This window comes from Ursus americanus, chromosome 33, assembly GCF_024610735.1.
Source record: "Ursus americanus isolate L20-20 chromosome 33, mUrsAme1.1.p, whole genome shotgun sequence".
Classification (NCBI taxonomy): Eukaryota; Metazoa; Chordata; class Mammalia; order Carnivora; family Ursidae; genus Ursus; species Ursus americanus.
The window spans coordinates 4,648,706-4,719,528 of record NC_142159.1 but is presented as its reverse complement, the minus strand read 5'-3'; the positions used below and the strand labels follow the sequence as shown (position 1 = coordinate 4,719,528).

The 70,823-nt window shown below is 50.9% G+C and overlaps 2 protein-coding genes across 2 annotated transcripts; both read right to left on the bottom strand.

Annotated features, from left to right (window-relative positions):
* Nucleotides 1-20,414: 20,414 nt before the first annotated feature.
* Nucleotides 20,415-24,065, bottom strand: SMIM12 (small integral membrane protein 12). Its single transcript, XM_045782526.2, has 2 exons — nt 23,927-24,065; nt 20,415-20,834 (listed from the first exon to the last, which is right to left on the bottom strand). The coding sequence occupies exon 2, from the start codon at nt 20,827-20,829 to the stop codon at nt 20,551-20,553; it is 279 nt and encodes a 92-aa protein (XP_045638482.1). The 5' UTR covers nt 20,830-20,834; nt 23,927-24,065; the 3' UTR covers nt 20,415-20,550.
* A 4,850-nt stretch (nt 24,066-28,915) lies between these two features.
* DLGAP3 (DLG associated protein 3) lies at nt 28,916-69,433 on the bottom strand. Its single transcript, XM_045782531.2, has 11 exons — nt 69,342-69,433; nt 66,907-68,064; nt 62,366-62,571; nt 61,982-62,054; nt 49,884-50,097; nt 49,296-49,609; nt 48,843-48,928; nt 31,921-32,405; nt 30,868-30,959; nt 30,488-30,631; nt 28,916-29,787 (listed from the first exon to the last, which is right to left on the bottom strand). Exons 2-11 carry the CDS (start codon nt 68,011-68,013, stop codon nt 29,569-29,571), a joined length of 2,940 nt encoding a protein of 979 aa, XP_045638487.2. The 5' UTR covers nt 68,014-68,064; nt 69,342-69,433; the 3' UTR covers nt 28,916-29,568.
* Between the last annotated feature and the right edge of the window lie 1,390 nt (nt 69,434-70,823).

Below are 70,823 nucleotides of genomic sequence, written 5' to 3'. Positions count from 1 at the left end.
CAAACAGTGCCACCCCGCATCTACTTGGGGCCAGCAGCTGTGCTAAGGATGACCAGATAAAAGGCACAATCCCTACGCTCGGGGAGTCCATCTAGTGAAGGGGCTCGTATTTCTCACACGGGATCTGATGATGATACTACGATGATGAAACTACCCTAAGTAGTTTCGATCTGTATGTCTCAAAGCCTGGCAATGACTGTACTGAGATTTATCATGAGCCTTTTTACAGCTGAGGGAACTGAGGCTCAGGAAGCGACCTGCCCGAGCCATAGCTCCTCGGTGGCAACATCTGGCTGTTGGTCCCAAGACCCAGGCCCTTCCTGTGGTGCCAAACTGCCTTCCGGGCCGTCATCATGTCCCACTCCTACGCAACACTTCAGTGACTCCCACAACTAACAGAGTAAAAGCCAGTCTCTTCAGCATGGACTCTGGGGCCTTGCCTGTTGCTGTACTCAGACCAGGCCTGCATGCTCCAGACTCGCCGGTCTCCCCTGGCTCGTGCTGTTTCCTTAGTCCGGAACGTTCTCCCTCGCATCCCGACCTAACCATTCCTCAAGACCCAGGCCAGGTGCTCCAGTCCAGGAGGTCTCCTCAGCTAGCAAGACTCTCTGTTTGCCTGCAGACGCTGTCAGGTTCTCTGTGCTGGCACAGGTCAGTCTCCCTCCACAGACTTAGGGGTCCTGGGAGACAGAGATGGCATGTGACCCCATCTGAATTCCCCTGCTGCGTCATCCCACATAGGGTCTGTACTCAGGAGCTGCGGAACTAGACCAAATTGGATTAGATTGCTGGAAATAGGAAAGTGAGCTCAATCGTGGGTCAGAAATGGGTTGTATGGACTCATTTGACCAATATTTATTGAGCACCTACTATGTGCTCAGCCAAGATTCCTGGTTGTCAGTAGTAGTAACAATTCTGGCGAACATATGTAGGAAAAATTATTGGGGGAATGTACAGTAGTAATAGGAAGACTGAAAACTGAGGCTCAGAGAACCACTGAAAACCCAGAAAAGCTCAACAGCAGGAGCTTCCGCTGAGATGACACGGTGGGCAGAAAATCCACACAGAATCCTGCCACAAGTGCCCGTCCCTTCTGCCTGCAGGCTCGGCCTCTCTGAATGAACCCACTGCTGTCCCTTGTCTTTGGGTCATTCTCTCTGGATTCAGTCCTGAGCCTAGATCACGCACCCCCACCCGAGCTGCCAGAAAGGGAGAGGAGGACATATCTTGCAAAGAGAGGCCTCTCTGCTTCCCTCCAAGATTCATATGTGATTCTCTCACAACAAAGAGGGGGCCTGGGGTGCCAGATAGCCAAAACATATGACAAGTATCAACAATACACCTTTGCCTCAAGGAGCTTACATTTGGGGAGTAGAGGTGAGGAGGGACCTTAGAGACCATCTGTGCCAACATTTGTGTGCTCAGTGGGACACTGTGAGGACAGGAGTGTGAGAAAGGCCAAGTGAGAGACCCTGGCTACCTTGGGTTTCTTTGTTTCAGGACTTCTCAGAGCCTTTAATATGTCATTGTGCACTGTGAAAGTCCCGGAGCAGAAGAGCTCACCAGCTTTTCCCTCATTTGACCATGCAACCCTTTTCTTGGAGAATGTTCTGTAGGAGTGGTGTTCAACAGACAGGAAAACCCCAATCTAACTCAACCTTCATTTTCAGACAGGGAAACTGAGGGACTTTCCTGGCCTCACTGGGTCCCTGGCCTCCTGACTGTCGGCCCAGGACTCAGGGAAAGGACCCAGTCCCGGGAAGAGGAGGCAAAGGTGGAGGCAGGGACCTGGGCCAACGGAACTGCTCAGGCCCTTGCCTGCCTGGTGCTGCCTTCCCTGCTCTGTCTGCTGACATGAGCTCACCCTCCAGGTGCAGCTGAACAATGCACACCCTCTAGGGCTGCAGGACCCACTTCCACCTCCAGGAAAACCCTTTGGGGAAGAGGGGGAGAAGAGTCCCGGGCAGCACTAGGCAACCCGGGCCCAGCTCCCAGCTGCGTCAGCACCAGATGGAAGAGGACCCAGCAATCAGCAGCCACTCAGGGCCTGCCTGAGAAGCAGGTGTGCTGGATTCCAGCTGGGGGACCTTGGCCATGGGACCTTGGGAAAGGTTTGCCAATTCTCTGAGCCTCGGTTTCTCCAGCTGGGGAAAAAAAAGAAAGGATCAGTTGAGACATTACAAATGATTCAGTAAAGTGTGAAGCATTCTTTCTCAGATATGAAGAGTTATTCTTATATTGGAGATCAGATATGAAATATACCTTCCCCTTTTTCCTAATGAGAGACCCTGAAAAACTTCTCGGGTAAGTCGTGGCAACCCTGGGCGGGGGGACTTCTGCAAAAGGAGGTGTCTCCTATTCAGTTATGTTGGCAGGGCCACAACCTGCCTAGAAACACAGACAGGACAGCATGAACACTGAAGTACTCCTTCCAGAAATATTTCCCGAGTGCCACTGATGTGTCAGGACCAGTGCTCACAGTTACACACACACACACACACACACACACACACACACACTCCTCGTGCTGGCTTGTACCCTTATCTCCACGTTCTCGCTCTGACAGTCAGTCCAGGCTGCCGGGAATACACTTTCCCGTCTTCACCTGGCGAATTCCTTCCTATTCATCCTTCAAAACTCAGATGCGGAACAGGTGCAATCTCCTCAGGTCTTCCTGCCTCCTCTGCCTCCAGACCACGTGGACGGCCTCTTCTGTGCCCCACCTGTGCAGATCCTCACGACTGACCCTCCTACCCTCGAGTGATCTTACCTGTTTGTACACCTGCCGCCCCCAGGAGATTGTGAACAGCTTGAGGGCTGTGAGGCTGCACACCTCGCCCGGCGCATACAGGCTGAGTGAACGAATACATATTGTGACCCAGCCTTCGGCTCTTTCTGTTGTGGGAACCCTGGGTTCCTCGGGCCAATCCTTGAAGCAAGAGTCTGTGTGCCCAAGGAAAATACACATAGTGTCCAAGTGCTGGAGCTTTTGTAAGAAATACAGAGGACACGCACACCCCACAGATGTTCACCCGAACCCATCGGACATGTTTATCCCCAGGCTCCTTCCCGCCACACCGGTACAGCAAGGTGGTAGGCAGAATGATGTCCGCCCCACCCACGTGTCCACATGCTAATCTCCAGAACCCGTAGATTAAAGGTGCATTAAAGTTACAGATGGAAGTAAGGTCATCAGCGAGCTGACATCAAGATGGGGAGGTTATCCTAGATTATCACGGCGGTTGTAAGAAGTGGAAGAGGAAGGCAGAAGTGGCTGTCAGAGTGATCTGATATGAGGACGGGAAATAGCTATAAAGATGGAAAAAAGAGACAGGGGCCACGTGCCAAGGAATTAGGTGGCCTCTAGAAGCTGGAACAGGCGAGGCAATGGAGTCTCCTCTAGAGACTCCAGAGAGAACTATGTTGGACCAGTGCAGCCTGTTTCACACTTCTGACCTCCAGAGCTGTAAAAATAAATTTGGGTTGGTTTAGGCCACTAAATTTGCAGCCATTTGTTTCAGCAGCAACAGGATGCTAATACGTCCTCGTCTTGCCCGAGCCCCTTACCCGTGGACTCTCCCGTCTCAAGCAATTCTGCTCTGGCTCCAAACTTGCCTCCACAAGCCCTGCTGGTGCCCCAACCCGCCCTCCTCAGAAGGCAGTTCAGCAGCATCTGTTGTTATGCAAGGATATATCCCTTGACGAGAGGGCTCACTCCCCAGCAGCCTGTGCTCACGTGTTTCACAGTCTGGACCAGAGGCAGAGACACACTCATCCATATGGTGCAGTGCTCTGACAGTGTCCTGCTCGGAGCTCAGGGAGCAAAGGGGAGCGGAACCCAGATGGGACAGGAGGGCTCAGGGAAAGCTTTCTGGAAGAGGTGGCACTGAGCTGAGTTTTGAAGGGTATGTTGGCAATCGTCAAGTGAAAGGAAGCACAGGACAGTGGGTCCAAAAGGCTCTAGGGCAGGAAAGAGAAATACAGAGACAAGATAGAGACAGGAGAGACAGAGAAACACCGCGAATTAGAGAGGCAGAGAAAAAGGCACAGAGAAAGAGGCAGAGAACAGCTGACTGTGTCGTGACTGGCTGCTCCCAGCCCAGCCTCCCTCCGGTTCTGGGACAGAAAATAGCCCAGCTGACCCGTGGTGTGCAAAGCATTTCCTGTGCAGCCCTGGGGACCCCTGAGCTGTACTTTCTCAGGGGTGGGGCTGGCTGTGAGGAGGGCAGTGAGGGCAGAGGAGGAGGGGACAAGAAGTCCTGGGCCTGCATCAACTGTCCAGGACAAGAGTGGCTGAAGATGGGAAGAAGTGGCATGCATACGTCAGGGTCCGCATGTGTGCATGAGCATGAGGGCGCCCAGGGTGTGGGTGAGGCGTTTCCATGTGTGCACGTGGCTAATCCTGGGGTTCTAGGTCTCTTCGTGGAAAGTGAAGGCTGGATGAACAGACAGCAGGTCCTGGTGGACACCTCCCTGTCTTATGTCCCAGGGTGAAAGGCAGCTCTGAGAGCCTTCTTGAGGACACAGGCCATCCCCTCTGGGAAGCCATCAGCTTCAATGTTCTAGAAGCAGCTTCCAGTTCACTCTGTCCTGCCTGCTCCCCAAGGGCACCACCTCTGTGTGCTCCCTTCAGGGGTCAATGACCTGGTCTCTGCTTTTGCTGGGGAAGGAGTGATCCATCCAGAAGCTTCTCTGAGGACATTTTCCAGGAATGGGGGAAGAGGTCAGGGGACAGTGAGGCCCAGCTCCCAGAACCCAGAACATCTCACTGTAAAAGATATCTTCCTCTGGGGGAGACCCCAAACATCCCCCAGCAACTTCAGCCTAGACCCTTCTCCCACCCTCCTTACTGGGTGCCTGTCCCCACCCTCCCCCAAGGCTGTTTTTGAGACTCTCTTGAAACCAGCTCTCCATTCTATCTTCATGCAGTTTAGTATTTTACCCTCTACCCCTGCTAGATTTTTATCATTCCAGCACGTGCAGATGTCTTTGACTGGAGAGCGCACTGTTTTCCTGTTTGATGGACCTGCTTTCCGAAACATTCGAGCAGAGCCTCAACAGCCATTGGCCGGGCTGCTACACAGGGGCTCCCACAGAAGGGCTGCCACAGAAGGGATTCCTGCCTGGGAGGGAGGCACAGAGCTTTGGTTTTTCAGCTGGGCAGCTATGAACACTGCAGGAGGTCATCCAGGGGAAACAAGGTAGTTCCTCACTGTCTGGGGTCTGAGTTTTCAGCCAGGATTATCTTCCATAACCTTTTGACTCAAACTCTGACACCCCTAACAACCAGCCAGGACCTTTGATTGCACCACAGGGGGACCCAGGAAGCTCACCCCAAAAACCACAGAAGAGCTGCTAGGTTGGACCTACACTGGCTTCCTCTGGCCAGGCCAGGCTGCTTCCTGGTCCGAGTGGGCCTGCTCCCTGGCAGAGAGCTACCCTCACCCCTGCCCTCCCAAAAGGACACTAACAAACACCTGGCTTAAGGAAAGGGAAGGAACATTTGTTGAGCACCCACCATGTGTCTCCTGTAATTAACACACCAACCCTTCTCAGAGGGGTTTGTCGTGAAGAAGGGATTTCTAGAGGAGGCTAAGTGAGGAGGACTCAGAGTCAGGCTGTGTCGGACACATGGAAAGGACTGCATCCTCTCCTCCCAACATCCCTTCACAAGAGGAAGGTCGGGCATGGGGGGGGGGTGGATATACAGGAGGCAGGCTCCTGGAGAAGGGAAGGCCGGAGCAAGATGTGCTTTCCCTGGCCCAGCTGCCAGGACTGGGTGGGAACCTCAGGGAGAGGAAGCGGGAGCTGCTAGCCGGGGAGCTGCCTTTTCTGGGGGATTACATGAGAGAAGGTTCACAAGCCACTCTGTTTTGGGGCCCGTGACCAAGGATGATTTGGATTTGGTGAGAGGACCCTTCTCCCTACTTCTTCACACAATTCCCGTGGCTGCAGTCCAGCAAGGCCTGAGGGAAACATGTCATCTGGCACCCTGGCTGTAGGCTTCAGGGCACCGGGGTGGCACTGGGTTTGGGAGAAGGGTCGCTGTAAGCCCTCCCGTGGCTCGCAGACCAGGGCCACTCAGGCAATAGCCGACTGTGAACACCCGTGATGTATCCTGGGGACTCTGTGAGTAGGTAGAAGCCTGCGGTCCTCCCGACGGGGAGCTATGAGGCAGGAAAGGTGCGGCCTTAACGTCAATGCAATTCCATTTGTAGCCACAGGTTGGTGAAGCCAGGGAAAGCCACCTCTCGTGAACTTTTAGGGATGTCAATTGAGCTCAAAGAGACCAAGTCACCTGTGGACGTGGTAGAGCGAGGGCCACACCTGGGTCCCTGGCTCTACAGCCATGATCCTTCCAGGACACTAGTCTACCAGGGTGTCCTTGATTTCCAGGGTCCCAGAAATCCTCGTAGTCATCCCACCCCTCTTCCCTTCCTAAGGCTGGTACACCTGTGCTGAGCCAGCACAGCAGCAGAGAGGCCTGGGGCTACCTTGAGAACCCCTACCCTGCCCAAGTCACACCTGCCCCCTCATCGTGCCACCTAAGAAACCACCTGCCTTCTCTGGGAACTCTGGCCCCATTCCCTGGGCCACTGCAGAAGCGGCCACATTCTCCCCTAATACTTGCCCTTTCCTGACCACCCCCGATCAGTCAAGGGATGGGTACCTGGGCCAGCGGGCCTCCTCTCTGGATTTCTGGGCTTGGAAACCAAGGATCACAGTGAACCTGCCATGTATCAGACTTGGGAGCTCCTGGCAGCCATGTTCTTCTGCATGGAAGAAACAGGTGTACAGAAAGAGGTTGGAACCACCGCAGAGAGAGACACAGAGGCGAGAGGTGCAGAGAAAGTACTGGTGACCTTCATGGCTGCCGCTGAAGCTGCTCTACAAACCAGGAAGGTCTTCTTTTTACCTGAAAAGCCTGAAGTGGGACTTGGGTCACTTGCCTTACGGCACTGTCCGGCCCCCACGTGCCCTTTCCCATCCTTCCCAAGAGAGGCCAGACCAAGCAGCAGCAGCAGGGAGAAGGAAAGCGGGAGGGGGCCCCAGCCAGGCCGTCCCTTGGGCTTCTCCCGACAATGGCACAGGCAGCACATTGTTCCTTCTGGCTGAGACACCTCCCCGGTACCCCCACAACCCAGCAGGCAGCTGAGCAAGGCCGAGGCAGGAACGGGTGGTAGAGGCAGTTCGAGTGTCCTCGGAAACCTGACACCTGCGGACCACTGCTCTGACTACAAGTTCATGAGGACGGAGAGGGAAAGGAGAGGTCAGATGGGGGACAGGACATGTTCTATGCTGGGGCGGGAGGGACCCCAGGCCGGGGTGGGGAAAGGGGTCACAGGAGCAAAGACGGCCACCTGGCCCCCACTCAGACCTCCAGTGTGGCCTCGAGTCAGTTCTCTTTCCTCTCGCTCAGGGGCCCCACCGGTGAAATACTCAATGGGAGCCAAATAGACTCTGAGCTAGAGAACCCTGATGTCTCCCAACTTGGCGTCCCACCAGACCCACCCCTGACCTTAGCGCCTGCCAAGCTCCTCTGAATTCTAATTGCTGTGACTGTGTGTGTACCCGCTCAGGGTAGGCAAGCCCACAGCTGCCAGGCCTGCTGGGACTCTGCTGTTGGTGCAGACTGAGGGGAAAGGACAGGAAGCCAGGACCTGAGCAGGGAGACTGATCTACTCCAAGGGAAGATCCAGCCCAACCCTGATGTCTTTAGGCCAGTCTGATGCTCGATGCAGACAGACTCCAGAACTGGAGTTTCAGGAGACGGCTGTGTTCTGAGCAGGATCCCGGTCCACAGCCTACCAGCCCAGCCCCTCCGACCAGCAAGGCAGAAAGGTAAGGAGACACGAACGAGCCCAGGTGGGGTGTCAGGAAGCAAAGCCGGCGTATAAACTGTATAAACTGGAAAAGGAGAGCTGGAGTCAGACAGCCAAGGTCCAGGGGTGCCCAGGATTCACACACACCTGGCTATTGGCCACGAAGCTGATTCCAGAACCCTGTGGCTTGCCGAGGCCAGGCTGCATGGTGGGATCGGTCCCTGCAGCTAAACACAAAGTAAGAAGAGACTGAGTCGCACGCAGGACAACGCCTGGGAGGAGGGGGTGCCCTCGCAGGCCACGTGAATGGCTCTGCTTTCTACATCAGGGTGGCAAGAGAGACCAGAGCAGCAGCTGTGGGATAAAGAGTCACGGCAGTTGTGGCTCCCACGGGCCTAAGAAGCCACAACTCACACCTGTGGGGAAGCTGTGGTGGCCATGGCGCACAGGGCAAACTGTCCGTAAGGGCTGGAGATGACCCAACTCTGGAGCACGGGGCCTACGTGGCAGCTTTCCCAGCCCAGCCTCAGAGGTCCCTGGCATTAGAGCGCCCAAGTAGCAGCGAGCCAATATTTGCCTCCCAGCCTCCCTCCCCCACTAATTTATCTCCTTCTGCTTCTGAGATTCTGTGGTATAGCGGACCCTCCAGCTCAGCACTGTCCAACAGAACATTCCACAATGATGTTCAGTACAGCAGCTACCAGCCACATGTGGCTAGTGAGGAACTGAACGCTTAGTTTTAATTCATTACTTTATACTTGTCATCATTGCACATGGCTAGTGGTCACCATATGGGACAGAGCAGTCTTGGCTCTTGCACATGGCGGGGCAGTAAAACCTTCTGAGATCCAAACATTTCACCATGTGCGTGTGCCAGGAGTGATCGGAAACGGCTGTCTGTTCAGGGTAGGGCTGAAGCGACAAGGACAAGAGGGAAAGAGAAAGAAAAGAAAGGCATACATACACATTACCTTACTTTGTCCTCACGGAAACCCTGCAAAGTAAATACGATTGCCCCCACCTTAGGAATGAAGACACTGAGACTCAGACAGGTCTAATAACCTGCCTCGGGTGACACAGTTAGGGCCAGAGGCAAGGTTTGAACTCTAAGTGTCTGACCTCAAAGTCCCTGGTTTTCCACCTCATTACACAGCTGAGGAACAAAGTGCCCCTTCCTGGCACTGACGGGTCAAAGTGGAGCAGGGCAAGGCCACGGGCTGCCTGCGGTTCTCCAGCCTGCCTCTTCCTGAGCTCCGGCTGCCCCGTTACGACCTCATGCTACGACCTGAAGCAAATCTGTACAACTCAGGCACACCCAGATTCACACGAGGCCAAAGGCACGTGGCCAAAGAAAAATGATCTGCTTCTGTGCCGTCCATTAGTGCAGATAATTAACAGTTGATTTGATATTCTTGGCATAGGGGAAGCCAGAGCTCTGCTTTGTCTGGGCTGATATTAAAACACCTCTTCACCTCCCCCTGTGCACACTGATTCACTCCCTCGCGGCTGGACCCGACGGCGGGGTCAGAAGCGAGCTGGAAGGGAAGGAGATGAGGGTGGAGAAGGAACTAACATTTCTTAGACATCTCATTTCGTGCCAGGTACCAAGCTAAGAACTTCAACAGACCGTCTCAAGTACCGATCATCCGTATGAGGTAGTGATGACTGTTCTCGTTTCATAGGAGCGGGCCTGAGGCTCGGACAGGTGAGGTGACCTGCCCAAAGTCACACAGGTGACTGTGGCAGAGGACAACTTCAAAACCTAGGTCTGCCTCACTCCCAGCCCGTTTTAGATCACGCCAGCTCTTGGCAGAGATCTAGAAAACCCACCACTGCTAATAAAGGGCCTCAACTCCTCTCCAGCTCTGCCTGGCACCACGCCTGAAGCCAGGTTCCTGCCGCAGCCATCCCTTCTCCCAGAAGTTCAGGCTCCCATGAAGAGGGGCAGACCCCAGCCCCCAACCCCATTGTGCAGTCAATGACAATGAGAGGCAGGCGTCCCCTTCTTACCCACCGCTTTCCTCCCCGCCCCATGGGGTGCTGCCAGTTCAGCACAATAGTGCATTCTGTGTCCAAGAGCCTCTGCTGGCGGCCCCCCGGCTTTTGCAGCCCCTCCAGACAATGGCAGGGCCCAAAAGGCCTGATAGCCGGTGACAAATGTATGTGAATGACCAGCTCACAGGAAGTGGCCTTCAATAGTCCGATAGCTTCCTGTATCCTGACATTGTGAAGGCCCACTTCCTGCGCTGTCTCCGAAAATACAGCTCGGCAAGCCTAGGGGCGGGGGCAGGGGCAGGGCAGGATTCAACTCTCCCCCCCTAAGAAAGCCACCCATCTCACCTCATTTCTGATTCAAGGGTGAATTCCCTGCTGGCCTCTGACCAGTTCCTCCACCTCCCAGCCAAACCCCACCCAAGCCCAGGCAGAACAAAATGACCTATTTTTAAAGATTGCGCGGCCTTCCTCAGTAACAGCCCCCCACCCCCCAATTCCAGGATCTCAGGCCTCTGCTGGGAAAGATTTTCCTGTGTCTCCTCACATTCCTCTGGTGCACACTGAACACAGTTCTGCTCTGAACGATAACCTCCGATAGGCTTACAAATGCTCCTTCAGTCACCCCTTCAACCTCCTCTTCCCAGAGTGCATGGTCATGATTCCTTTGGTTTCCTCTGTGTCACAAAAAGCTCACCACAGCAAGACAGCAGGGAGGCCTCCTCTCCCTCCAGGCTCCAGCTAGACTCGAGAAAAGCCTTTCCCGGGCCGTGCCTCCCCATGCACCTTGGCTCCCCACAGAGGTTGATCAGGGAGAGCAAGACAAGGGCAAGTAGGAGCGGATGCAACTGACCATCTTCTATGGAGTTAGGCACCAGGCGAAGAGCTTTCCCCTCCATTACCTGGTGACATAGATAGTAGGGCCTCAAGTTCAAGACAAGGACACAGAGAGGCTAAGGCCATTGGCCCCGGGTCACCCAGCTAATGAGAGGCAGAGCCATACCACCCCCAGCCTTGCTTGGCACTGGGAGACAGACTGAGGTCTAGGGCAATGGGGAGGGTACCATTCACCCCCTCCTCTCATACACCCTCTTAGGTCTTGCGTCCCACATCCCAGACATTGAACGTCCTCCCCCAGCTTCCTGGCACTGGTGAAGCAACCCTAGGGAGGGCAGGGGGCTGCTCCCCTGCCAGCAGCCTGCCTCCGAGTATTGTTTTCCACTGTCGATGAGGGAGGCACTGAATCAGCCTCAGGTCATTGTGGTTGCCTGGGTGGGGGGGCTGGGATGGGAGGCAGGACAGGTCAAGGGGTGAGAACCCATTCATTCCCACCTGGCCACTGGAGACCTGAGCACTGCAGCTCAGCCACTGAGGGGTCCCAGGCCTGCGTGTCCGGAATGAGGAGAACAAAGGGGTCTCTGGGGATGGAAAGGAGGGGAGAAAGCCCTCACCAATTTTCCCACCCTCCACCCTCCACCCTCCACCCTCCCCGGTCCCAGGGGAAGAAAGGCCAAGGGCACAGTGAAATCGGGAGGGACAGCCAGCTTCCCCGGCGTAGAAAAGAACTCGGAAGCCAGCAAACCTGGGCTTAAATGCCACTGCCTTCTCCACCTGTGACTTGGAGGGTGGCTTAGCCTCTGAGTCTAAGATTCCACCTCCTTACTATGGACACAACCCCTAGGGGCAGCTTGGGAGGATTAAGTGAGACAGGGTGAAGCACCCAGCCTAACCACGATGCTTCGCCTGCAGCAGCTCGGCAGGCAAGCTTGCCTCCCTTTTCTTGGCTGGGATTTGTCTGCCTCAGGTGCCTGAGATCAAAGAGGTCCGCAGGAGAAACAGGGTGGCTATCCGCTAGCTATTTTCCGAGAAGCAGGGAACACCACAATCCCGGGACTCATGGAATTAGCTGGGCAGGAGGTGGCTGGCAGCCTGTCCTAAAGCATCCGTCACCCCTGCCTGCACTGCTGGCTCTGACCACATGAGCCCCAGGGCTGCAGAGCCCGGAGAGATACACCGAGGGCTGGGGAGGGGTAGAGCACCATCAGAGGCCCCTAAAATGTTCACTAGTCCACCTAATGGGGCTGCATGAAAAGTGACATGGAGGTGGGCTCCAGGCCAAGGCAAGGTGATGGCTTGTTATCTGTGGCCACTTCTGAATCCCAGCAAACATCTGAGTCCCTTTCCCACCCTGCTCAGCTTTTATCAAAAAAACACATGAGCCCAAAAGAAGAGATCTATATGAGAATATCAGCATGAACCTACCCAATCGGGCAGGTAAATCTTCTGGAAAAATCATAGAAGCGATACTCAGATTCTCGGTGCCCTTCTACCACTCCCTACCTGAAGGGCACTACTGTGAGTTGCAGAGCTCAGCTAAAACAAGGGCAGCTGAGTTATCCCCGCAAAGCCAGGCCCACTGGGAGAGCCTGGGGCCATGGCCAGGCCTGGAGCGGGCTGCCTCGAGGCGGAAGGGCGTCCAGGCTCTGATAAGGCAGGGGAAGGACAGGACCCGTGCCTGGGGCCCGCTGACTGTTCCTTCACCCCAGAGACCACAGGGATAATCAGCTCGCCGTGTCTTCCGGCCTCAGGCGTTTAGTTCCTACCCTAAGGCCTCTTGGGAGGGGAGTGGGCAGGAGGCAGCACCAGCTTCACCCCAAGACCAGGCCAGCACCAGAGACCAGCAAGCCCCTGCCTCAGGGGGCTGGGTACCATCTAAGGCTCTCCCCTGTGGCAAAAGCAGCCTCTTCCACACCGCTGCCCTACCCTCCTGTTACAGGCTCAATTGTGTACCCTCAAATTTCCTATGTTAAAGCCGTGACCCCCAGTACCTCACAATGCGACTGTATTTGGAGATAAGGCCTTTAACGAGGTGATTAAATTAGATGAGGCCATTAGAGTGGGCCCTAATCCAATCTGACTGTTGTCTTTCTAAGAATAGGTGATTTGGACACAAAAGACACCAGGGAGCTGTCACAGGCAGAGGGGGGCCACCATGTGAAGACATAGCAAGTGGGCAAGTCAAGGAGAGAGACCGCAGAGGGAGCCGACCCCGCTGGCACCTGACCTGACTTCCGGCCCCCAGAACCGAGAGAAAGGTAATGTCTGCTGTTTCAGCCACCCGGCCTGCGGTACTGTGTTGCAGCAGCCCTCCCCCGGGCCGGGGGGTCAGGAGAGCTCTGGAGGGACTTCCTCCTCACACACTGCCAGCTGGGCTGCTGCTCTGAGAGCCACAGCAGCCCTGGCAGGACCCCCTCGGCTTGGCCCTACCCCTCGGATGTCCAGACTCTCCAGGCTCCTCCAGAAACCTCCATCTGCCTGCAGGCTGATAGGCGAGCTGGCCGAGGCAGGGCTATGTGGGTGTCAGGGACCCAGCTGGAGCCGGGGGATGCTATAAGATGCCAAGGCAATGCAGAAGGGACTGGGGGGCGGGGGAGGCAGGGAGCAGAAAAGCATCAAATGGCAAAGCCAAAGGGCCTCAGGGCTGAGCATCAGGACGTCCCAGGCTCCTGCCACAACAACACTGCAGCCCTGTCTCCCCTCTACACCCAGGCACTCCCTCTTACAGTCCAGACAGAGAACAGAGTCTTGAGGCAAGAGGACAGGCGTGGAACACAGGAACTACTACCAATCAAAATAACCACCTTTTCCCGAGCATTAACTATCAGTGAGTCTCTGTTCCAAATGCCTTGGGTGTTGTCTCTTAATCTTCACAATAACCCTCTGAGACAAGTCCCCTATTAGCCCCTCTGACACGTGGGATTGAACCCGAGAAGCCAAGCAGCTTGGCGGAGGCCTCAGCTATACAGGGCAGTGCTGGGCTTTGAACCCAAGCAGCCGAACTCCAGAGCTGCATTTCTTGGAGGGGAAGGGGAGGGCTGGGATCGGAGCCCATCGAGGCCCCAGCACATGTCAGGGAGGTGAGAGCCAGCCAAGGACAGGACTTTAGGGACCACAGTAGATAAACAATCCACCTTGTCATCAATTGACCAAATTATAAACACACAGGACTCCATCTGTGGGAAAGACTGTGACCTCCTACCCTCCCACACGTGGGGAAAACAGTCTGGAGAGCATCAAAGAGACAGAGCTACCCCTAAAGGTTTATCTTTGGTCTGCGTATGGGGAAAATGAAAGCGGGAAGGGGCGAAGCAGGCGGCAGCCTCCATCCGACGTAAGTCCTGGGAGCCGCCTGCAGAGGGCCCGAGCTGTGCCCTCTGGCCAGCAGACACTCAAACGGTGCTTCCCTCATCAAGTCACCCGGCCTGCAGGCCAGCTGACCTCGGTCTGCTGTGATGACAATACGAAAACTGGGAGGGGGGGGGGCACGGGGTGGCTGCAAGCCCAGCTCTGCCAAGAATTCCTGGTGTTATCTGGGGTGAGCCATTTCCCGCCTGGAGCCTCCGATCCCCTTTGTCAGCATGAGGAGAACCAGGGCTCTTCTCCCTCTGACTGAACTCCTTGGGGATGAGGGACACATGAAAAGGGCTTCATGTGAGTACAGGAAGGATTATATCAGCTTTGAGGTGAAATGAGGAAACTAAAGCACGCCTCACCTATCAGCCCACCTGCCCTCCCAGGCCTGAGGGAAAAATGCAGACAAAGCGGAGATACTCCAGAAGCAGGGGGCTCCCTCAGACTCCCAGGCATTCCCAGGCCTCCCCAGGATTTCCGCGTCCCCCCCCCCCGCCCTGGCTAGGCCCATGGTCCTACAGAGGCTGAGGGAGAGCCCCACCTGGGAAGGGCATTAAGTGATTCCCCAGGCCCCGGCCCAGGGCCTTGCTGGCTCCTTGGAGCGCTCCTATCCACCCCGCGGAGCCGCTGCAGGGCTTTGATCACTACTACACGAAGGGTTTCCTGAATGCTTTCCTGAGGACATTGTTCCCCACTACAGAGTCATCAGGGTCAAATTCATCATGGGCTCTGCTGGGCCAGGTCCCACCCAGTGGGGAAAGCCTGACCTCTGCCCAAGCCCCTCTTCCCTTGGGAAATTTGAGGTGGCGGTTTCTTTGGGTTTAGCTTATTACCAGCCTTGGGGAAGGCAAAGCCTCAGCAGGACACCGCTGCCGTGAGCTCAAGGCTGTCGGGCGGCCCTGCTCTCTGTCTTCCAAAGGGGCTTGTCTCCATGCCCAGCCCGGTACCTGCTCCATTCCCGAATCACACTAAGGGGCCTCTTAATTCTCCCAATATTTATTGGAAATGACTGTGCCAGGCCCTCTGCAAGGGGCAGAGAGGTGACTAAGATGTGGCCCCTGCCCTCGAGGAACTCACAGTCTAGGAGAGAAACAGACACACACCTGTTACAGTGCCTTGTAATAAATGCCACAGTAGCATGACCCCAGGGCTGGAGAAGCAGGAAGGGAACGGCAGCCTCTGCTTCAGAAAGCGGGTATGGACCTACACATGTTAAATCTTAGAGCGTGACAGGAGTTCACCAAGGAGCCAAGGTGGCACAATGCCTGTGCACACGGAGGCATCAGAGTTTGAACAAGCACGATGCGTTCAGGAAGAGGCAAAGCGTGGCTTCTGTCCCCGGGGATGACGGCAGGGAGGCTGGGGCAAGAGGGTGAAAGGAGCCCTGGAGGTCTGCAAGCAGTGACCTCATCAAAGATGTATTGTAGAAAGAAAATGCTGGCGGGAACAGGAAGAGTTTCTAGGGAGAGACCGAACATTGAGGCAAGATGATGAGGCCCTGAAGCGGGGACGCGAGAGATAGGCTCTACAGAGGAGGGTGGCCGCAGGCTGCTGAGGGAACCCCCGAGGGGGCAGGGGAGTCACAGACGGCCTGAGAAACAGCACAGGTGGGATGGGCTCCATGCCAAACACCGTGCTGGGTGTTTTACAAACATCCCCTCGATCGTCTCAACTCTTTGAAGGAGGCAGAACTAACCCCATCCACAGAGGATGCTTGGAGAAGCAAAGTGACTTTTTCCAGTCACACGACTAGATTACGGAGCTACCTGCAAACCCATCATACGACATGGGAGGGACATCCAGATAGTCTTCTTTATTCTTAAAAGCTGACATCCCAAAGCCTGCTCTTTAGCAAATACTTTGAGAGACTGTGGACAGAAAAGGAATAAAAGAGCAGTTACTTCGATTTCATTGTTCAGACTGGCTGTGCCCCCTCCCCGATGCGCTAATGCTGAGGCTGCACTGGGCTAGAACCCAGCACTCGCGCGTTTCCAAAGCACTCTCGGAGCTGGTTTCTCCCTCCTTTTACGCCATCAGCAGGGAATACACTCGCATCCCCGGTTTGCAGGCAGAGAAGCCAAGGCCAGGAGAAGTGAAAGGTCATGTCCCAGGTCACCCAGTTTCTGTGCCCCCAAATCCACGACTCTTTCCTCTACCTGTGTTCCTGATCCATGACTCCTGGGCATTCTGCAACCCCTCGCTCCCAACGTTCCGTCTCTGACCCTGCACACAGCACCAATGGAACTACTACTTAGTGACACAGGTCTGGCCAGCTGGGTTCTTATGCAACATGGTCCTTTCCGGAAAGTATTCCTAAGAAGCCCTCCACTGCCAGGCCCGTGAGGGTCCCTGTCATCTCTCTCCCAGCCAAGGCTGCTCCTGCCTCCGGATCCCCACTTCACCAAGACCACAAGGATACGTGCAACTATTGCAGGAAGTGGAGGCTTTTCCTACAGTCAAATGAAAGCAGCTGACATCACTGAGCACTTACTGGTTGCTGTAGACTCTGCTAAAAACTTCACACAGGTTACCTTAGCCTTGCTACGACCCAGCAAAAAATGGCTATTCTTATCCCCATTTGACAGATGAGGATAGCGAGGCTCAGAAAGGCCAAGTGACTTGCCCAAGGTCAGCCAGTCCTCGAGGCAGGATTCATAACTCAAGTCTGTCAGAATGCGGAGCGCACTTTACTTTACTCGCCTCACTGCCCGGCTCGCTACTCTACCAGTGCAGAGACACCCACACCAAAGTGGAAAAGGAAAAGGGAGGCAAGACAAGAGCTTCTCGATTTCTGCTGCCCAGCTCCCAGGCAGCTCCAGGGAGGCCAATCCCAGAGCGTTTCACTCGGCCACCAGCCCCACCAGCCTGGAACCCTGGGAGGCTGACAAGAGTCAAAGGGCTCCCTGGCAGGCTTATCCTGGCGGCTGCCCAGCTGACTTGTGCTAACACAGCAGCAGGCACAGGAAAGACTCTAGAGAGAGTGGAAAAGCACCAGACACTGGGCGGCTGAGGGGTAGAGAAGTGATTCCTACCCAGCTCAGACAGGATAACCCCACTCTAAAGCCACCGCCATCACTGGGCTGGGAAAACACCCAAGGCGGGGAGGGCACCAAGCAAAGAGCACCAAGCGCCTCTACTTACTCATGTTGCAGTGAATCGTGACTGTTGGGCCAGCCCAAAAAAGGGACACATGCCTCTACGGTGAATCAGCAAGCATGGAAGGAAACCAATGCCCTGGGGCGTCCCAGCAAGCTCAGCCTGCCTTTGCCCGCATCCACAGAAACCCCGCTACCCAGCGTCTCCCGAGCAAAGGCAAGAAAACACACACCGTGTCTACAAGGCGCCCTCCTGCCCCCGAGGCAGCAGGTCCCAGCCGGCCGTGGGAAAGAAAGACCCAGCTGTGGATATTAATAGACTTGCCAGAGGCAGAGATTCAGGGAGGGCAAGCCCTAGGAAATGAAATTATGTAAAAGGGGGCATAAAGTGAGATGGCTGGAAGGGAGCAACTTGGGTTTCCAAAGATGGGGTTCCCGCGGCCAGGCCCTGGGAGGAGGCACAGCAGCAGTGACAGGCTTACTCTGAAATATCTGCAAATCCGAAAATGTTGCAGGCTGTGGGGAAACTCTGTTGCTGTCGTTTCCGTAGGTTTTCTGTCCCCCAATGTTCTGCTTAGACAGAGATTACACGACACACGTGCACGACGCCCAAAAGTGTTTCAAGAGAAACCACTCCTGGGCCCTAATATTTGCCACAAGTTGTTAGATTGCTGGGGGGAAAAATGTATACCTCTCAGAGTTCACTGGAAGGACAGGGCAGTTTGGGAGATCACAAATTGGCAGCCATTGAGTCAAATTAACCCCACGGGTATGTGAGCATGCTTAGAATTAAAAAAAAAAAAAATGCCAGGGGCGCCTGGGTGGCACAGCGGTTAAGCGTCTGCCTTCGGCTCAGGGCGTGATCCCGGCGTTATGGGATCGAGCCCCACATCAGGCTCCTCTGCTGGGAGCCTGCTTCTTCCTCTCCCACTCCCCCTGCTTGTGTTCCCTCTCTCGCTGGCTGTCTCTATCTCTGTCAAATAAATAAATAAAATCTTTAAAAAAAAAAAAAAAGCCAACATTTAAAAATCAAGTTTCCAAAAAAAAAAAAAAAAATGCACAGAAATCTAAATTTCTAGCATCTTTTAGAAAAAAACCAAAAAATTTGCCATCACTGGGCAAGCAGCACAAACTGGAAAAGGCCACATGGCCACCGCCCTCTTTAGGCAGGCCTGGCCTTCTAGTTCCTGGCCCGGCCTGCTCAATGAAGTCACCGGACTGACCCCTGTGGGCATATGTCTTTGCTACTCCTCATTAAGCCCAGGGAAGCGATGCCAGGGTTGGTCATGCTCAGGACGGCCACAGGGCGGCAGCACTGGGCTGTCACTGAGGCCCGCCCACCTGCCCGTGACTAACCAAGCTGAGCTTGGCACATCGTTTCAGAAACCAGAAATCTCATCCTTACCTCCGCAGCGGATGCTCGTCCCCTCCACTCCCCATCAGATTTATTCCCTAAAAACAACGGTGGCTCATTTCAGCACACCCACTAGCCTCAGGGACAGAGGAGCCACTAGCCACTCTTCTCTGGCCACCACCTTCCACATCTTCCCAGCTCCTCCCACCCCACAGCTAGCATCTCCACCTGTTCAGGCATCCCACCTTCACCCACCTGTTAACACCAGCAGGCCTCAGATCCTGAGATAAAAGAAGCAGGACAGACACCCGCCCCCGCTTTTAAAGACAGTGCCTTCTTCATCATGCGCTCCTTACTTCCTTTTGCTCACTTAGCTTAAATGTCAGTGGGTTTCACGAGCCAATAGGTTCTCACACCTCTTCCTGCCCTCCGCTCCCACTGCCCTTCCAACAGCACCAGTAACATCTTAAGCGGCAGCATTTAGAATAAATTCGTGCAGCCATTTAGGAAAGACATATAGACCCTTGAAACTGCTCATCCCATCTCATCCAAAACGCCATTTACTGGTCCTGCCATTTACTCCCAAATGCAAGAGAGGCCTTATAAAAGACAATCATTGCAATATTTACACTAGTGAACAATCAGAAACAACCCACGTGTCCAGCAACTGGAAAATTATTAAAAACACACTAAGCTTTATTGCCACCTGATGCAGCTATTAAGAACAACTAGGATTATGAAGACGTGATAAGACAGAAAAATGATTATGACATGAAACACTACGTAAAAAAGGAATATAAAATTAAAGGGACAGTAATGATAAGAATCTTAAAAAATGGGGCGCCTGGGTGGCTCAGTCATTAAGTGTCTGCCTTCGGCTCAGGTCATGATCCCAGGGTCCTGGGATCGAGCCCTGAATCAAGTTCCCTGCTCAGTGGGGAGTTTGCTTCTCCCTCTTCCTCTACCCCTTCCCCTGCTTGTGCTCTCTACGCTCTCTCTCTCTCAAATAAATAAAAATCTTAAAAAGAAAAAGAAACTTAAAAACTATGCCAAGAATTTCTGAAGGTAACAAAATGCTACCTTTTTGGTTGCCCTGGAGCCCTGAGAGTGGGGGGCGACCATTTTTCAATCTCTACCAAATGTTCTTTAATGTATATATATTACTTTTATAGGGGAAAATGTATGTCTGTGTATAACTGAAAAATTTGATAGCAATTATTAAGCTTCCCGGTCTACACTGAATTCCCATTTTGAAAGGTCCTATAAGCCTCTTCTCATCATGATAAAAAGGCTCCTGGGAACCCGCAGCTCCAGGACTCAGTGCCTGGGCCCTAAAGCCCTTGGTTAAAGGTCAATGTTATCTGACCCTGAAATGTCTGCACTTGCACAACTCCTAAGGAGACCCCAACACCATCTGGAAGATATGATTAGATCAATATGGTTCTCAGATGCCATTTTAATCAAGTTTTGTACCATACAGTGATGGGGGGGGTGGAAAATGTGATTGTTTTCAAGCAAATTCACCTGTCCCAAGGTAAATAGCCTGGGCTTCCAAGAACAGTAAAAGGCTTTCCTCCCCAGGGAGTCTCATTCCTGAGCTGACAGGACAGGATTTCAGGAAGAACGAGTACAAGAAGAGGGCAAACTAGTGAAGGGAGCCAGGTAGCTTTTTGAATTCTTCCCAGTGTATACTGGAACTAGGCATGCAGGCATCCCTCCTAAGGCAGCACCCCAACCCCAGCCACTCCCACCTGAGGCCAAAGTGCCTCCCCAAAGAAACAGACTGCCATCATTCAGTTCATGACACTCCTCCCCACGGTGCGCCCAGAAGCACAGAAGCCTGAGCAGTTTCGGCCACCATACAACACATGCAGCCTTCAGGCCAGAACCCTCAAGGGCCTTCCTCTACCCTGGCCCCTCGGCTGCTCGCGTGTCCGCCTGGCAACAGAAGAGTGGCCAGTGTGTGGGGGGCTGGGTGGCACGGGAGAGGCCGGAATGAGCCACACAGCAAATCCGATGTGGGTTCTGGAGCAGGGGAGACATGGTGGCAGGGCCAGTCAGGGCCCACACAAGGACCCATAGGGCTCTGTGTCCTTCAGTTCTTCTCCGGGCGGTTTCTGTTCAGGACAGCTTTAGGGGCAAATTCCAGCTTGTCCTTAAGGCTCACCACCTGCGTGTGGTCCTTGCCTAGCAGTTCATCCAGCTTACGGTCCTCCCGGCGCTCAGAGATGCTCTTCTCCTCCTCCACAGGCTGGGGATCCTTTCCCCGGATGAACCATTCCAGGTGGTAACCCACAGCCCCGACCACGAAGGCCACCGGAAATGTGACATAGGGAGCATAGGTACGCACCACGGTCCAAAGCACAGGCCACATGACATCTGCAGAAGAGCACAAGGCAGCATGAGGGAGACACCAGCATCCCCCTTCCCACCGAGTACGGACGACCCACCAGGGCTCTCCGTTTACCAGGCAGCCTGGCACAATTTACTGGGCATCCACCCCACGCAGAGAAGAGGGTACCTTGCTTAGGCAACAGCTAGGGACCCAGAACAATCCAGAAAAATTTGAAAGATGTGATTGTTAGGGAAGAGGGGAAGAACCTCTATTTTATGTACTATACTCTTTGACCATTATGCAACCATGTTTGGCAGTGTTCCCCACAAGGGAACCTCTGAGCTTACCTAACAAAGATTCAAGCCTTTGATTGGCCCCAGGCCCTCCCTCCACAGTTACCAACATTTCAGGAATGGAAAAGAGCCTTTCTCTGCTCTATGCAATTTCTCCATGAACAGAGCCAGCCACACTTTTCCCACCAGGTATAGTCCCACTATGACTCTCCTGGCTCCAAGATAATGAGAAGTAATTCCTCTACCTTACAAAAAGAATAAGGAGCATATTTAAGTGGCCCAAACCCTAATCCATTACTCAACCATTCTGATTTTTAGATAATGACTTTTTTCCTATTCTGAACTTGATCTTTCTAACAATGAGACATACCTATACTGCTGGCCAAACCTCTTCCAAAACACATTCTCTTTAACCAAACCCATACCCTCATACTTGCATAATAAACTCCTAAAAATATCACCAACACGTTATACGTACTCCAAACACGATCAGTTTTTGAATTTTTCTGTTTAAAAAAAAAACAACCACTATATAAGCCCATGGCAGGGGAAAAAATGGAATGGCCCTGGAGCGTCCTAAAATGAAGTAAGACAACACCAAAAATATAGAAACACACAAATTGGTTCACTCTAATGGCCATTTAGTCTCACGACTATTACCATTAACAATTTTCAAATTATTCACAGGGCACCTGGGTGGCTCAGTCAGCTAAGCGTTGACTCTTGATTTCAGTTCAGGTCATGATCTCAAGGTTGTGGGATCAAGCCCCGAGTCGGGCTCCGCTCTCAGCACACAGTCTGCTTGTCCCTTTCCTTCTACTCCTCCCCCCACTTGTTCTCTCTTGCTCTCTCTCTAATAAATAAATAAAGTCTCTAAAAAAAATTACTCACATTATCACCATAATGATAGCCGCCAATTATTGAGCACTTACATGTCAGTCCTTGGGCCAAGCACTGTATATATAGTACCTTCTTTTATCCTCATGTCCACTCCATGAGGTAGATGGTATCATCAGAGGGTTAAGTAACTTGCCCCAAAGTCTCAAACAAAAGATCGCTCATTCCATTTGCACCTCTGTAGGTGTTTCTCCAACTTGGCTATCTCTACTCTGAAGTAGACAACTGAAATCTCACCAGGGATAAAGTGATTCTCTCTCTCTCTCTCTCTCTCTCTCTTTGGTTCCAGTTCTCTTTGGAGGAATCCCAGCATTCTGTGGACCCAAGACTACAATGGACCATTATCAGGGAAAAACTGCAGCAGCGCCACAGTTTCCCTCTGGGTCCTTTGTCTTGGCACCGCCCTATGCTGGACAAGTCACTGGCTGGTCATCACCCGATCTTCACAACACCTCTATGAGGTAGGAATTATTTAGCCCAGATTTGTGTCTAAGGCCACAAAGGCACAGGGACACTGGCACATTATGTGAACTTGTCCAAGATCACCAGAAGTGATAGAACCACTGCTCTCGAATCCAAGCCTCTCCAAACTTCAACATTTGTGCCCTTTCTAGTGGCAAGAACACACTGCAGATAGGTGTGCTGTTTCCGTCCAAATCCTGGACTTGGGGAGCACTGCCTGCGATTTTTTTCCATCAACTTGGCATGTCAAATATCTGGAAGAGCTTCCCTTTTGGCAAACTCTTAAGATCACTCAGAGGTTTGTGAAATTATAGGGCTTAGACATTGTTAAAAGAAACACCCCTGAAGAACCTCCAACCTAATACTTCATTTTCTTTCCAACTTTTATGCAAGCTCTCTATAAGTTAACACTCACCATAAACAGCAATTGTCCTGATCCCCAAGCTGTTGTAAAACATATCAAACATGAGTCCCCAATTCATTTCATCTTCCACATGCAGCAAAGGGCTGTTGTCCTGCCTACATTCTAATCATTCCCAAATAAGTCAATTAATTCACTTATTCAACAGTTAGAACCACTTTCTCCGTGACAGACATTGTGCTGCCGGCCTACCCCACTAGTCTGCATTGCTCAAAACACTTAAGCTCCAAGAGGGCAAAGACCGTGTCTGTGCGGCCCCCACTGTGTCCTATCCATCCCCCACCCTTCCCGCCCTGCCTGCCATAAAGCGCTCCCAAAAAGTTTGTTAAATGAATGAATGACAGTTCAACAACGCACCAGCGTAAAACCACAGCAGTCGCCCACCCCCTCGCCCTCATAAAGCGGCAGGAATACAGCAGGCTAATTTGCTGATTTCAAGAAGCTAAATACTCTCTAACAAGTCATCCCGAGTACCAAAATGAAGGCGGCAATAGCGTCCCGCAAATACTGTAACGTCTTCTTTCCAGCCCGGCGCAGAGGAAGCCTGAGTGTCCGGTAAAGGTCAAGTGGGTTGCCAGGAAACCTGCCCTTGTGCGGGCGCCCCAGAAGCCCAACGACACCCGAACCTCAGTCCGAGATTTGAGGATTGTTAACAAGGGCAGAGAAGACCTGACAGGGTGGAAGGACTGGCCCTGACCGTCACTCGAGCCAGGCCCAGGGACGGGAACGCAACTGAAGTCCGAGTTCCAGGTATCTGGCCTTCTCCCTCCTCTGGACTCCCGGTCCCCTGCCCGTATCCCACCTCGCTCGCGGCCTCGGCAGCGTCCGTTCTCACCCACGTGCCTGAGGTCGAGAAGCCCTGACCGCAGAGGGTCCGCTGGGCGGCCAGACTCGGCCTCCGAGCCCTGGGAAGAGAGCTGTCAGGCCCGGACAGGGCCGGAGCGGACACTCGCAGTCACCCCTCCCTAACTCAGAGGTCACTGCCAGGAGCCGTCACCCTGACAACGGGCAGCCCCCGCGCCGCTCCGGGGAAGGGAACTGCCCGCTGGCACCGCGTGCTCACCTGCGCCGCAGCCCGCACTCCACGGTGCTGCCCCCGCCCTCTCGCTCGGTCGCTAGCCTGGAGCACCGAAGTCGCCTCTCCCAGCGGCCCTCGGGGCCTGGCCCCGGGACCCCGCCCTCCGGCGCCGGCACTTTCGGAGCGCGCCGATTGGCTGAGCTCCAGTCAGAGGACCGGAGGAAGCTGAGCGTCCGCAGCGGGCCCCGCTGCGCCGAGACGGGTACTGCGCCCCCTCGTGGCCTGGAGGGTTTCCCAGTGACGTCCGCACGAGCTTTTCGCTTGGAGAAAGTGGAAGGTCATCCATTCATTTGTTCAACTGAGGTTTATTAGGCGTCTCTAAGACCTACGTCTGGACACACAAAAAATAAAAGACATGTTCCTTGACTTCAAGAAGATCTCCTTAGCAAGATATAGTCTAGAACTCTAAGAACTCTTCAGATCTGGGCTAGTTTTCTAGCCATGTGACCTTGGGAACATTATTAATCCGCCGGAGCCTCCTTTCCCTCTTATGCATAAAGCTAATAACACCTATTTCACAGGATGTTGTGAGGGTTTGATGAGATAATGCATGTTAAGTGCTGTGCCAGGTACATAGCAACAGGAAAATAAATGGTACCATTGTCAATATACAAAAAACTGAAATAAAATGAAATGTAAGTCTTGCCTGACCCTTCAGATACAAGTATTCACTCCCGTGTCCCCACTATGCCCCGTACAGATTTCTATTTTATCACGTACAGTTGACTTCTGAACAACAGGGGTTCGAAACTGTGGGGGTCCACTTACACATGGATTTTTTTTTCAATAAATGCAGAATGGTACTAGAAATATATTTTTCTCCTCATTATGATTTTCTTAATAATATTTTCTTTTCTCCAGCTTATTTTATTGTAGGAATACAGTACATAATACATATAACATACATAATATGTGTTAATCAACTGTTTATGTTATCAGGAAGGCTTACTAGTCAACAGTAGGTTATTAGTAGTTAAGTTTGGGAGAGCGTCAAAATTATACATGGGTTTTCCACTGTTCAGGCGGTGGGTACCCCTAGTGCCGTCATTGTTCAGGGGTCAACTGCATAGAGAAATAACACCAAAGCTCAAGCTCTGTAATGCCCCCACTAGCCCTGCCTTCTCACCTCTGTTCCACGAGTCTCAGCCAAGCATATTTACTCATCTTTAGTAACACAGGCTAAAGCCCTCATACTCCCAGGTAGACCAAACGGTTTCACGCCTCTGTGCCTTCGTTTATCATGCTTTTTCATCTACCTGGACTGCCCCTCCCACCTTTCTTTACCGAAGTAGCTCTACATCATTTTTCAAGCTTAAGGGACACCTCCAGGGGAAGCCTCCTAGCCCGCAGCATCACATCAGATGCCCTTCCTCTACGATCTCAGAGAGGTCAGGGCTAACTCTGGCAGTGGAGATAAAGAGAAAGGAACAGTATAGAGAACTATGTAAGAAACCATTATTAGCAGACCTTGTTCCCTAAATGAATGTGTAGAGAAGAGAAGGGAACAGAATTGCCCAGAACAATTAGCATTCAGCCAGCCAATCGACATGTGCTAGATACTGGGGGTGCAAACATGACCAGAACCAGCCCCGCCTTCAGGAGCTCTCAGACCAACCACTAGGGAAGCAGAGGGCTCTACAAACTGCCAAGGGGTGTGAGAAATGTGACAACAGAAGCGTGCATAAGTAGCTCAGAGGAGGAACCCGGGAAGAATCAAGGAGGGCTCGCCAGAGGGACTTGCCCTTGAGCTGAGTCTCAAGAGATGGCTAGTAGTTCGGTCAGGCAGAACTGAGTGGGGCTCGAGAGCACAGACTTAGGAATCAAAAGTGCGTTCAAATCCTGGTCTTGCTGCCTGTTCATCTCAGAAGAGCTGTTTACACTGTTTGTTTACACAAATGCAATGAGCGTACCCATCCCCTAGGGTGGTTCTGAGTCCTACTCACTTAACGTGTATAAAATGCTTGGCAAGGTACTTGGCGCCTCCTGAGTGCTCAGTTAATGGTCACTGGTATGTTTAGTATTCCCCAAATTGCTTCCTCCTTCTGTAATGTCCTATGTCCACTTATGGTTTAACTTATTCACTAAGCCGGAAACCTAACTGACATTGTCAACATCTCTTCATCTTTGCACTATTCCCCAAACCCAGCTCAGAGCACCTGTGTCTCCTGAATGTCTCTCAAGTTTTTCATCACTTTCCTCTCTTACCTGGACCACCTGAGCAACTCCCTCAGTGGTAGCCCCACCTTCCACTGCTCCCACCAGTCCATTTCCTTTCTTAAACAAAGTGTCTTTCAAAAACTTAAAAAAACCATGAAATTTCTGGGGCACCTGGACAGCTCAGTCAGTTAAGCGTCTGCCTTTGGCTCAGGTCATAATCCCAGGGTCCTGTGATTGAGCCCTGCATTGGCCTCCCTGGTCAGTGGGGAGTCTGCTTCTCCCTCTCCCATTCTCCCTGCTTGTGCGTTCTTGCTCTCTGTCTCTAAAATAAATAAAATCTTAAAAAAAAACATGAAATCTTCAGTTTAAACCCCCTCTCTTACCATGGGTCCCTTCTGGCCACATCTCCTCTATGCTCTCTACACCCCTGTTTGAGCCTGTCACCTCCCTCCAGTCTCTGCCCTTCCCATGATCCCACACACATACATACCCTACCATGCATTTGCCCAAGCTGGTCCCTTTGCCTGAAATTAATGTCCTCCCTTTCTTCCTCCGCTGCAAAACACTAACTCATCCTGCAAGACCCAGTTCAAAAGGCCCCTCTTGCAGAAAGACTCAGTTGAGTGCTAGAGGCCTCCTCCTCTGGTCTCCTCAGCCCCTATGGGAGAAGCCTCCTTCTGTACGTGCCATTCTGTTTATGTGCCTGGCTACGGCCACCTGGGAGCAATGGAAAAACACAGGGACTGGATCTAATCCTTCCCTGGTCCATGGAGCCCAGCACAACTCCCAACCCTCAACATGCAGAGACTCTGCACCACATCAGCTCCACACGGGGAGACTTAGATGTTGGTCTGTAGCAAGAGGCCCACCACACTCATTCAGGGCTGCCCTGTTCCTCTGTGCCCATCCCATAGACCTCATGGTCCTGGGAAACCTGGCCCAGTTTCTGGGAAAAGACATAGACTCATAAGGAGCTGTAGTGTGTAGAAGGTTAAACTCAGACTCGGCCACTTCTCGGCTTTGAGATTTGGGGCAAGTTGTTTAAACTCTCAAAGCCTCCATTTTCTCACCTGTAAATGATGGTAACGACAATATTGGCTTCAAGGATTGCTCCGAGTATCATCTAGTGCAAACCTTGCCCACGTCCCAGTTTTAGAGATGAGAAAACTCAATCTCCAAGAGGTGAAGTGACCCAGCTAAAGGCTCCCTGGGCAAGTCCGGGGGAAATAGACAAACTGGCATTTCCAGTGGAAACTTTGGGACGGTCATCCAACCTAAATGTTCTCACACCTGGCTGCCCGTCAAAATCACCTGGCACACTTGTCAAAAACTCATTTGGGGGAAGAGAGTCTATTCACAGTCTTGGACAGGGCCCAGGAATCTGCGTGGGATCAGCTCCAAGCTGACTCACTCTTGGGAATTTGGATCACGTGGGGTTCCTCTCCACCTTCCAGAGGTCTCACGTAAGTGTGTGTACGACCTCTTGCTTTTCAGGTGGTCTCCCACACTGACTTGTAAAATAGCTGTTTTTGGCCCTTTCCTGTTCAAAACCCTTCTGTGGCTTCCCACGGTTCCTCAGACCCAGGCCCACCCGCTTCATGTTGACCCAAAAGCCGAGCATTGTCATGCCTCTGCACTCCCGATGCTCTTTCTCCTCCTGGCCTTTGCACAACTGTTGTCTGATCTTGGAACATTCTTCCCAGCGCTGGCCCTCCTCCAGTGGCTCTTGCCAGCACTCACCCTTATTCTGTAACTGCTTGTTCACTTGTCTGTTTTCCCCATAAGACCATTAGTGCCATAAGAGTAGAAACTACACTTGTTCAGGGCTCTCTCCCAGGTGCTGGCCAGTGCCAACACTGGTTCTTGATAAATGCCTCCTGAATAAATAAATGAGAATTGCCTAGTCCAGTGTGGCCCAGAAGGGCAGTCAAAGATTTGGATGGCTCTTCTTCCTGCCTCAGGGTGACACATCAACCCCAAGTACTAAAGGGGGCTGCCAGACCAGGTGGGGACCGCCATCAAACCCTTTCTGGGCTCCGAAAGCTGGAGAGCCAAAAGCTCCTGGTATGGCATGAACCAGGCCTGGGTCCATCACTCCTAGCCCTGCCTGTGACTTCGGAGGCCACTGCACCTCTCCTGAGCTTCAGCTTTCTCACCTGTCCTAAGGATGAGCTATGTTACTGTAAAACACTCCCCATAAACATTAGCCACCACTACTAGCTTGGCGTTGCTACTTAGCTTCCCAGGAAAGTTCCATTCTCCCCCCTGAGACGCCCACCAAAGTGCCCACTCAGAGGACACATCAGAAAAGGTGACAAGACTAAATCGAACAGCGTTTCTGCGGCTGATCAGGAATGAGGGGGGCAGAGGCAACACCGGACCCTTAGGGGAAGGCAAACCAGTATCCATGTGCATCTAAGAAACACAGCACTCCCTGTTTATCGAGCACAGGCCGGTGGGCCAGGCACTGGGGTCTGGGCTGCCCTGTTGGGGGGCAGCCTGAGAGCATTGGAGGGCAGAAAGAGAAATGGACTGAACTAGGAGTGGTGAGGAGAAAACCCTCCCCTCCTCACGGTCCCTGGGCCCCTCCAGGAGGGCTCAGGTCCTTCTGTGGATACCAGGGGGCCGAATCCCCTTTGCCCCAGCTGGCCCAGGCTACCACGCTCTCCCCAAACCGAGAGAGTGGCTCCCGGCCTCCCCTCCCTCCACTCCCCCACCCCACTCCCATTTCCCTACCGCCCCCCCCACACACACACACACCCGGCTCCCACGCACGGGGCAGAGGTGGCTCCTTCTGGAGAGAGCAGCGGGCTCGAATGCAGTTCTGCCGTTTTATTTTTCCTGGGATACTCAAGGGGTTTGTGGGAACAGCCACAGGTGTGGTGAGGGGAAGCCCCATCTCCCCTCCCCAGCAGCTGGGAAAGGGGAGAGGCCCAGGCGCCCTGGTCCTGGGTTGGTCCAGCCACTGTGGTCCCTGGGCCCGGTGGGCTGAGGGCTGAGGGTGGAGCCCCTGGGAGGGTGGGGCAGGCTCCTAGGTGGGGTTCGGGATTCTTCATAAAAAGCCACGAAGCTTGATCCCCACGAAGCCCAGCCCCGCGGGGTGGGGGGGGGGGGTACGCAGAGCCCAGATGGGGGACCCGGCCCGGCCTGGCCCGTGGGTGGGGGGAAGTAATGGCAGAGATGGTGCCCGTAGGAAGGAGGTGGGGACGAAGCGTCGGACCAGGAGAGAAGGGGGTCCAGGTGGGGGCGCAGGGCGGAGAGGCACGGCCCCCAGCCCAGCCCGGGCGCCTTCGCGTGGGGTCAGGAAGGTAAAAAACCCACGAGAGTGTGACGGGCAGGAAGGGCCGGGGCGTGCGGTGCCGGCCGGGCGGGCGCACGGGGCGGCCCGCGTTCACAGTGACCTCGACGCTGGGTGTACAGTACGGGTAGAAAACCGCGGGCCCGTGCCCGGGCTGGGCGGGCCGGGCCGGTCACAGCCTGGTCTGGGCCTCGGGGATGTAGATCTCGATGCTGTCGGCGCTCTCGGTGGCCGAGCTGTGGCGGAAGGAGGCGGCGCGCTTGGCCGCCAGGAGCCGCTTGCGCGCTTCCTGCCGCTGCCGGTCCACCGAGTCCAGGGAGCGCTCCTTCACCGGCACGCCCCGGCCCCGCGAGGGCTTCTTTGGTATCGGCGGAGGGACCTTCTTCTCCTCCTGCCGGGAGAGGGGGCGGCGGCTCAGTCTGGGGTACCCCCATCCCCGGCTCGCGCTCCCCGCCGCCCCAGGGGACTGACGCCGCGCGGCTCCGACGCCGGAGGGCGGCCAGAAGCCCCAAGTGTGCCTGGGACAAGGTCAAAAGCCGCTTTTCATTAAAAATTGCGAATCCGGGCGCCCCCTGGTGGCGCCGTTCGCGACAACTCGCACTCAAGACTCGCTCCTCCAGGGACGTGGGTGGGAAGTGAGCGAGTTCCCTCCGGTCGGGAGGAATGCAGCGGCCCCGACGCACGCAGGGCAATGGGGGTTCGCTACCAGGCATCTGGGCCTCATCACAAGCAACGTCTAGTGAGGTGAGTGCTGAGGGGCCCCCCAAGATCTCCTCCGTGCCTAGGTCCAAGCTAAGGTCAGTCTCCTCTTCTGGAAACTCTAGTTCCGCTCCCTCAGACTACAGCTGGTGGGAGGTGGCTGCAGCCCCTCGGGGTTCTGGCCGCTCAGGCAGTGATGGGCACAGGGCCAAGCAGATGGCAGTGACCAAGAGTGTGGTCATATTGGAAGAAGATGGACACCATCACCTGTCCAGGACTGCCTTTGCTGCCCGTGAATGCCCTCTGCTCCTCTCCTCTCCCCACACAGGCCTCTCTAGGGAAGGGTATTTTCCAGGGTCTGGCCTCTTGGCTTGAAGGGACTCTCCCCCTACCTTAGGCTCCAGGAGTTTCCAGCTGTTGGCCTTGAGTTGCTGTAACTCCAGGAACTTGAGGGTCACATCCTCGATAGAGAGCTGCAGGAGGTCCCAAAAACCCGCCAGGTCCTGGAAGGTGGGCACGGGGAACGCAGTGGGGTCCTTCAGTGGAGAGAGACAGAGGAGAGGCAGCCAGTCAGGAAGATCCGCACCCCAGCCAGGACCAGAGAAAGCCCCATCCACCCTCACCATCAGGAAGCTCAACCTGGGAGAGTGGGGTTGGGGGGTGGGAGGCAGGGAGACAAGAAAGAGCCCAGGCCTCTCCGTCGTGGGCACATACACCTGGTCTCACCTCCAGGCATATACATTTCTGGTGGGCTCCAGCCCATGGCACTCACCATGCTTTGCTGACACAGCCGGAAGAACTGCTGAACCTTCTGGGACAGGAGAAGTTGCGTGCTGCCCACGGCACTGCGGATCTTCTCCAGGACTGGGGAATAAGAGGAGATTCAGAAGAGGGACGGTTGCCTCTCCTTTCCCAGCCTCCAGGAGGTCTGCCCTGAATGACTCAACCCTGCCTTCTCTGGCACTCTCTGTCGGTCTTTCTCCTCCAGCCCCCTCCCCATCCCATCCTCAAGTTCCTAACAGGTGGCTCCTATCCCACTTCACCAAGAAGACTGTATCCTCAGACACCAGTGTTTCTTCAGACAACCTCCATTTCTTAAGCACTTATGCTCTTGTGTCCTTCTTTCCTCCCATGTCATGGAACAGAGGGAAACCAGCCCCCACCTGGCCCTTCAGGCTCACCCAGGCACTAGCTCAATGACCACCCATCGGCAGAACTTTGTCACTCATCAGTATATGACTCCTTGGCCCATCAAGGATTACTGAAAATTTCATGTGCCTGACTCTTGTCCTCCTAGTCACTACCCCATCAACTTAGGGATTCTGAGGTATGGCTGCGTCTCCCCTCAGATGGACTTGCAGGGAAGGGCCACGGCCTCCCTCCGTCCAGGGCCAGGTCTTCGGGCAGAATCTCCTACACCTAGGCCTCGGACAGTGATCTGACCTTGTGCACCGGCCGGCCCTCCACCTCGAAGTGTGGCCCCACTCCCTGGATCAGCCCTGGAATCCCACACCAGCCAGATGGGAACGGAGTGCCCTTGACCTCCAGGGACTGGGTGACTTGGACTGGCCCCATGTCCTAAGAGGGCCGGCCCTTGCACCTGGTTCCTTGCCCAGTCCCATCCTGGCCTCGGAAGCTGCTCCCCACTTCCTTCCAAGAGCTCCCAGCATGCCCTGCTGCCCCAAGGGGGACCCCCAGAGATCCAGGCCAAAGAAGCAAACCATGAGGAGGCACACTCAAGGCCAAGCGGAGGGCCCTCCCGATCCAGGGCCCACCGCCCAGCCGCGGCTCTGAGCCCTTCGCGCACACAGGGTCCCTCACTCACTCTCCTCGGGCAGCTCGTAGTCCTCCGCCTCACGTTCCATCTGTTGGCACCAGTGCTCCAGCTTCTCCACCTCCGCCCTCAGCATCTTGATGAACCACTCGCCGTCCCGCGGGCAAGGGGACGTGCGGCCTGAGTCGGGGAGGCTGCGTGAGCCGCGCTCCATCCAGGAGTCCCGGCGGCTGGACCCGGGGCCGGGGGTGGGGGCGGGGGCAGGGCCTGGCGACCCATCGGTGGCCGGCGGTTCATACGGCAGTGGGTAGCCCTCGCGGTAGGCCCACTGGCCCTGCGTGTGGACCGTGCGGAAGACTGAGTAGGTGGGGGCCCGGGGCCCGGGCTGGGGCTCAGAAGCGTGCCTCTGGAAGGAGCGTCCGAACTGCAGGGCCTTGTCTTCTGTGGCCACGGTGGCCAGGCCGGCCAGGCCCTCCAGTTCCAGGTCTGCCTGCACACCCGCTGTCACGCTGTTGGAGCGCTTGAACCTTGCCCGCCTGGTGAGAGAGGTGACTGTCATCGTGGCCCCTGCCCAGTCTTAGTCCCACCCTCACCCCGCCTCTCCAGGCCAAAAGGAAAAGGAATGAGAAAAGAAACGTACAACGTGATGGCCATTAACCCACGACCTTTAAATACACCAGTCCCTGCAGGTAGGTACAGAATTCCCGTTGCACTGCCTCTGGACAGGGGTGATATTCAAAATATCTAACAGTCTGTACTCCGGGGGCAGAAAAATTGCTGGCACGCACCCATCGGAACGGACACACCCAGAGGGCTAGAGCACGGCGCTGCAGAAGCTGGACCGTGGGGCAGAGCAGAAGGGCGAGAGAGGGGCCAGGGTGGTGGCTCTTTCCCAGTGAGTACCGAAGTATTTCAGCTATTCAACTATTTTAACAAATAGTATGTCTTTGCTAGTTTACACCAACTGCATGGGTTTGTCTCAGCCCTTCAGAAATGAGTAAACTCAAGCCCAGAGAGGCCGTGGCCACCCAGCTAGAAAGTAGCTAGCCAGGATGCAGGCCCAGGGCTGCTGGCTTGACGGCCCAAGCACTTTCCACACCAGCTGCTAGAACATCAGGAGGAACTGCCTGGGAGCGGCTGGAGGGTGGGAGGAGCCTGCAGCTGAAAGGACTTCTCCTCTAGGGACCCCCAAAGCCCAGCCCAGAGCCTGGCCAGACACAGTCAGCCAGCGCCAGTGGAGCTGAATTAAGTTGTTGGCAGGAATGACACAGGGCCTGGAAATTTCTTGTCTTTGAGTTAATATGCAAATCCTCTGCAAAACAGAAAGTCAATTGGCCTTGTTCTTTGTCACCCCCCTCAGTTCAGAGCTCTTTCCTATGCAGAAACCCATGGCCCCTGAAGTGCATGGAGCTGGGGTCAGACAATCCTTAAAGAAGTGGGAGTCAGGAGATGTGGGGGTGGTGGGGAGAGGTGAGCAAAAGTTTGACGTCTGGAAATTTCAGGACCATGAAAGAAAGATCCATGTGTCCTAACCCACCTCCAGCCCATTATGGTCTGAAGAGAGAAGGACTTGGGGGGCTAGCTCTTGGGGGACCCCTCCAGCTTCCCTGAAGTCTCCTCCAGCCCCCACAACTTCAGTCTTCCTCTTGCTGCCCAGGCCTTCTCTCCCTGCCTGCCTTGCCTGCCTGCTTCCCTCCAGCTGGCGGGCTGCCTGCTGGGAGCCTGTTGCCATAGAAACCAGGCCCAGAAGGATGCTGCAGGACCCAGGAAAGAGAGATGCACTCATGTGCAGTCTCCAACAAGCCCTGTGTCCCCACCCCCACCCAGAGAGACAGAGAGAGAGAGAGAGAGAGAGAGAGGGAGGGAGAAAGCAAGAACATATCCGCATTGCCTCCCACATGCTCTTCCCCCTGGCATCCGCCCTGCCCTGCCCTGGTCAGGATTTGTACCACCTCTGCCTTGACATCAGGTCAGCCTCCTTTCAAGACACCTGCATCTCCACTCAGCACAAAAGCAAAGCACTAGAGAAGGAGTCAGATCTGAGTTCTAATGCTGGCTGTGTTGCTCTGTGCCTTTGGGAAGTCACTCACCCTCCATCTTTCGCGCGCGCGTGTGTGTGTAAAATATATTATATGATACATGATTATATGTAAATACACACGCACACATTTATACTATACAAAATGATAGAAATGGGCCAGTAATCACCAAGGTACTTTCTCTCTCAAAAATTACACCTTGCATATTTTCGGATCAGGGGCCCAACATTTCCTCACCAATCCACTCAGATCTGAGCAGTCTTCCTAAAGTGGCCCTCTGCCCAACTCGTTCCCCTGCCCAAAATTCTTCCCCGCTGCCAACAAGATAAAGTTCAAGTTTCCTCTGCTGGCGTTCACCCAACACGAGCATCGACTCTGGAAGCAGTCCTCCTCTCCGACCTCATCCCCCCTGCATTCTCCTTGCTCCCCAAGTAGATACTGGCCCTGACTCTAAGCCTTTGCACGTGCCATTCCCCTGTGTAAAATGGACTGCCCCCTCCTCCCTCCCTGTCCATTCCCGACTTGAGTCATCCCTTCCTCTGCGTGCCTCCTGACTGCCCCCAGGACCATCCTCAGCCCTGTACCTCCCTCAGCAGCCTTCTTGCATATGGAAGCAGCCCCATGTCCCGCTAAATTGTTCTCTGTCTCAGCTGAGAGTCTTGTGTGTCTAACTGAACTGTTCGGATGCACGTTGGCTCCACCTCGAATACTTCTGTGCCTCTGAGCTCCAGTCCACCTTTGGCCACTTCGGAGCTCCAGCCATGGCAGACCACACACGGAAAGGTGGGGCTTGCCCCGGTAAAGACATCAGCCTTCCCTGTCTGCTTCCCTGGTCCCCTCACAAAACATGGATCTGTCCTTCAGAACCACTGCGTGTGCTGCCTTAAACCCTGGCCTCTGAGGGGTCCCAAGAAGATCACATCTGGTCTGGATGGAAACAGGCCACGTGGTCTAGAACAGAAGCATGCGTAAGTGCCCCAGGCTTCCTGGTTCTCAAGTCACGACTTCAATGAGGTCTCATCACCATGTCCACCTCAAGGAAGACTAAAAAGTTGAGGAGCTTATGGGATGCCTTGAAGCACAGTCTCTACCAGTACTCCCAGCTGGGGGACAGGGACCACCAGTACTCCCAGCTGGGGGCCAGAGATCGGCGCAGTCCCAGCAGGAGACGGTCAACCTTGTGCAAGTGGTATTGAAAACCTGCAGTGTGAGGCAAACCATGAGACTCTTAACTAGAGAGAACAAACGGAGGATTGCTGGGAGTGGGGGGGTCGGTGGGGGATGGGCTGATGGGGGATGGGCATTATAGGGAGGGCACTTGACCTAATGAGCACTAGTGTTGCATGTAAAAGATGAATCACTAAATTCTACTCCTGAGGGAGCCTGGGTGGCTCAGTCAGTTAAGCGTCTGACTCTTGGTTTCGGCTGAGGTCATGATCTCAGGGCCGTGGGATCGAGCCCCACATCAGGCTCTGCGTTCAGTGCAGAGTCTGCTTCAGATTCTTTCTCCCTCCCCCTCTGCCCCTCCCTGCTCAAGTGCTCTCTCTCTCAAATAAATAAAAATCTTTAAAAAAAAATTCTCCTGAAACCAATACCATACTATATGTTAATTAACTTGAATTTAAATACAAATTTGGAAGAAAAAGAAAATAAAAAATAATAATAAAACCAGCAGTATGGGACATGATCAACCAAGAAATAAGCAATGAAACAAAGAAGCAAAGCACTGGGGAACACAGACATTTTAAGGGGTGGGTGGAGACAATAAAGCCCCAGAGGCATCTAAGCCAGAGAGAAAGAGGAAGGAAACCAGAGCAAAGTCACCTAAAGGCATACAGGAGACAGAAGGGTCTCAAGAAGGAATGAGTAATCAACATGGAAAATGCTACCAGTTGAGAATTAAAGGTGTCCCTTGATTTGGCACAACAGAAGCCACTGGGGACCCGGGCAAGAGTCAATCTGGTGGAGTATGGGGGCTGACACAAATGGCAGGAGGTTGATAGGAGGTCTAGAAAACTAGGCAAGACAATTCTTTCAAAGAGCTTGGTTGAGAAAGGAGGAAAAGAAAAGACAATGTATCTTTAAGGGAGGGATATTTTAGTTATTTGTCAGTTATATGTCAATAAAGCTGGGTAAGAGAGGGGAAGAGAGGGATTTTTTATTTAGGATGGCTCTCCCATGCCATATCTCTAAAGGATGGAAACTGCAGGGTATGCAGAATAATGATCGAAAAGGTCCACGTCCTAGTTCCTGGAAGCTCTGAATAGGTTAGCTTCCATGGAAAAAGGGACTTTGCAGATACGATTATATGAAAGATCTTGAGATGAGAAGAAGAGTCAGGATTATCCAGGTGTGTCCAATTTAATCACAAAGGTCTTTGTAAGTGAAGGAGGGAAACAGATAAGTCAGAATCGGAGGAGATGGGACAACAGGATGAAGGCTGGAATGATGTCATGTGGGGACTCAACCTGCCACTGGGGCTCTGAAGACATAAGTGGGCTACAAGCCAAGGAATGTGGATAACCTCTATAAACAGGAAAAAGTGACAAAACGGATTCTTCCCAGAGATCCAGAGGCATCCGTCCTGCCAACGCCTTGATTTTAACCCAGTGAAACACAGTTCAGACTTCCGACCCCTGGGAATGTAAGACAATAAAAATGTATTATTTGATGCCGCTAAATTTGTAATAATTTATTATAGTACCAATAGGAAACTAACACAACGTGTAAAGAGAGATCAATGAAAGATCAAGAAGAAGGAGGCGGTAGTCCAAGGACCAAACAGAAGGAGTATAAATAGTAACTAACATCCTTTGAGCACTTAGTATGTGCTAGACTAAGGATTTTGCATAAAAACCGCTCAACCCTCAGCAACGGTCCCACGGTAAGAATGTTAGTATCATCCCTATTTACAGATGAGAAAACGGAGGCTTAAAGAGGAAAAGTGGACTCTTATGATCAGACAGTTATCAATTTAGTCCAGTCTGGCTGTAGAGGCCAGCACTTACACCACTCCAGTCCACTCCACTGCCTCCCCAGGACTGAGGGAGAGGGGCGGCTGTAATCAGGGAGACGATGCCTCAACCTCGGGCAGGACGGATGGCAGAGGCAAGAAGGGAGGCAAGGGAGGTGGGGCTTGGTCCAGACATGGAGAGAGGTCCCACCAGATGATCTCAATCATTACAGTGCCGTGAACGGGGAGGTGGTCTGCTGGAGATCTAGGGGGAGGGGGTCAGGGTAGAAATGATAATGAGCAGCTTTACGGGAAGCAGCCCAGCAAAGGGGTCAGGCACATGCACCGTGGAGCCAGACTGCCTAGTCAAAATTCAGCTCTCTGGCTTGTGCCTCAGTTTCCTTATCTACCAATGAGAACGATCACAGAATTCTCATGAGATAATGTATGTAAAGAACTTAGACCAGCACCTGGCCTACCCATTGTAAATGTTAGCTATTATATGGAAAGGCAGGGAGGTTTGTGGCTCTCACTGAAAAGAAAGGGAGCTGGACAAATACAATAATGGGAATGTAGCACTGAGAACCCAGCGAGGCCATTGTAGTTATTAATTATTGTGATCACTGCTGATTGCTTCCATCTGTTCTCACACAGCATTCGGAATAAAACCCCTTTTGTCCTCCAAAGCACATTGTATTATAGTTAGTAATTTGCATTTGTCTCCCTTATAAGTAGAGCCATTCCTTGCATAAATGTTGGCTGAGTGGTTGGTTGGTTGGTTGGTTGGTTGGTGTGTGGGTGGTTGGGTGGGTGGGTGGGTTGGTTGGAAGGAAGAACAGTAGAGACCACTGTTCATCCCCCAATATCCCTTCTACCTTTCTAGAATCCCACAATTTGAAGCTGGACACATGGCCACTTTGAGTAACGACTCTTTTACCAGTTTCCCTGGTATAGCCATATGGCTAAGTTCTAGCTCACAAGATATAAACAGAAAGGTATGTGCAACTTCCAGGAAATGTTCTTAAAAGGAAAATGTGCCATTTTTGGTTCCTTCCTCCTTCCTGCTGACCAGAATGCAGACGTGATGGCCGGACTCAAGCAGCCATCTGGGAATATGAGATGGAAGCCAAGTGCTAAGGATGGAGAAGCAGTAAGATAGAAGGAGGCTGGGTCCTGACACTGCACAGCACCTACCAGCTCTCAACTGAATCTCTGGGCTTCTTCTAAGCAAGAGAGAAATGCACTTCTGTCATCTTGGGGCTTTTCTGTAACTCACAGCCAAACCTAATCCTAACAATAACAGGTGAATTTTCAGGGTAGTGAAGTCCAGAGCTTATGTCCCTATTTAGTTCTGGATCTGGCAGTATTTGCTGTGGTCTTCACAACAGCTGTAAACACAGGATAGAAACCGGCCTCAGTTGTGAATCATGCCTAATTCGTAACAATGCCTGTCACAATATTTTCTCCCCAAGCTTTTTAACAAGGTTGAGGAGGCCTCCCCCCTCGAGCTCTTCGGGGTGACAGTGATCACATTCCTGATGTTGCTGGAAGTTGTTATATGGTTATTTCAGGGAGACGTTTCTACTGTGATTCTCTAAGGGATAACACAAAGGGCTCTGGGAAGAAACTGGTTTATCCCAAGAGACACGGTGTCCACGGAATTCTCCACAACCACGAGTTGTCAAGAGGTTTTACCAGGAGTATTGGGCAGCAGGCTGGCAGGGGTGGGAGGAGGCACTGGGCAGGGAAGGGGAAGGGCAGTAGCATTTTAGCAAGGCACAGCCATTGTACTAGCGCCCTCTCTGAAAAAGCATCTAAGGGCTTGAACATATAATCAATCGGGGGCCCCGAGTCTACCACCCCAGCCTGAGGGCTGTGACTGTGATGCCGAGGTGGGGCCAGGGTGGAAGATTTAGGAAGAGCCACAGGTCAGTCTTCAGTGGAAGACTGAGGAATGGAGGCAGTGTCCACACCCAGGGCTTGTGGTCGATCGGCAGGGCATTGCTTTCACATGACTGCTCTGGGAGTACAAATTCATGAAGGGGCACCTGGGTGACTCACTCCGTTAAGTGTCTGCCTGTGGCTCAGGTCATGATCCCAGGACCTTTCCTCCCTGGCAATTTCTAAACCCACATTGGGACTTGCATCCTTGCTCAGCAGGGAGCCTGCTTCTCTCTCTGCCTGCTGCTCCCCCTGCTTGTGCTCTCTGATAAATAAATAAATAAATAAATAAATAAATAAATAAATAAATAAATCTTTAAAAAAAAATTCATAAGGGTGGAAGCTTCCTTCCTGGGTCTCAAGGGGCTCTATTCTTTCAGTACATGCCATGCCCAAGGTCCCAAAGCCAGAAATTACCATGATGCTAAGGAATGAGTGGTGGGGAGGGGGCGGCCTTCCTACGTAGAGTTCTCTAGCTGGCCCTGTTTGGGCTTAATTGATTATAAGTAGGGCTGTTAGATAAAATACAGGACTTGCTCTTAAATTTGAATTTCAAATAAATAACGTAATTTTTTTAGCATATCTCATGCAATATTTGGGAACTACATATACTAAAAATTTTTCAACATTCATGTCTGATAACCAAATTTAACTGAGCAGTCTGGTGTTTTTTTGTTTATTTTGTTGGTTTTTGCTACATCTGGAATTTAAGATAAGGTCTTAGTAGGAAGGATCTAGAGGTAAAAGATACAAGGGGATCCCCATAGTTAGAGTTTGAGGCAAAAATCACGTGGTTTCTATGTTCTTAAAGGGCCCCTTTAAGAATGTAGAACATTCTTCTAATATTTAGCAAAGGTATTTGATGCATTCTTTTATCCTGGCCCAGAGTATGCTGGGTCTGTGTAGACAGGTGTTGTAGGATGCCCTGAGACAGCGCTGGTAACAGTTCCTTAAGTATGCTCCCCCCACACCACAGGGCCTTAGCAGATGCTGTTCCTTTTGCCTGGAACACTCTTATCTCCCACTTCCACCTAGTTAATTTCAGTTCACCTTGTTAAATTGTGTGAGTTGTTCATTGAGATCTCTGCCCAAATGTCACTTCCTCAGGGAAGTCACACCAAACCCCTCTGACTAGGTCAAAGCCCCCATGACACACTCTCACTGTCACAAACCTCTCCTTTGTGGTGTCACCACATCTATACTTCTATGCCATTTATAAGCTTCTTAGACTAACATGGCCGTACGCCTCACAGGGCAAGGGCTGTCTGGTTCCGCTGACCTTTGCATCCTCAGTGCCCAGCAAAGTACTTGACAAATAATAGGGATCCAATAAATATCTGTGGACAAATGAATCTTGGGTGGGGGTGCTGTGGAGATGGAAGTAAAGAAGCACCAACACCCATACCTGTGTGTTTCCAAGCCAAGCCAGCACTGATAGTGAGCAATGGGAAAAACCCACCAAGCAGTAGATCTGAATTCTTCACCCAACAGGTTGGCAGGGAACACACTGAAAGGTGGAAAGGGAGAGACCTTTCCTCCCTGGCAATTTCTAAAACCAATGTGCAGAGAGAGACGACAGATCCTGGGACCAGTGAGACAGGAGTAAGGACAAGAGAGTCCAAGAAAATGGGGCGGCAGCAGGTGGGGGCTCCTGGAAGTTTGCCTAGAGAGGCTGCTGGTAGTCATGGCTCGCTTTTATGTACCATTTGGGGCATGGTGTGTGGTAAGTCAGACTTAAAGTGCCAGGGACATAAGGGACAGAAAAGACAGTGCAGGTGTACAACTAAGGACGCCCGCAGCAGACAGGCAAGGGAGCCTGGCCAGAGACATGCGCCAGATTTCTCCTCTCCCCACCTGTCACCCCCTTGGATTCCCAGTGTCATCACCTGTCCCAGGCAATTCAGTTCTGCAGACATTGATCCAACACCATCTCCCCCTCCCCAGCCCACCCCACCAGGACCTCACAAATACCTATACAGGCGCGAGGAAGACCTCACTCTCTGCCTGTCCCCGCCCTTCCGTGACTTGGCTCCAAAATCTTCCCAGATTGGTCCGCTTCTCTCTGTATCTGCTATCAGCCTGGTCCAGACAACTGATCAATACAGTAGACTGAACTAACTTAAGAAACTCCCACTCACACACCCCCAAACATGTAGAAATGCCGGATAAAATAAAGTCAAAAGGTGTTTCTGCTGCAGGGCCACGCTTGAAAATAGGAAGAGGGACATCTTCGGGTACTAGAGACAAAAAGGAAATTCAAAACCTAAGAAGTGAGAGGGAATCTAAGCCAAGTGAGCCCGGGAATATTGGGCCAGACATATGCTAGAGGCTAGATGGTAGTGCCCAGGGAGGATGAGAGGAGAGCCCCCAAACCCTGCATCCTGGGGAGCTGGAAGGAGACCCCATGGATAAAGCCAGCAGCCAAGAAGGGTCAATTCCACTTACAAACGTGGACTGGAAAACTCAGGTCATGCTCCAGGAATGTGGCCAGGAAGCAGGATGCTAAGAATACGAACATTAAGGCTGTTTTGTGTGTGGGCGTGCGTTCCAGTGAGCACCACCACTGAAATACAGAAACCTCCAGCTGAGACAGGAACTCTAAAACTGGTCCCAAACTCAAGCAGTACTTTAGCATAAAAAACACGGAACCCATCAGGAAGGAGTGGGCAGTGACAAGGAATAGCGAACACATAAATTGTTAAAACATGGTTGTAAATCTAAACTATTAAACCATAAAAGATATCAAAACAACTGATTTAGCAGAGTTTCTTTGAAAGAGGTATAATCAAAATACTAGACAAATACAACATGGGAGATGGGCGGAGGGAGTTAAGAAGGAAATTAAAGTGTTCCAAGGTTCTTGGTGTTTGCCTACGAAGGACAGAAATACTCACTAATTTGAGACTTTGTTCGAAAAAAATTAAATTAAGTATATTTGCTAAAACTTTGAGGAAAATCACGACTAAGAGGTAAACTTCCAAACCAGGAGAAGGACGACGAGAAATAAAGTAAATTTGATCAGTTCAATGGAAGGCAAAAAAGTAGGGGAAGAAGAAAGCAAAAATAAAGCGCGACAGGGCACTTGGCTGGCTCGGGAGGTGGAACACGGGACTCTTGATCTCGGGATTGTGAGTTCAAGCCCCATGCTGGGCGTAGAGATTACTTGAAGGAAAAAAAAAAAAAAGGAAGAAAGAGCATATCAAATAGAAAAATTTTAAAGAGATAATAAAAATAAGTCCAAATAAATCAGTAATGAAGATATATATATGTAGCTTAAATATGTCTACTAAACGTTAGCTCCACACGGCTTACAAGCAACCGATCTACCCTTAACATAAGGGTACGGGGAGGATGAAAATCAAAGAATGGAGAAAGATACTTTGGCACGCTCACCAAAAGAAAGCAGCCATAATAGTAAAATCAAGCAAAATAGACTTGGAGGCAAAAACCCATAGTAAGGATGAAAAGCGGCCTATTTATGATAAAAGAACCAACCCACAAAGAAGATAAAACAATCATAAGCCTGAATATGAACGGGACTCGCAAACTAAAGAAAAAATTAATACAATCACCAAGGGAAATGACATACCCACAATCATGGTGAGACTGTGTTTTTTCTTTTTAAGAGAGAGAGCGTGGGGGAGGGGGAGCCAAGAGGGAGAGACAGAATCTTTTTTTTTTTTAAGATTTTTTTATTTATTTATTTGACAGAGAGAGACAGCCAGTGAGAGAGGGAACACAAGCAGGGGGAGTGGGAGAGGAAGAAGCAGGCTCCCGGCGGAGGAGCCTGATGTGGGGCTCGATCCCAGAACGCTGGGATCACGCCCTGAGCCGAAGGCAGACGCTTAACCGCTGTGCCACCCAGGCGCCCCAAGAGACAGAATCTTAAGCAGGCCCCACCATGCCCAGCACATAGCCCATCGTGGGGCTCCACAGCCCTGAGATCACGACCTGAGCTGAAATCAAGAGTCGGATGCTTAACCAGCTGTGCCACCCCGGCATCCCACGGTGAGACATTTTTAATACAACTCTCTCAGAACTGCTAAATCAAACATCCAAAAAGAAATCAAACATTTGAAAAATATAATGTATAAGTCTGACCATCTATATTAGAAATATATATATATATATATATATATATATATATATATATATAAACAGAGGAAGCCTCAACAAATTCTAAGGAATAAAAATATCATACAGAATGCATTGTATTACCACATGCAGCAAATTTAGAAAGCAGTAGTGAAAAAGTAGCTCCGAACCTCCCCCCGCCAAAATTTGGAAGCAAAAAAAAACAAAAAAAAAAGAACTTCAAAATCATTCATCGGTGAAAAAGGAAATTATGATAAAAGCTACAAGCTATTTAGAACTGAACAGTAGAAATACTGATTCTCAAAACTTATGAGGTACAGCTCTAGCAGTATAGTTAAAAGGGAATTTATAGCCTTAAAAACACGTTAGAAAATAAGAAATCGTGTTCAAGAGGCTGTTAAAAAAAAAAGACAAACTTGGTAGGAGAAAGAAAATAAAGATAAAAGAGAAAGAAACAATAGAGATGCTAACCAAATCCAAAAGCAAGTTTTTTTAAAGACCGATAAAATATAACTTTAAAAATGTATTAAGGGGAGGGGGTTAAGGGATGGGGTAACTAGGTGATGGACATTAAGGAGGGCATGTGACACAATGAGCACTGGGTGTTATATAAGACTGATAGAAAAAAAGAAAAAAGACTGATGAATCACAGATCTGTACCTCTGAAACCAAAAATACATTATATGTTAGTTAATTGAATTTAAATTAAATATATATATATGTGTATATATATATGCATATATATATATATATACATACATATACATATACATACATATATACATATATATATATATATATTAAGGGGCACTTCAGTGGCTCAGTCAGTTAAGCAACAGACTCTTGATTTTGGTTGGGGTCATGATCTCCAGGTTGCGAGATCAAGCCCCTGCATCGGGCTCCCCGCTCAGTGAGGAGTCTGCTTGAGATTCTCTCCCTCTCCCTCTCTGCCCTTCAGCCCACTAATGCTCTCGATGTCTTTCTCTCTAAAATAAATAAATAAATCTTTAAATATGTGTGTGAATATACATATATGTATCTATATACATACAGACAGACGTGTATACATATACATACATATATGTGTGCATATGTATATGCATACACACACACACACTTATATATATATGTACTATTAAAGGGGCACCTGGATGGCTCAGTCAGTTAACCATCTGACTCTTGGTTTCAGCCCAGGTCATGATCTTAGGGTCTTGAGATCAAACCCCTCATTGGGCTCCATGCTGCGCAAGGAGCCTGCTTAATATTCTCTCTCTCCCTCTCCCTCTGCTCCATCCCACCCACTTGCACACGTGCTCTCTCCCTCTCTCTCTCTAAAAAAATAAAATAAAATAATTTTTTGTAAATAAATAAGAATATATTAAAATGATAAAATAGACAAACCTCAGATAAGACTGATCACGAAATAGAGGTAAGACATACATATACGGTATTAGGAATGAAAAGCTACAGATACAATAAAGACTTATAAAATCATACTACTAGGACAAAGGATATTCGTGCCAAAAATTTTTTCAAAACTGTCAATTTTTGTAAAATGGTCCATTTTCTGAGAAAAATATAAATCACCAAAATTGACTCAGGAAGAAAAAGAAAACCCGAACAGGTCAATAACCATGAAAGAAACTGAAGCTGTGATTCTGTAAGTTTCTCCTATCCCCAAAAGGCATCAGGCCTAGATAGTTTTATAGGCAACCTTTACCCAACCTTCAAGGAATAGACAATTCCTACTTTACACAAATTGTTCCAAGGGGGAGAGAGAGAATGCTACCAAATTCATTTTAGGAGTCCAGCGTCACCTAAATACCTGAACTGAATAAGCACAATAAAGCAAAATCATCAGCTAATATCACTTATGGACACAGATTATAAAAATCTTACAGTAACAGCTATCCAAAAATCCAGTCACGTACAGAAAAATAACACAGCAGGACTGTGACCAGCATGGCTGGACTTCCGTATGCCCATTCTTCTCTTTGTCTTTGGCCATAAGCACCCTGATCTTTAGCTATGTGCCCTGCTCTTCGTGCATTGCTTCTCAACGGAGACTGTCTGCCACAGCCTCCCTTGCCACTGGATGTCACCACACCATTTGGTTTCGGGCAATGTGATGGAGGTGAGAGTGTTGGGTGTAACTTTCAGGGAATCTTTTTTAAGAGGCAGCACCGCATTCCTCCTCCCCTCCGCCTTGGTACTTCTCAGAACGCAGGCAGGATGGCTGCAGCTTGGGCTTCCACTCCTGGGACGGAGGTGATACACAGAGCGAAAGAACAGCAAGAGAGATCCTGACACTGCCCTTGGATCTCCATGCTCCTTCTTTTTCTAAGTGAGAGAAATGCACTGAGGAGACTACTGAGGTCCTGTTACAGCCGAACTTCATCCAAACAGATGATAGTATCGAGCAGGGTTCATCCCAGCAATGAAAGAATGGATCAACATGGAAAATCTATTAATCTAATTCACATTACAGATGAAAGGAGAAAATCTATGATCATCTAAGTAGATTCTGGAAAAGCATTCAATAAAATTTCACCCTCATTTTCTGTTTAAAAAGAAATAAACGTAAAACCTTTTAGCCAGCTATGAATAGAAGGGAATTTCCTTAACCTGATAAATAGTATCCAACAAAATCTGTACCAAACATCATTACACTTATGAGTAGGATTTAAGAAGATATCCACTAATATCAGGAATGGGACAAGACTGCTCCACTCAACAGTGAACTAGAAGTCCTATTCAGTACATTATTGCAAGAAAAAGAAGTTAAAAGAATATGGATTTAAAAGAGATATCATCCTAGGGGCACCTGCATGGCTCAGGCAATTAACTCTTGATTTTGGCTCAGGTCATGATCTCAGGGTTGTGAGATCAGGACCCATGTCACACCCAGGTCAGAGCCTGCTTAAGATTCTCTCCCTCCCTCTGCACGCCCCCACCCCCGCTCACACATATACTCTCTTGCTCGCTCGCTCTCTCTCAAAAAAAAAAAAGAAAGGAAGACATATCCTCATTTGAAAAAATAAAACAGGACAAAATCAGAGAGGGAGACAAATCACAAGAGACTGTTAATCATAGGAAACAAACAGGGTTGCTGGAGGGGTGGGGGTGGGGGGATGGGATAACTGGGTGATGGACATTAAGGAGGGCACGTGATATAATGAGCACTGGGTATTACATAAGACTGATGAATCACTGACTTCTACCTCTGAAACCAATAATACATTATATGTTAATTAATTGAATTTAAATTAAAAAAAAAAAAGAAAGAAATATCCTCATTTACAGAGAACATGCCTGACTCAAACCCATCATGATTTTCAGGTAAACTATAAGTCCCAATAAGAGACAGCAGCGAAGTTGGTGAATTCAAGATCACTGTATAAAGCCTTATGTTCTCCCATACACTAGTAGTGCCCAATTATAAAATACACTAGAAAAAAAAGGATCCTCCATAATGCAAAAGACCGTCACCTTTCTTCTGGATCAGGAAACATTTCCGCTCACTAGCCTCCCGGCGCTCACTATTATTTCCCTCAAATCCATTCTCCACTTAGCAGCTAGTGATCTTTTGTAAACATAAATTAGACCCTGTCATGCTCCTTTCACCTTTTAATGGCTACTCATCAGTCATAATTAAATTCCAGTTCTTTATCATGCCCATTCTCTGCATGACCTGGAGCCTGCCTATTCTCCGATCCACTCCCTCACCACTGCCCTATCCCATTCCACACCACCCCAGAACCTTCTTTCGCTTCCTGATGCGTGTCAAACTGTCCTGCTGTAGCGCTTTCATACATGCTCTTCCCTCTTCCTGCAACACTTCCACCCCCAATCATCACCTAAGTGTTCCTAGTCAATCCTCGAGTCTCAGCTTAAATGTCACCTGCTTACCCCAAACAAGATCCCTTCTTAGTTTTTTTCTTTCATAGTCCCGCCATAACATGTAATAATACCCCATGACATATTATACCATAATGTATAATCATATTTTTAGTTGTGGGTCATTTATTCATTGCCTCAATTCCCTTCGAGACCATAACTTCTATGAGGGCAAGACTCATTTCTTCGATGTTTCCCTGAGATTTTAACAGGAACGGTCATAAAACAGATGCTCAGTAAGTATTTTTTCAGAATGAAAGAATGAATGAACAGATGATGGAGTTTGCTGACTTCGCCTGAATCTCAGTAGAATGCCTACTGTACTCTTCCCAGGATTCAGGCTTGTTAGGAAGAATGGGGGGGCCCCTGGGGGTCTAACTGAATGAGGGACCAAGAAGCCTTATAAGGGAGTGAGTGGGGGTAATGGGCTTGGTTTATGGTCCCTGGGGCAGTAACAGAGTTGGGGGAAGAGTTCTCAACACAGAGCTACATCCCTCCATGACTCCTACCCCACCTCTCAAGAACCCAGGTCATGGACTTGCAAAGTGGGTTTGCCATAAAGTGCTACTTTTCTGGGATCTTTGTGGTATATTAAGAGTTTGAAGGAGGGGTGCCTGGGTGTCTCAGTCGGTTAAGCATCTGACTCTTGGTTTTGGCTCAGGTCATGATCTCATGGATCGTGGGATTGAGCCCTGCATAGGGCTCCTGGCTCAGCAAGGAGTCTGCTTGAAGATACTCTCCCTCTGCCCTTCCCCACACTCTCTCTCTCTCTCTCAAATAAATAAGATCTTTAAAAACTTATTTATTTATTTGAGCGGGGAGAGAGCCAAGGAGACTCCCTGATGAACACGGAGCCCCATGCAGGGCTTGATCCCCCAACCCTGAGATCATGACCTAAGCCGAAACCAAGAGTCAAGACACTTAACCAACTGAACTACCCAGGGGCCCCGATAAATAAATCTTTTTTTAAAAAAAGAGAGTTTGGAGGACGGTAGCTTCAGGAATGATGGGGGAAATAAGGCAACTATCTATCACCCTTGATGGAGGCATTTACAGCCTCAGGAGCCTATGAAACCACATGGAGCTGGAGTGTGCATAGAGAAAAATGGTGAATCTCACAGGAACCCCAAAAAGCCTTGATCAGGCGCACACACGATACTCCCAGGGACTTCCAGAAATAGCTAGGGGAACTTTAGGGGAAGGCAAAAGGCCCAACAATGGTGACTGGGAACAGAGCTATGAGGCGCTGCTACTAGGACTCTAGTTTTCTTCCTCCTGGGAAACACAGATGACCTTACGGCCACCCTACTTAGGGCCACTGGCCTGGTGGCACTGCAGCCCAGAGGGCAGATGGGCCACCGAGACCCTGCCACATGGTCATTAGAGAAAGCGTCTTCCCATAGGAAGCCAAAGACTGAGGGACTCCTCCCAGTAACTCCTCCAGAGCTGGAAATGCTAACTTTTCAGCTGGAAATTAAGGACACGGTGTTTCTGAGGCCACGTAATGCCAGAATAGTGGCTGCTGGTAATTCTACCATCTCGGGTACATCACAGACTCGGGCATACAACAGGTACCCTGACTGGTTAAAGGCTTGTGTGAGCCAAGCGAGGAGGAGTGTTACATTTGTCAGGGGCCCCTGAGAGGCAATCTTCATGTTTATTTGTTTCTTTTTGAGCTCACATAACTTGTACACCAGGGGCAGCAACGAGGGACTGGGACAATCCTGTTATCCCCCGGAAACACCAATTGTTGAAGGCCTGCTCAGCACCTACCTGTTACCTCTCCCTACTGTCCCCTTCCTCCAACCACTCCTGCCGCCTCAGAGCACCCCGGACAGGCACGGGTACAAGGAGAACTCACTTTAAGTCTGATGACTGCCCTGGTGACATCTCTGAGGAGATGACCTTGCAGCCGCTCCCCATCAGAAGGTTTTGTCTCCCGTCCAGAAAGAGACAGTGTGCAGGCAGACGGGACCAAGGAGGGCATTATGCGGTCCTCTCTCCTCTTCTCCCCCAGGGAAGCCTGAGACGGCCCCCCCTAGACCTACCTCTTGTCCTCTTCCACCTGGACGCCGATAGAGTGGAACTCTCTTCGACTCCTGTTCTCAGTGTCCGAGTCTGAGATAGTCTCCACCTGGGGGCAGGATTGGGGGAGTCAGTGGCCGGGGCTAGACCCGGGAAACAAGACCACCCTGTGGGAGACAGGTGAGCAGAAGCTAAACGCCAAGCCCATGGGCCAATTCTGCAAAGACAGTCCGCCCGAACAAGAAAAGAGACCCAGGAGGTCAGAGGCATCAACCTGGCCACCCCTCTCCACTCCCCAGGAGAGGTGATGTTTCCGGGACAAGCGACAAGGGAGTGGGGCTGCCACTGGTCGTACCAGCCCTGTCGATGACCAGCCACAGGGTCTACGTGCAGCTCAGAGCAACCGCACCGACCCCCTCAAGCCGTCCCCAAAGAGTCCCGGCCTGAGCTCGCTTCGGCACCCCCTCCTTCCATACCTGCACCCCTATGGACGGCCGCCACTTCCGCTGCCGCGCTAGGCTCCGCAGCTCCTCCCTGCCGGGAATGGTCTTGATGATGAGTGTAGGGGGCTTGGGGCTGGCCCGGGGTGGCACCGGCGCCAACTCCAGGGTGCGCGCGCCCATGGCGGGGCCGTCCAGCCCGTCCGCGGAGCTGCAGCGCCGGGCCGGGCCCTCGGCGGCCGTGAAGCTCTCGTGGGCGGAGTCGGTGCTGCTCTGGGCGGTGATGGAGATGCGGGGCGGGGCCTGGCTCCCCGGCGGGATGGGGGACGGGGCCTTTCTGAAGTTGAAGGCTGGGGCCAGGAACGCAGAAACGCAGAAACGCAGCGGGTGAGAAACACGTCCCGGCGGGTGTCTGTGGCCCTCCACCCCACACCCACCCGGCGCCGGAGGGACCCAGCAGGCACGCGGACTCCACGGGCCAAGGCTTGTTCTCCCCATCACCCGGCCCAGAGAGGCAAGCCAGCTGCCCAAGGTCACACAGCACAGGTGTAGCGAGGGCCGGCACCGGAACCCAGGGCGCTCTCCGACCTAGGGCCGGGTCAGGGGCAGACAGGGCACACTCACAGGAGCCGGGCCTCCCTGAGACAGAGGCAGGGGCAGCAAGGAGGGGCAGGCAGTCGTCGTCTTGAGAGCAGCCGGCCTGGATGGCCCGGAGGTAGCTGTGGCTCCGCATGCGGAAACAGCCGGGCAGGTCCAGGGCATCCACCGCCTGGGACTCGAGCTCCCCAAACACGGACCCGCACACGGCCTCCAGCTGCTGGTTCAGCTCCTCACTGAGCTGTGGGCAGGGGTCGGGAGAATAGTTACGGGGGTGCTGGGACGGAAGCGGGTATCTCTGAGGCGCTTTGCCTTAGCAATACAACCAGATGTGCAGAGCCGGTCTCTGGGTGACTCCTCTGCCTTTGGGCGAAAAGAAACCCCCACTCTGTGCAAAGAGGGACGGAGGCCCCTCTGCCCTGTGCTGCTCTCCAGGCCTGCCTCGGGGGTCTTGGGGTCTAGCCTTTCCTCGAAATACTCCTCCCTCCAGCCCATCTATGCCTCTCCCAGACTCCTGGGACCACCCCATCTTCCTCTCCACTTCGTCCAGCCCCTCACACTTCTCACACCTAACCCTGAGGGAGACAGCCAGGGACATCCGCCCTCCAGCCCAGTCTGGAGGTGGGGAGTTGCAGGGAAGCCCACCTTTTATTTGATTATTTATGACCCCTTCCATTACAAAAATGACTGACAGCAGCCTACAGAGATACATAGCATGGGGCTGGGCAGAAATTAATGGGTAAGTGATGGAGCAAAAATTATTAACCTTCAAGTGTTCCAAGCCGTCTCCCACCTTCTGCCCACTAACTAGGGTTCTGATTTGGCCTGCTGCTTCCTTCCCTGCCCTCATCCTCTAAGGCAAGTTCACCCCTTGCTGACTGAGGTTCTTGTTTTTGTCTTGATGTTTTGTGGTACAGAATCCATGGTGCGTAAAAAAATTAAAGCAACTAAGAAAAAGGCAAAACAAAACCTCTGCTCATGGAACCATGTCCCGGAGCACGGCACTAAGACTAAATATACCGTGGAGAATGCAGCTTCCGTTCATATTATGTGAGGAAGGTAGCACAAAGGAAAAGTAAAGGTGGGTGGTCCCAGGGACAAGCTCTACCCCCAGAGCACATGGGTGCGCATTTGACCCTGAGCTTCCAAAGCGTCAAGGAGTATCGCCTGCAGGTTGCCGGCATAGCCTATGGAGGGAGACCTACCGAGACTTAAGAGTGGGCTCTGCTCCCTCCTAGTACTGTGGCCTGGGAAAAGTACTTAAAGATTTGGGGCCTCCGCTGAATCACCTGCCCGATGGGAATGATAATGGTACCATCTTCATGGGGCTATTTAGGGGACTCGAAGAAAAACATGGGAGGCACTTGGTACGGGTACTGGTACACACCAAGCCCTCAGTCAGTGGCATGTGAAGGTCTCAGGACCTACCTGGAAATAGGCCAGCACTCATGAGAACCACAACGGTTCCTGTTACTGAGCCCGAGAGAAATCCCTCCCCCTCTCCCCCCCCCCCCCCCCGCCGAGTGATTACGTAGAGGCCCGTGGATGGAGTCGAGGACAAGTCCTCAGTAGAACCCACATGGTAAATGTGGTAGCAAATGTCCCATGGCTGCGTCTCGTGACATCTCCCAGGAAGGAGTCATAGCGGCATATTTATGTGCAATCCACAGATAAAGTAGTGGCTTGATCCACGTGTACGATGCAGCTCAACGTGTCCATAACTCCGCCTCCAACGCGTAACATGATGTCACTAAATTCCACCTCAAATTGAGCAGAAGTTTCCATCCAGTTCGACTGAGGGGCAAACTAAGGCTCAGAGGGGGCAGATGAATAGACCAACAATGCCCAGCTTGCAAGCGATTTACTCAAGTCAAATGCCAGGTTTCCTGGCTCTTTTGCCAGGCTGAATCAGAATCTGCTGGGGACCTTTTAAACCTACATTAACTCAAGCTCCACCCCAAGGACCTGAACCCTGGGCTCTCTAACTATATGCCTCTCTTTGCTTTGGCTGCCTAGAAGCTCAGGGACAAAATTTCCTGGAAATTCAGATTCAGTGGTTCCCATGTGGGCCCAGTAATCAAAAAGGGGTGTCTGGACCTCTTTCCACAGCTTGTTCTAAAGGAACTTCATTACAAGTGTACAGAAATTGTGGGTCATGGAAAAATCAACTCAAAATCCTGTAGAAGTGAAGTTGTGCCATGTGTGGCACAAGCCACAGTCCTGTGGCAGCTGTGGCTTTCACCACAACCCTCTGCAAGTGCACCTCTCAGTTTCCTATCTCTGGACCCCTGGGGTACGAAGGACCAGCAGTGCCTGGGTATTTCCTGAAGCTCAGAAGCTAACCTAACTCCTGCTATTTCTAGGCCAGGCTCAAGATACTCCCCAGCTAGAACCAATCCCGCTCAGAGGATCCTTCCTGGGGCACGGGACAGTTGATCTAACCCCAGGAGAGAGCATTCTGGTCTCACCTCTAGATACCGCAAATGGAAGGAATCTCATTCTGCAGCTTATCTCTGTATCTCCAAGCCTCTCCCGTGAGTAAAGTATTAGGCACAATATCTGGCATATAGCAGGTGCTCAATAAACATAATGGACTATTACTAGTAGTAAGAGGTTCTTAAATCACAGTGACAATACCTTTCGGAGGCCTCTCCTTCCCAGGGTCTCCAAAGCTCTTGAAATCCCAACTATACGCTATTCTTATGACCAACTCCATCCAAGGCAGACAGAGGGAGGATGAGAAACTCCCTGGGGCCACATGCTTGCCATCTCTACTGGAGAAAAGGAGCTTCTGAAGTTCCCACAAGGGACCAGGACCCAAGGGAAACACAGACTTGTATAGACTCCCAGAGGAATATTGCATCTGTGTTGATCTTTACTGTATTACGATTATAAAACTGTAACATTGTGCTGTGAATTCTCCTATTATCCCTGCACGGCCTTCCAACCTGCTGCCCTCGGACCCACTTTCAGTAGAGTCAAAGTCAAAGGATCCTCTTAGAAAACGGGAACCTTAGCCTCTGTCCAAGCCAGACTCAGGACCAGTAAATATTTCCAAGGATGCGGGATATTTAGAAGAAAATACTTTGCTTGGGTATAACTGAAAATTGTCTGTGCTAGAGTCAGTGGGTTCGTCTGGGGGCTGCACAACATCCTGTATACTTTACCTGTGTCCTTTGGTTTAGCTAACCTTGGAAATCACTCCCATTTCAAAACACTCTAAAACACTGGATAAAATATAAGAAATGTTTTATATGCATAGCTGAGCTCAGAAGAAAGCGAAATATGTCCCCAGGGGACAAAAGCAAAGAGGAGACTGGAAAATCAGCATATTAACTGTGTGAGTCAGTGCTGCAAACAGCCCAGTGGTGGTGGGAGGTGGGGGCACAGGTTGCTGGTCGGAGGGACCAAAGGGCTTAGGTATTAACAGCCACTTGGGTGTAGGAGTAAGGCGTTGGGTCCACATGAAACACAGCATTAGGAATGAGAACCTCCATAAACGTAGGAAAGGGGAAACCTTTCATGAATGGCAGACTAAAAAAAAAAATCAATTATCAGCACAGACTGATGACAAGAAGCTCGTCTGCAGTCTAGGCATTGGAGGGAGGGAAAAGTAGGTAATCTCCTACGATTTTTGTACCCATAAGCTGGTCTTCCCATAGACACAGGATTCTGTGGGCCTGTGGGCCTGCACGGCCCAGACACCTCCTTGCAAGTTAAAAATTAACAGAAAATGGTCCCAAACCAAGAATAGTCTAACAGAAGCAACTGCAAAATATTTTCTGAGGGACCCACTCCTAACCCAGGCTGTTCAGGATTCTCACAAAGTTCCACTGAAAATGAGTTCACACCAGACCATGTGGTACACTAGACCTGACGTAGCCCTGATGATATCCACCTCCTGGCTTTAACACCCTTGTGTAGGCTCCTCACCTTGAGTATGGACTAGACTTATCGTAAGGAATAGAACGTGGAATGTCACTGCTGAGATGAGATTACAAAAAGCCTATGGCTTCCATCTTGGACACTCTCTTTCTCTCAGGGTCTTTGCTCTGGGAGAAGCAAGCTATTATGGTATGAGTAGCCCTATGGTGAGTCCCACGTGTCAAAAAACTGATGACTCTGGCCAATAGCCAGTGTGGATCTGAGGCCTGCCAACAGCCATGCGAGTGAGTGAGGAAGCAGATATTCCTCCAATCAAGCCTTGAGACGACTACAGCCCTGGCCAACACCTTGACTGAAGCCGTGTGAGTCACCTGATCCAGAAGGCACCCACCTAAGCTGCACTCAGATTGCTGACCCACAGAAATGGTGAGATAATAAGGATTTGTTGCTTTAAGACACTACGTTTGAGGATAATAGGCTGTGTAGCAAGAGATAACCCATGCAAACTGTGATATAAACAAAAGCTAAGCTTTTATTAAGTTAAGCCACCGAGGATGCAAGCTTTACCTGTTAGAGCAGCTAGTGTTACCTTAGCTAAAACAGATTAACTTTTAAACTACGTTTAAAACTTCTGGGGCACCTGGGTGGCTCAGTCAGTTAAGCTTCTGCCTTCAGCTCCAGTCATGATCCCAGGGTCCTGGGATTGAGTCCCACATCGGGGCCCCAGCTCCACAGAGAGCCTGCTTCTCCCTCTGCCTCTGCCTCCCTTTCTCTCTCTGTCTCTCATGAATAAATACATAAAATATTTTAAGAAAATAAAATAAACCATGTTTAAAACTTCTAAAACTTAAAAGATAAAACTGAAAACATAAGGAGAGAATATAAACTTTGAAAAGAACACTAGAAAGATTTAAAAGGAACCAAACCAGATTTCTAGAACTGAAAAAAAGTCAAATTAAAAGCACAATTAATGAGTTAAATAGTAGATGACACACAACGGAAGAGAAAATTGGTAAATGAGATGATACATCTCAGGAAGTCACCCAGCAGAGAGAGGCAAAGAGATGGAAAATATGAACGAGAGGTTAAGATGCATGGAGGAAAGAATAAGAAGGTCCCACATACAACTAATAGGAGCTCCAGGTGAGACACTAGATAGAATATAGAAGCGGCAATATTTGGAGAGTTAATTAGACTGATGGAGAATTTTCCAGACTCCTGGCTTCAAGCATGACAGAGTGTCAGGCAAGACGGCTATAAAGCTAGACAGAACTGTCAAAGACAACCACTTCATCACTCTGAAAAATCAATCAAAGGCATACAACAAAGAAACGTATACATGAAAATTACTGAACAGCATGAGTCCATGGTGTCCTTGCCTGGGGCTGCTCCCATTACTCAAGTTCCCAGCTCTATCACTTGCAATAGTTCAACCAGGGTGAGGCAGGCTGTGAAAACCAGCTGCTTCGTTGCCACTGCCAAAAGGGGCTCACTTAATTTGGAACATTGTCGTATAGTATCAAGAATGGGGGTGGGGGCGGCTGGGGGGAGCTGGAGGGAGAACAGGAATAGAGGAATAGCCAGCAGCACTGCTAAGCTGAGATTTCAGCGCTGTTTGGGGCAAGCAATGGACTGAAAGACTAGGCAGGGATTTGACAGAGGAGTTCCAGGAGATGAGATAGCCAGGGAAGGTCTGATAAGCTCTCCACATATCCCGGGTTAACTAGAGGTGACCGCATGCACAACAGAGACAAAGAGGCCTCGAGCTGCCCACACCTCTCTGGCCAATGGAGCCTATGCACATGTGGGGCAGTAACATAAGGGAGAGCCTGGCAAAAAAGTAAAATCCAGGGCAGGCTGAAAAGCAGCCTGAAGTCTGTACTCCCTAGTCCACACACAGAACCATAAGCGGAGAGAAGCCTTTCTGGCTCAAGGTTATTGGGCACAATCTCTGGCTGAACACTAAGCTATACAGACACAAGGACAAACCCCCTCGGAAACCAGGCTTAAAAATAAAAACAAGAAAGAAAAAAAAATTCATGAATACACATTTAACAGGGAAGACAGATTTTACAGATTTAGTCCAGGGATCAACAAACACATAAACAAAGCAATAATAATCTTCAAGAGGTAAAGTAAGAACCCACAACTCTATGGTCAACTAATCTTCGACAAAGCAGGAAATACTATCCAATGGAAAAAAGACAGTCTCTTTAATAAATAGTGTTGGGAAAACTGGACAGCAACATGCAGAAGAATAAAACTGGACCACTTTCTTACACCATACACAGAAATAAATTCAAAACAGATGAAAGACCTAAATTTGAGACAGGAAACCATCAAAATCCTAGAGGAGAACACAGGCAGCAACCTCTTTGGCCTCGGCCGCAGCAACTTTTTTTTTTTCTTAAGATCTATTTATTTATTTATTTGACAGAGAGAGAGAGCACAAGCAGGGGGAGCAGCAGGTAGAGGGAGAGGGAGAAGCAGGCTCCCTGCAACTTGGGGCTCCATCCCAGCACCCCAGGATCATGACCTGAGCTGAAGGCAGATGCTTAAGTGACTGAGCCACCCAGGCACCAGGCCATAGCAACTTCTTACCAGACATGTCTCCAGAGGCAAGGGAAACAAAAGCAAAAATGAACAATTGGGACCTCATCAAGATAAAAATCCTCTCTGTACAGCAAAGGAAACAATCAACAAAACTAAAAGGCAGCCTACAGAATGGGAGAAGATATTTGCAGATGATATATATGATAAAGGGTTAGTATCCAAAATCTGTAAAGAACTCGTCAAACTCAACACCCAAAAAACAAATAATCCAGTTAAGAAATGGGCAGAAGACACGAATAGACGCTTTTCCAAAGAAAACATCCAGATGGCTAACAGACACATGAAAAGATGCCCAAATCACTCATCAGCAGGGAAACACAAACCAAAACCGTGATGAGATACCACCTCACACCTGTCAGAATGGCTAAAATTAACTACACAAGAAACAATAGGTGTTGGCAAGGATATGGAGAAAGGGAAACCCTCTTACGCTGTTCGTGGGAATGCAAACTGGAGCAGCCACTCTGGAGAACAGTGTGGAGGTTCCTCAAAAAGTTAAAAATAGAACTACCCTATGACCCAGCAACTGCACTACTAGGGATTTGCCCAAAGGATAAAAAAAGACAGATTCGAAGGGGTACATGCACCCTGGTGTTTATAGCAGCATTATCAACAATAGCCAAACAATGGAGAGAGCCCAAATGTCCACTGACTGACAAAAATGGATAAAGAAGATGTGGTATACACACACACACACACACACACACACACACACACACACACACAATGGAATACTACTTAGCCATCAAAAAGAATGAAGTCTTGCCATTTGCAACGATGTGGATGGAGCTAGAGGTTATTATGCTAAGTGAAATAACTCAGAGAAAGACAAATACCCTATGATTTCCCTCATATGTGTAATTTAAGACACTAAACAGATGAACATATGGGAAGGGGGAAAAGGGGGGGAAGAGAGAGAGAAAGAGAGAGGGAAACAAACCATAAGACTCTTAACAATAGAGAAAAAACTGAGGGTTGATGGAGGGAGGGAGGTGGGGGATGGGCTAGATGGGTGATGGGTATTAAGGAGGGCACTTGTGATGAGCACTAGGTAGTGTATGTAAGTGATGAATCACTGAGTTCTACTCCTGAAACCAATATTGCACTGTATGTTAACTAACTAGACTGTAAATTTTAAAAATTTTTAAAAAGGTAAGGTAAGAATCCAGAGTTGCTACAGTATACCACTTACAATGTACAGTATACAACAAAAAAATTATGAGACATGCAAATAAGCAAGAAAATGTCAATATCCCCAAATGTTTGATTTATCAGACAAAAACTGCAACGCAGCTGTTACAAATATATTAAAAGAAACTAAAGGTAATGTTTAAAGATTTAAAAGAAAGCACAGCAATGACTTCATGAATAAAAAAATCACAACAAAAAACCAGAATTTTTTTAAAGAGTTAAATGGAAATTCTGGAACTGAAAAGTACAAGAAATGAAGTGAAAAATTCACTAGAAGGGCTCAGCATTAGAAATGATCAGTAAAGTTGATCAGTATACATTATCCAATCTGAAAAATGGAGAGAGAAAAAGAATAAAAACAAATAGAACCTTAGAGAGCTATGGGATAATAACACACAAAGCAGTATACGTGTAATGGGAATCCTAAAAGAAGAGAGAAAAGGAAAGAAAAAGATACCTGAAGAAATAACAGCTCAAAACTTTCCCAATGTGAGGAAAAACATTAATCTACAGATTAAAGAAGCTCAATAAATTCAAAGTAGGTTAAATACAAAGAGATCCATAGCCAGACACATCACAGTCAACGTGTTGAAGGCCACAAAGAGAAAATCTTAATAGCAGCAAGGGAAAAACAATTCATCACGCACAAGAAAACAATAATATGATTAACAACTGGCTTTTCATCAGAGCATCAAAGGCAGTGGAATGGAATATTCAAAATGCTGAAAGAAAAAACTGTCAACCAGGAATTCTATATCCAGCAAAACTATTCTTCAAAAAAGAAGTAAAATTAAAGACATTCCCAAATACATATAGACTGAAGAATTCGTTACAGACCTATCTTACAAGAAACATTAATGGAAGTTCTTCAGGCTAAAAGGAAGTGACACTTAATGGTAACTCAAATCCATAGGAAGAGAGAAAGGAGACCAGAAATGACAAATATAAAAGATGCTATAGATACACCCTTCTCACTTTTTCTCTCAACTTCTTTAAAAGGCACAAAATTTTACAAAACTATTATTATAACATCATCATTACTTTGTAATAATGGTTAGATTTATAACATATACACAGAAAATGTACATGACAATAATAGCACAAAGAGGGGAGGGGAAAAAAAGAGATATGCTGGAGCAGTGCTTCTATATTTTACCAGAATTAATTAGGTTTTAATTAGTTATGATACACATTATAATTCCTAGAACAACTCTAATAACTCAAATACATAGTAAAAAGGAATTAATAACAAAGAAATTAAAGTAGTACCCTAAAACATTTATTTGATACAAAAGAAGACAGTAAAGAAAGAACAGAGGAAAAACAACGACAGGATACGCCAACCATATCAATAACCATATTAAATGTGAATGAACAAGAAAGCCTCGCTCAAAAGGCAGAAATTGTTAGATTGGATTTTTTGAAAAAGCACAAGTAGGTTGAAAGTAAAAGAGTGAAAAAAAGATGTGCCAGCAAACAGTAACCATGAGAGAATTTTCCAGATTTGATGAAGAGCATTCATCTTTAGATTCAAGGAGCACACACACACATCAGAGTGAAACTGCAGAACACCAAAATCAAAGACAAGATCTCAACAGCAATCAGAAAGAAATGAAAACCGTCCACAAAGACAATCAGATTGATTGCAGACTTCCCAACAGCAACAGAAGACAGATGACAAAAGAATATCTTCAAAAGGCTGAGAGAAAAGAAATGTTGACCTAAGATTCTAAAATAAGCAGATTTATGTTAAATAATGAGGGTAGACTCCATTTTTTTGCTAAAGGCAAAGTTTGCTACTAACAGACATTGACTGAAAAAAAAATTACTCAAGGATATTTAAAAGGAAGGAATGAAATATAAGAAGGTACCGGGGGAGGTACCAATGTGAGTCTACATAATCACGTACTAAAACCATAAAATGTAGCAACAATAATAAAATTAATTTGGAGAGGCTAAAAGAAGATGGAACTAAAATATCAGGCAACATGTACAGGTAAGAAGGGAAGAGGTGGTCAAAACAAAAGTGTCCTTAGAAGAAATCATCAAATTTGGACTTTGCTAAGTCAGGTACGCACATGAAAATTACAAGAGTGACCACAAGAATGAAAACAGAATATAGAACTGCCAAGCCAGTGTGGGATTTGGTAGTAAGAAAAATGAAGAAAACTGGGGCGCCTGGGTGGCACAGTGGTTAAGCGTCTGCCTTCGGCTCAGGGCGTGATCCTGGTGTTATGGGATCGAGCCCCACATCAGGCTCTTCTGCTATGAGCCTGCTTCTTCCTCTCCCACTCCCCCTGCTTGTGTTCCCTCTCTCGCTGGCTGTCTCTATCTCTGTTGAATAATAAAGAAAAATGAAGAAAACTAATCCAAGAGAAGGTAGCAAAGGAGTAGAAAAGCATTGCCCAAAAGGCGGGAGAAATAAAGACACAAAATAAAACAAGAAAATACATCCAGGCATATCAGTCATCACAATAAATATAAATGTACTAAACCCTCAAGCAATTGTCAGAATAGATGTAAGATAAATTCCTTGAACTATTTATAAAAGACATACCTAAAACAGAAGGAGACAATAAGCTGGAGCACACCTGTGGGGTCAGAGGAGTGGCAAGGGGACCAGTGTGGCTGGAATGGGTGAGGGGAGGGAACAGCGTTAGGAGAGGAACTCAGGTAGCAAGGGCCACATCATGCAGGGCCTTAGAAGTCATAGTAAAGTCCTCTGTGTAAGGCGAGGGTTTTGAGTGAATGCAATTCTATTTTGAAATGATTGCTCTGGGTTGTGCTGAGAGAGAATGAATTGGAAGGCACGTGCAGGAGGCCACTTAGGGGGCAGGGGAAGAGCCCGGACAAAAGCCATGGTGACGTAGACTGGAGTGGTGGCAGTGGAGGTGGTGAGAAGTGCTGGGATCCTGGATATGCTTGGAAGGTGGGACCAACAGGATTTGCTGAAGGACCGGATCGGGGGATGTGAGACAGAGAAAGGGGTCAAGACTGACTTCAGGCTTTTGGATCCAAGCCCCTAGAAGGATAAAGTTGCCATTGTCTGGAATGGAGAAGACAGTGGATGGAGCAGGATATTTTGTAGGGGAAAGAGAAGAGGATACGCATACTAGCAGTTCCACTGTGGAAACCTTACGTTTGAAATGTCTACTAAATACCCAAGTGAGATTTCGATACACCGTTAGACGCACATGCCTGGCAATTATGGGAGGATTGGGGCTGGAGATGCACATTTGGAAGTCATCGGGCCCTCAGTAATATTCAAAGCCATGAGCCTGAATGACCTCACCTAAGGAGTGAGTGTCGAGAGGAGTCCAGGAACTAAGTCCTGGAAAAATCCAGTGTTCAGATCCTGGAGAGTTGGAGAGGCACCGGTGGCAAGACTAAGCATAAACAGCCAGAGAGAGAATCCAGGAGAACCTAAAAGTTATGGTGCCTTCAAAGCCAACTGAGTATGGTGCTTCAAGAAGGAGAGAGTCATCGTCTGTGTTAGATGTTGCTGATGGGTCAAGTAAAACGAGGACTGAGCATTAACCACTGGCTTTAGCAACACAGGCTAGTCTGATGTGAAAAGACAGCTGTGCCAATCAGATTCCCTGATTCAGGAAATGTAACAAAGGCTGCGGCAGCAAACAATGGGAGCCAATCTGGACACTTTGCTTTGCTTTTTTGCATTCCTTTTTCCCCAGCAAACAGTAAAAATAGCTAACCTTTCCTGAGTGCTGGCTATGGGCCAAGAACACTATTATGATGCCTATTTTTAAATAGAGAAAGTGGGGCTCAAAAGAGTCAAATAACTTGCCCCAGGTCACTCAGCTGGTAAGTAGCTGAGCTGGAATTGCTATCGGTGCCACGCATGTAATCATGCACGCCTCAGCTTAGTTGAGGGCAAAGTCTACACTTAGGGGTGGAACTCACATTTATAAAGTACCAATCTGGGGCCAGGTACCCTGTGTTTCCATACATTTTCTCACTGAACTCTCACAAAAGCCCTGAGATAAATATCACTACTACTGTCATTTTAAAGGTGAGAAGACAAGAGGCTCTGCTGGGTCTCACTAACAGTCCCAGGGGGGCGGGGGGGGGGGGGAGAAGAAGTCAAGCGCAGGCATCTCTCCGACAGCAGCTCTGCCTATCTCCGGTCTGTACCACCATGCCTGCCCTTCACACGGGGCGAGCTGAGACTAATCAGGCCGGGACACAGCTGGGGAACCTCAGAGACCTGATGTCGCCCCTACAAACTCATCACTTTGAGGACCCCTGGTGGTTTTGAAGGATGTGACTGAGACCCCCAGTCTGAGTCAGCTCCAGGAATCCCAAGGCAGGCTTCCCAGCTCCCCCAGAACCAGACCTGTGCTCTCTCCGTGGGCTGGACCTCTGATTTTAAGGCACAGGCTGAGTATGGGACTTGAGGCATGCTGGACTGTCCCTACCTGTCCGGTGGTGAGGGAACGGCTGTAGCCAGGGATGGAGCTCCGGGGATGGATCCGGGGAGGGACACAACAACTGGGAAAGGACAACATTCCATATTCAGAACAGGCGTCTGCTAGAAAGGGGCCCCTGAGCAGGTTGTATCCCTCAGAACCCCCCACCCCCACCCCAGCCAGGGATCCTCCCACGAGACTCCTGGGTAAAGGGACTCTCCCAAAGAGCCACTCGGATTGCAGCGATCACCAGGGACCCCTCTTCATGTGGGGCAGGGCGAGACTCCCCAGATGAACCCTAAGCAAGGAACCCCCCTGGTACGCACTGCACACACATCCGCAGGGACCCAGTACCAGCTTCCCACCCCAGCCCCTGGCCCTCCCTGTCCGTACTTGATCCGGGCCTGGTCCACGCTGGAGGAGCGGCGGGAGGTGAAGCGCCGGGCCACCGCTTTGGGAGATGTCTTGGGGCTGCCGTCTGAGTCTCCGCTCTCCTCATCCCCCATGGCTTTGATGTAGCTGCCGCTCCGCATCCGGCGGCAGGGGATCTCCCCGTCCTTGCCCCCAGCGGGGTAACCCCCCCAGTCATCTTGCGGCACCTGCAGGGACAGGGGCTTCTGTCTCTCCCACACGGCCCTACTTACTGCATGGAGCAGCCAGGACCCTCTGTCCCCACTGCCAGTGGGAGGCGCTCTGCTAGCTGGAGCCCCCTCGCTCAGGGACATGCAGTAGCAGAGCCAGAGGTGAGGTTTCCGGCGGTCCCCTCCCCTCCGGGAGATGCCTCATCACTCTTCATGCACCTCTTACTACTTGATCGAGGTCATACACCAGGAGGACGAAGCTCCGAGGCCAAAGTGACCTGTGTTGACCCACCCCAGCAGTGACGTATCACCTTTCACCCCTCCTCTCCCTTCTCCTTCCTCCTCTTAACCTCCTGACACCCCAAATCCTCCAACTCTTCCCTCCTTCCCTCTCTGAAGAGCCACAGAGGGCTCCAAGCAGGCAAGTGCCATCACGTTTGTTTCAGAAAGAGTGCTCTGACAGTCCAAAGGGGGGGATGCACTGTGTAGGGCCGGGAGCAGGGCAGGGGATGGAGGGGCAGGAGGGAGACCAATTAGGAGGCTGATACTGTTAGCCAGGCAAGAGATGATGAGCCTAAATTAAGACCATGACAATGAGGGGGACGAGGAGATGGAAATGAGGTGTTAAGGAGCATCAGTGAGTCTGATTAGACGTAGGGGGCGAGGGGGCGAAGGGGCGGGGAGGAGCCGCAGATGACTGGGAGGCTGCCGGCTGAGGACCTGGGGGAGGGTGCTGTCGCTCCCTGAGCCACAGAATCCCAGAGAAACAGGTCTGGGGGAGAGGTGATAGGTTAGGGTTAAGCATCTTAAGTTCGGCAGTGAAATGCTAAGCGGGTGGTTGGGTGTTCGGTTCTGGAGTTCAGCGGAGAGATCTGGACTGGAGGCAGACACGTGGGAGTCATGGGCGGCAGTAAATCCACAGGGGTGAATGAAACAGCCCAGGGGAAAGAAAGAGAGCTGGGGAGGGATTCAGTGACATTTAAAAAGGGGACTGCAAAGAAAGGAAGAAAAGCCTATGAAGTCACCTGAGAAGGAGTGGGCAGAGGGGTAGGAGGGAAGTCAGGAGAATGCCATGTCATGGAAACAGGAGACATTTCCAGAATAAAAGGAGTTGATAATGTCAAATGCCACAGTGCATTCAGAGGTTAGTGATTCGGGCTCAGGAGTTAGAGCCATGTTTAAATTTCTGCCCCATCACTTGCTAGGAGAACTTAAGCAAAAACTGATTACTCTCTCAGTTTCCTCGTCTGTGAATTGGTAATGACAATTATGCTGACGTCCCAGTGTTGGTGGGAGGGATAAATAAGCCAACATAGTGTGCCCAGCACATAGTAAGTCCTCAATAAATGTTAGCTATTATTATTATAAGCATTGAAAGGGGCCTTTCAAGGAGACCTCTCATGAGACCACTGGTGACCACTGACGGAACACTTTAGAGGACAGGGGATGTGGATGTCAGACTGTAGTAAAGGCGAGAATGAAAGAAAGTACAGACGTAGACTCTGTGCTCTAAGAACCTGGGTATGAAGGGAAGACAGGAGATGGCAGGGGGTAAGGAGAGAAGGAAGGATTTTTTTAGGATGAGAGACCTGGGCATACTTCCAGGATAAGAGAAGAGCCAGTAAAGATAAAGATAAAGATAGTCTTTCAACGTGGGGAGGGAGGGAGGGGGACAGTTCAGAGACAGAGGGAAGCCTGGGGAGATGGGCTCAAGCCCTGCTGGAAGGATTAGCCTGGGATGAGTGGTCTTAGCTTTCTCTCTGAGCCAAGAATGGGGACGGGGGTGGCTGGGGATCTAGATGAGTCTGTAGGTGGGCTGACGGGAAGGCGAGGGAGCCTGTGATGGTTGGCCTACACTAGGAAGAACGAGGTATAAGCAGAGGCATGGGCGAGAGCGCTGGGGCAGGTGGGGAAGATTTCAAACACCTGTTGCAAGGAACAGGCTGAACGGGGTGAGGATGGAGACTTTGAGAGGCGTCAAGATTCAGGGAGAACATAGAGTTCAGGGAAAGACAGAGACTCGGGGGGTGAGGCTAGGTGACAGGACAGAAATCAAAATGAGAACACTGACCCAGGGATGGAATGGGGTCCCAAGATGGAAGGAACCCACGGGGAGGGGCAGGGCTCAGTGAGGAGAGGCTTACTCTGAAGATGGGAACACAGGGAGGAGACGGGACTCCATAAAGGAACAAGGGTTCCAGTAGAAAGAGGGGTTCAGGAGAGGGTTGAGGGAGAGCTGGCGCAGTGGGAGAAACAGGGTCTCAACCAAAGGGTTAAGGATCCAACAAAAACACCTAGTCCGATGGGGCCAGCTTCCCCCACTTTGGGGCATGGCCCCTTGCAGTCTGTTAGTTCTCCCACACAGGGGCTCTGACTTTGCAATCCTAGGATGCCTTGGACCCCCAAGCCCTGAGGGATCCCTTCCCTGTGCTCTGCAGAGAGGCAGGCCAGCAGATGGGACAGCCAGGGCGCTCTCTGCCACACTGCGGGGCTCCCACTGCACAGCCACTGCGGCTCCTCGTTCCTCTGCAGGACACTGTGAGGTGCATGCTAAGAAGGAAGCCCCCAGAGAGGTCAGGACAGCCCTGGAGAAGCAGCAGGGAGCAGCGGTGTGGCAGTGAGGCTCCAGGGACAGCCAGGGCTCAGATGGGGGAGAAGGAGGGGTGGTGTCCCCTCCTCGGCCCTCTCTGCTGGACCCTTCAATTCCCAGCTTAGAAAACCTCTCTACCCGGGGAGGCGGCCACCCAAAAGTCCTGAATCCTAGAAGTCTCCCACCTTCCCTACTGGCTGCTTCCACGTGGCCCTTCCTGCTTCCACGTGGTCCTATTTTTTCTCTTGAGCTCTCTCGTAAGTTCTCCACCCAGGAGAGCCCTAAGGCTGGGGACACCCAAAACACACATGCAAGGTCAATTCTCTGTACCTCTGAACATGCCGTAGTCTCTTCCTGGAAGACCCTTAATCCACTTCTGCGCTCGACCAACTCCAGCTCCAGCTCCACTGGGATTCACCTCAGGAGTCCTCCTTCCCCGAAGCTGCACTGAGCAGCCCCCAGCCGCCACCACCCCCGGTGGGAGAGATGCCTCCTCTGTGCTCGCATGGCGCCCGGGGCTCTCTCCTGTCACAGCCTCACTGCTCTATGCTACCCGCTTCCTTGTCTATCCCACCGACCCCGTGAGCTCTTCACAAGCCACATCTGTGTCGTCATCTTTGCATCCACGGCCCCCAGGAAATGCTCACTGAGTGAATGGCTGTGGACTAAATGTGTGGCATGTGGGTTTGGGGCATAACTCCAAGTCTGCTGGACTTTCCAGAACTTGTATTGACTTTTCCTCCTAAACCTATGGGAGGCCTCAAGAAAGCAAGCCAGGGGGGCGCCTGGTGCACTCAGTCAGAAGAGCGTGTGACTCTTGATCTTAGAGTCGTGAGTTTGAGCCCCATGTTGGGAGCAGAGATTACTTAAATAAATAAAACTTAAAAAAAAAAAAAAAGCAAGCCAGGGGGGATAGGAGAGGGGCCTGAGGCAGAGAAGAGGAAGGTTGATGGTGAAAAGAGCCCTGACCCCACCTCAATAAGGAGATGGAGAGGGGACAGTGTGGGATGGATAAGGACACCATAAGCAGAAGGGGTCAGAGCTCCTGGCTTCACCTGCAGAAACCGTACAAGTGGGGAGACAGGCTGGGGACAGCAGGCCAGCTATCACCTGTGCCATCCACTCCCAAGAAGCCCTGCCCTGGTGTTGAATCTGGGGCTTGGACTTCAGTGTGTCCCCAGCCCAGGCAAACCCACAGGACAGGCTCCCAGGGCTCTTCCTTGGCCTCATGGCATCCTACTTGCAGGCACCCCAGCATGACATACTCCAGCAGAGGCACATTCTGGAAATAACTGACCTTCCTACTCAAACAGTATCTGGACCACCCAGATCTAAGCAGAAAAGAGGTCTGGAGAAGGCCTAGGGGCAGGAGAGCTGCTTTCCAACGGCTGACCTCCAATCTCAAGGGAAGCTGCAGCCAGAGAGTGCCACACTGTCCTGTCCACTGCCTACCCTCAACCTCATTCTGCCTCCGAGCTCAGGAGACAGAGGCCGGCACAGCTTGTCCAAACAGCAGGTCGAAGGGAAGTCTTCCTGGCACTGACACACAATGTCAGAATAGAAGGGCTCCCTCGTTGTACAAATGGGGAAAGCGAGATCCCAAAAGGGGCTCAAGGTGACACAGTGAGGCAGGGCGGAACCTCCCTGCCTCCAGGCCTCCACCACAGGGACAACTGACTCCCACCCAACCCTTCTGATAGCTCCCTGGATGACAGACCAGTGAAGGTTGAGGACCCCGTGCCCACCCCCCACCAAAGCCTCACCTGCAGATAGTGATAAGTCCTGGCTTTGGCCTTGGCCTCCGGACCCAGGAGCCCCTTGCCTGGCCCGGCCCCTGGGTATCCATCCCGGCCCTGGCTGACCATCATGGTATGCCAGGCACTTCGCTTGACCGACTGTCCATCCAGTGACATGGACATACCAGTGCAGGCAAGACAGCGGCCTTCCGACCCGCCCGAGCGCCCCTTGAAGCTCAAGTCCCGGTAGGACCCGTCTGGAGCCTCCAGGCAGAAGGGCCCACCAGGCTCCCCAGCGGGCCGCCCACCCGCCAGGAAGCCGCTATCGCTGTCCAGGTTGTCATCGGAGCTCCACCAGCCAGCGGCCTTGGACTGGTGCCGCCCGTCCCCCTTGCGGTCCTTGCTCTTGCTCCTCTTGCCGTGCCTGGACTGGTGGTGGTGGTGGTGGTGGTGGTGATGGTGGTGGTGGGAGGTGTGGGGGCCTCCAGAGCCCAGGCCGGGGTAGCTGTCTCCTCCAGAGCCACCTCTTCCCTCAGCCTTGGGCCCATTATAGTCCCGCTTCCCTGGGGCCTCCAAAGAGTGGGACTTGGCAAAGAGCTTCTGCACAGAGTGAACCAGGTGCCGGATGCGACTGGGGCTCTCGCTGCGGGCCTCCGGGGCAGTGCCGGACGCTGGCCCTGGCCCGGGCCCGGCCCCTGCTGGACCTCGCTGGTATGGGAGCGTGTGGAAGCCATCTTGTTGAACTGGCAACTGCTTTTCAAACTGGTCCAGGAGAGTAGAAGGCAGGCGGGGGGCACCCTTGCCCTGAGGGTGGCCCACACAGTCTTCACAGGTGTCGAAGGGGCCCTGGCCGGGGTACATCCTGGGGAAGGTGCTGCTACCCCCCCCAACCCCGGCCCCCCCTGGCCCTCCCTCAGGACCTACTGATGGCCCCTCACTCAGGCTCAGGGGCCCTTCAGGAGAAAGGTGTCCCAGGCCAGCTCTCGGGGCACAGAAGCGGGGCTCGGTGGAGAAGGCCTCCCCGGAGCCCAGCAGGTACGGGGCCCTGGCAGCTGGGCCCACGTCCATATGCTGCTGGTCGGCAAAGCGGGCTGGGCGGGGATGGCTACCGCGGTCGCCATGGTAACCCCTCATGGCCTCAGCAAGGGTTCTTCATAGTGTTGGGGGCCAGGCCCCAGGAACCTCCTGGGAAAATAAGAAGAAAAAGAATTCAGATCGAACAACAGGCCACTTTACCTAAAACTCTATTCTTAGGTATTCTGGTAACCCTTTAGGTAATGCATATCAATTTATTGTGATTAATTGTACTATCCCCAAATGAGCTTAAAATGCCTTAAAACAGTCATCCTAGACAAAGACACTCACAAGGGCACAAAATAATGCCATCATTCATCAAATGCTGCAAATCTGATAAACACTTATTCACGAGATAGAATGTGCTCAGCCAAATGGGTTTGTAAAAATCCTTAGGTTACCAAAAATAAAAGGATACCCAAACAGACATTAAAAAAATATATCTTCAAAGAAACCAGTCATTAGGTGATCTCGTGTTTAACAAGCCGGCTTTAGGCAAATTGATCCAGAGTCACATCTCTGCCCCAACCCTACCCTATATCCGCTGCTGTGAAGGGCCAGGCCTCAGGGTCACAGCCTCCAGCAGCAGGAACCAAACAGAACACCGGACCCGCATCTACGCATCTACGTATCCACCCCCTCCCTTTCCTTCCACACCCCGTTCCTTCCATCTGGCTGCAGGCTCATTCTCCTCCCTCCCACAACCCCCCACCCACCCACTCCAGGGCTGAGACAGGAAGGAATAACCTAAGATGACTGCCTCTTCCTCTTCTGGGTTCCAAGTGTTCCCCAGGGAAATTTCCCCTTTTGCCTTTTACCCCCATCGGCCACCCCCATTCCACTGTAGGGGAGTCACCGAGGGAGGAGAAACCATAAAGAGGAAGAACACTGGCTGTCCAAGGCAGCATCTAAACCCTACACTGGGATTGGAACTCAGGAGTTCCTCCTCCCAGGAACAGTAGGCTGGCAGGCCAGGGAGGTGATAGAGAGAAGGCGTTGGAACCAGTGCCTCTGGCCCCCATCCCAGGCTTGCCAAGGCTGCAGGACAGAGAGGTCAGCTCTCAGCAAGCACTGCCTCCAGTCAGGGCTCCAGAGCTGCCAGGACAGGAGCTACAGCAGGAGGGGGTGTCAGCAGGAGGGACAGGGACTGAGGAGCTGGCAGACGGCGCCCTCCCTCATCCCAGACCAGGCTCCTGGGCCATCTGCTGACTAGGAGGGGATGACAGCCTCAAAGACTCCAGACAGCAGCACCTCCGAGACCCAGCCTCCCTTCCTCCCCACCACCACCTCTCCATACCCATTGTTTCAGGCTGCTTCCAGAATAACCCAAGCTATTCTGATTTCAGAACCTCGATCTACTCCCCATCTCCCAGACTCCTACCACTCACCATCCGGGGTTTCCCATCCTTGGTGTCAGGATCTCCACCACCAGACAGAATCCTAACTTCAGAAGGCTCAGGATCACTGGCTCCTGATGGTAAAGAAAAGGGTAGTGAGCAAAGGAAGAAAGAGATTGTCCCAGAGTCCTCAGAGGACCAGTCTCTGGCCTTGACAGTTTCCCTTCCCAACCCCCCAAGCCAGGACTGATTGGATCCCCCATGATGCAGAGCCTTTGGACCCCCAGGGAAATGAAGTTGGCTTCATTATGCAAATACATGCAAATGAGCTTACAGGTTGGACTACCTCCAACTGCAGGTGTCTGTGTGATCTGTCCGTGGTGCTGAGCCACTGAAATTTTTTTTCATTGCCCTCAAATACAATTCCATTCCACAAAATCTGTTGACCAGCTACCTTAAGCGAGACTGAGTGAGAAGTGTATAGAGGTGATCTAAGTGTGGTCTCTGTCATCGAGAGGCTTGTAGTCTAACAAGGGAAAAATCCTACACGACAGGGTTATTTTAGGTCCCTGTATTTTTGCACAAGCTATCCCCTCCTCCTAGAATCTCCTTCCATCTACTCCCCTCAACTCTTTCCCTTGGCTAACACTTACTCAGATGAAGCCCCACCTACCCTCAAAGACTTTCTGTACTCTTATTCTGGGTTATGTGTCTCTATTGGGCTTTCATAACACCCTTGGTTCCCCCATGAAAGAAACCATAACATTGCACTGAAATCGTCTGTTTCAGTTTCTGTCTCCCCAACTAGAATGTAGTCTTCTGCAGGCTAGGAACCATATCCTAATTATCTCTGAATCTCCAACACCTAACTCAGGGCTTTGTCCAGAGCAGGTCCTCAATAAATGTTCACCAAGTAGACAAATAAATGACTGGACTAGAAAGGGGTAGCAAAACATTACACTAGTTCGATGAAAACAAGACCAGACCCAATAGAGGGAAATTGAGGAGGACTTCCCAGAGAAGAATGTGTTTGGGATGGAGAACAAGAAGGCTGTGTGTTCCAAAGACAAAGTGGCAAGGGAGAGAGAGTTTCCAAAGAAGGAAACAGGAGGCACAAAGGCAGAAGAGGTGGGCAAATAGGGAGTTTTTAGGGGTGGGCTGTGAGAGTTCCAGCAGACATTTAGGGTTTGGCAAATACTGGGATGAGGTGGGGGAGAGAGAGAGTCAGGAAGGAAGACGACTCTGAAGTTTGCAGCAGCCGTGACTGGAAGACTAATGATGCCATTATTAGATACAGGGATGTCAGGAAGAAGAGCTAGCTCTGTAGGCATGATTAATAGTAATGGAAGAGACACAGTCAGACATCAGGAAGAACTTCCTGACCCTGAGGGATGTGAGACAATGAAGAGAATTGTGGAGTCTCCTGGAAATCTTCCACAGAGGAGAGGGTGAGACATGCGGAGACCCTGGCCCACCCTGTGATCTGGCCTGAAGAAGCTGTTGGTTATCTTGCCTGCAAGGAACTGGGGGTGA

What these genes read in the sequence shown, in the direction of transcription:
- SMIM12 (XM_045782526.2), bottom strand. Translation starts at nt 20,829, where the DNA reads ATGTGGCCTGTGCTTTGGACCGTGGTGCGTACCTATGCTCCCTATGTC.
- DLGAP3 (XM_045782531.2), bottom strand. Translation starts at nt 68,013, where the DNA reads ATGAGGGGTTACCATGGCGACCGCGGTAGCCATCCCCGCCCAGCCCGC. An exon ending in GTTCCCTCACCACCGGACAG is followed by an intron (nt 50,098 to 61,981) that starts GTAGGGACAGTC and finishes CCCTGCCCACAG; the next exon opens with CTCAGTGAGGAGCTGAACCA. An exon ending in GGCCGTCCATAGGGGTGCAG is followed by an intron (nt 48,929 to 49,295) that starts GTATGGAAGGAG and finishes TCCTGCCCCCAG; the next exon opens with GTGGAGACTATCTCAGACTC.